Source organism: Cervus elaphus, chromosome 1, assembly GCF_910594005.1.
Source record: "Cervus elaphus chromosome 1, mCerEla1.1, whole genome shotgun sequence".
Lineage (NCBI taxonomy): Eukaryota > Metazoa > Chordata > Mammalia > Artiodactyla > Cervidae > Cervus > Cervus elaphus.
This window is the reverse complement of record NC_057815.1, coordinates 1,524,895-1,596,983: the sequence shown is the minus strand read 5'-3', so window position 1 is coordinate 1,596,983 and position 72,089 is coordinate 1,524,895.

Below are 72,089 nucleotides of genomic sequence, written 5' to 3'. Positions count from 1 at the left end.
GTGATGCCCTGACTCGAAATAAGGCCGGATATCCCTGCAGTGACTTGAATGCAGGCTCGTCTTGCATCTCCCAAGATGAAAGGATGTCTGAATCCCCTGTGGAGACCACAGAGAAAGATCTAGTTCCCCACCTCATGGCGACCGGAGGCCTCACATCCTTTGAAAACTCCAGAGGTACGCGGAGATCAGTGCCTCCAAAGGAGACGATGCCTGACTCCTCGTGAAACTTGATAGGATTCCCAGGATTCCTGTGGCACATCGAAAGGGACACTTGGTCTCCCGCCTCAGCTGGAGAGGCGTCCCAATTGCCCTGCCAAGCCTCGAGGAGAATCCCGAGTTGTCCCTCGCAACTAGGCCGGAGTCCTGACGTCGCTGAACAAACACGTGGGTGGAAGGGCCATCAACGTCGTAACTCGAGAATATACCCCAGGTTCCCGCCGCAACTCGAGAAAAACCAATATACTTCCCCCTCGCCGTGAGATGAGGCCCGATTCCCCTGCACTGCGTGCAGAGCAATTCCATGTTGCACATCACATATGAAAGGAGCTTTGATTTCCTTGATGGCACTCCAGAGAAACCCCAAGAACACTGTTTCAAGGCTAGAGGGATCCTGAGGTCACTGTAGCAACACGAAAGAGCTCCGTGGACCAAGAATCAACTCGAGATGAGAGGCTAGTCCCTAACTTCGACTCCAGAGGAATACCACCTTACCACAAGCACCTCAAGAGGAGGCTTCTCTCAGCTCTAGGTATGTGAGAGGGACCCTGAGTTTGCGGCCTCAAGTGGAATGGACACTGCGATGCCCTGACGCGAAATAAGGCCGGATATCCCTGCAGTGACTTGAATGCAGGCTCGTCTTGCATCTCCCAAGATGAAAGGATGTCTGAATCCCCTGTGGAGACCACAGAGAAAGACCTAGTTCCCCACCTCATGGCGACCGGAGGCCTCACATCCTTTGAAAACTCCAGAGGTACGCGGAGATCAGTGCCTCCAAAGGAGACGATGCCTGACTCCTCGTGAAACGTGATAGGAGTCCCAGGATTCCTGTGGCACGTGGAAAGGGACCCTTGGTCTCCCACCTCAGCTGGAGAGGCGTCCCATTTGCCCTGCCAAGCCTCAAGGAGAATCCCGAGTTGTCCCTCGCAACTAGGCAGGAGTCCTGACGTCGCTGAACAAACACGTGGGTGGAAGGGCCATCCCCGTCGTAACTCAAGAATATACCCCAGGTTCCCGCCGCAACTCGAGAAAAACCATGAGACTTCCCCCTCGCCGCGAGATGAGGCCCGATTCCCCTGCACTGCGTGCAGAGCAATTCCGTGTTGCACATCACACATGAAAGGAGCCTTGATTTCCTTGATGGCACTCCAGAGAAACCCCAAGAACACTGTTTCAAGGCTAGAGGGATCCCGAGGTCACTGTAGCAACACGAAAGAGCTCCGTGGACCAAAAATCAACTCGAGATGAGAGGTTAGTCCCTGGCTTCGACTCCAGAGGAATACCACCTTGCCACAAGCACCTCAAGAGGAGGCTTCTCTCAGCTCTAGGTATGTGAGAGGGACCCTGAGTTTGCGGCCTCAAGTGGAATGGAAACCGCGATGCCCTGACTCGAAATAAGGCCGGATATCCCTGCAGTGACTTGAATGCAGGCTCGTCCTGCATCTCCCAAGAGGAAAGGATGTCTGAGTCCCCTGTGGAGACCACAGAGAAAGACCTAGTTCCCCACCTCATGGCGACCGGAGGCCTCACATCCTTTGAAAACTCCAGAGGTACGCGGAGATCAGTGCCTCCAAAGGAGACGATGCCTGACTCCTCGTGAAACTTGATAGGAGTCCCAGGATTCCTGTGGCACGTGGAAAGGGACCCTTGGCCTCCCGCCTCAGCTGGAGAGGCGTCCCAATTGCCCTGCCAAGAATCGAGGACAACCCTGAGTTGTCCCTCGCAACTAGGCAGGAGTCCTGACGTCGCTGAAGAAACACGTGGTTGGAAGGGCCATCCCCGTCGTAACTCGAGAATATACCCCAGGTTCCCGCCGCAACTCGAGAAAAACCATGAGACTTCCCCCTCGCCGCGAGATGAGGCCCGATTCCTCTGCACTGCGTGCAGAGCAATTCCGTGTTGCACATCACACATGAAAGGAGCCTTGATTTCCTTGATGGCACTCCAGAGAAACCCCAAGAACACTGTTTCAAGGCTAGAGGGATCCTGAGGTCACTGTAGCAACACGAAAGAGCTCCGTGGACCAAAAATCAACTCGAGATGAGAGCTTAGTCCCTGGCTTCGACTCCAGAGGAATACCACCTTGCCACAAGCACCTCAAGAGGAGGCTTCTCTCAGCTCTAGGTATGTGAGAGGGACACTGAGTTTGCGGCCTCAAGTGGAATGGACACCGCGATGCCCTGACGCGAAATAAGGCCGGATATCCCTGCAGTGACTTGAATGCAGGCTCGTCTTGCATCTCCCAAGACGAAAGGATGTCTGAATCCCCTGTGGAGACCACAGAGAAAGACCTAGTTCCCCACCTCATCGCGACCGGAGGCCTCACATCCCTTGAAAACTCCAGAGGTACGCGTAGATCAGTGCCTCCAAAGGAGACGATGCCTGACTCCTCGTGAAACTTGATAGGAGTCCCAGGATTCCTGTGGCACATCGAAAGGGACACTTGGTCTCCCGCCTCACCTGGAGAGGCGTCCCAATTGCCCTGCCAAGCCTCGAGGAGAATCCCGAGTTGTCCCTCGCAACTAGGCAGGAGTCCTGACGTCGCTGAAAAAACACGTGGGTGGAAGGGCCATCAACGTCGTAACTCGAGAATATACCCCAGGTTCCCGCCGCAACTCGAGAAAAACCATGAGACTTCCCCCTCGCCGCGAGATGAGGCCCGATTCCCCTGCACTGCGTGCAGAGCAATTCCATGTTGCACATCACACATGAAAGGAGTCTTGATTTCCTTGATGGCACTCCAGAGAAACCCCAAGAACATTGTTTCAAGGCTAGAGGGATCCTGAGGTCACTGTAGCAACACGAAAGAGTTCCGTGGACCAAGAATCAACTCGAGATGAGAGGTTAGTCCCTAACTTCGACTCCAGAGGAATACCACCTTACCACAAGCACCTCAAGAGGAGGCTTCTCTCAGCTCTAGGTATGTGAGAGGGACCCTGAGTTTGCGGCCTCAAGTGGAATGGACACTGCGATGTCCTGACGCGAAATAAGGCCGGATATCCCTGCAGTGACTTGAATGCAGGCTCGTCTTGCATCTCCCAAGACGAAAGGATGTCTGAATCCCCTGTGGAGACCACAGAGAAAGACCTAGTTCCCCACCTCATCGCGACCGGAGGCCTCACATCCCTTGAAAACTCCAGAGGTACGCGGAGATCAGTGCCTCCAAAGGAGACGATGCCTGACTCCTCGTGAAACTTGATAGGAGTCCCAGGATTCCTGTGGCACGTGGAAAGGGACCCTTGGTCTCCCGCCTCAGCTGGAGAGGCGTCCCAATTGCCCTGCCAAGCCTCGAGGAGAATCCCGAGTTGTCCCTCGCAACTAGGCAGGAGTCCTGACGTCGCTGAACTAACACGTGTGTGGAAGGGCCATCCCCGTCGTAACTCGAGAATATACCCCAGGTTCTCGCTGCAACTCGAGAAAAACCATGAGACTTCCCCCTCGCCACGAGATGAGGCCCGATTCCCCTGCACTGCGTGCAGAGCAATTCCGTGTTGCACATCACACATGAAAGGAGCCTTGATTTCCTTGATGGCACTCCAGAGAAACCCCAAGAACACTGCTTCAAGGCTAGAGGGATCCTGAGGTCACTGTAGCAACACGAAAGAGCTCCGTGGACCAAAAATCAACTCGAGATGAGAGGTTAGTCCCTGGCTTCGACTCCAGAGGAATACCACCTTACCACAAGCACCTCAAGAGGAGGCTTCTCTCAGCTCTAGCTATGTGAGAGGGACCCTGAGTTTGCGGCCTCAAGTGGAATGGACACCGTGATGCCCTGACGCGAAATAAGGCCGGATATCCCTGCAGTGACTTGAATGCAGGCTCGTCTTGCATCTCCCAAGATGAAAGGATGTCTGAATCCCCTGTGGAGACCACAGAGAAAGACCTAGTTCCCCACCTCATCCCGACCGGAGGCCTCACATCCTTTGAAAACTCCAGAGGTACGCGGAGATCAGTGCCTCCAAAGGAGACGATGCCTGACTCCTCGTGAAACTTGATAGGAGTCCCAGGATTCCTGTGGCACATCGAAAGGGACACTTGGTCTCCCGCCTCAGCTGGAGAGGCGTCCCAATTGCCCTGCCAAGCCTCGAGGAGAATCCCGAGTTGTCCCTCGCAACTAGGCAGGAGTCCTGACGTCGCTGACCAAACACGTGCGTGGAAGGGCCATCCCCATCGTAATTCGAGAATATACCCCAGGTTCCCGCCGCAACTCGAGAAAAACCATGAGACTTCCCCCTCGCCCCGAGATGAGGCCCGATTCCCCTGCACTGCGTGCAGAGCAATTCCGTGTTGCACATCACACATGAAAGGAGTCTTGATTTCCTTGATGGCACTCCAGAGAAACCCAAAGAACACTGTTTCAAGGCTAGAGGGATCCTGAGGTCACTGTAGCAACACGAAAGAACTCCGTGGACCAAGAATCAACTTGAGATGAGAGGTTAGTCCCTGGCTTCGACTCCAGAGGAATACCACCTTACCACAAGCACCTCAAGAGGAGGCTTCTCTCAGCTCTAGGTATGTGCGAGGGACCCTGAGTTTGCGGCCTCAAGTGGAATGGACACCGTGATGCCCTGACTCGAAATAAGGCTGGATATCCCTGCAGTGACTTGAATGCAGGCTCGTCTTGCATCTCCCAAGATGAAAGGATGTTTGAATCCCCTGTGGAGACCACAGAGAAAGACCTAGTTCCCCACCTCATGGCGACCGGAGGCCTCACATCCTTTGAAAACTCCAGAGGTACGCAGAGATCAGTGCCTCCAAAGGAGACGATGCCTGACTCCTCGTGAAACTTGATAGGAGTCCCAGGATTCCTGTGGCACATCGAAAGGGACACTTGGTCTCCCGCCTCAGCTGGAGAGGCGTCCCAATTGCCCTGCCAAGCCTCGAGGAGAATCCCGAGTTGTCCCTCGCAACTAGGCAGGAGTCCTGACGTCGCTGAACAAACACGTGGGTGGAAGGGCCATCAACGTCGTAACTCGAGAATATACCCCAGGTTCCCGCCGCAACTCGAGAAAAACCATGAGACTTCCCCCTCGCCGCGAGATGAGGCCCGATTCCCCTGCACTGCGTGCAGAGCAATTCCATGTTGCACATCACATATGAAAGGAGCCTTGATTTCCTTGATGGCACTCCAGAGAAACCCCAAGAACCTTGTTTCAAGGCTAGAGGGATCCTGAGGTCACTGTAGCAACACGAAAGAGCTCCGTGGACCAAGAATCAACTCGAGATGAGAGGTTAGTCCATAACTTCGACTCCAGAGGAATACCACCTTACCACAAGCACCTCAAGAGGAGGCTTCTCTCAGCTCTAGGTATGTGAGAGGGACCCTGAGTTTGCGGCCTCAAGTGGAATGGACACTGCGATGTCCTGACGCGAAATAAGGCCGGATATCCCTGTAGTGACTTGAATGCAGGCTCGTCTTGCATCTCCCAAGACGAAAGGATGTCTGAATCCCCTGTGGAGACCACAGAGAAAGACCTAGTTCCCCACCTCATGGCGACCGGAGGCCTCACATCCTTTGAAAACTCCAGAGGTACGCGGAGATCAGTGCCTCCAAAGGAGACGATGCCTGACTCCTCGTGAAACTTGATAGGAGTCCCAGGATTCCTGTGGCACGTGGAAAGGGACCCTTGGTCTCCCACCTCGGATGGAGAGGCGTCCCAATTGCCCTGCCAAGCCTCGAGGAGAATCCCGAGTTGTCCCTCGCAACTAGGCAGGAGTCCTGCCATCGCTGAACAAACACGTGTGTAGAAGGGCCATTTCCGTCGTAACTCGAAAATATACCCCAGGTTCGCGCCGCAACTCGAGAAAAACCATGAGACTTCCCCCTCGCCGCGAGATGAGGCCCGATTCCCCTGCACTGCGTGCAGAGCAATTCCGTGTTGCACATCACATATGAAAGGAGCCTTGATTTCCTTGATGGCACTCCAGAGAAACCTCAAGAACACTGTTTCAAGGGTAGAGGGATCCTGAGGTCACTGTAGCAACACGAAAGAGCTCCGTGGACCAAGAATCAACTCGAGGTGAGAGGTTAGTCCCTAACTTCGACTCCAGAGGAATACCACCTTACCACAAGCACCTCAAGAGGAGGCTTCTCTCAGCTCTAGGTATGTGAGAGAGACCCTGAGTTTGCGGCCTCAAGTGGAATGGACACTGCGATGCCCTGACGGGAAATAAGGCCGGATATGCCTGCAGTGACTTGAATGCAGGCTCGTCTTGCATCTCCCAAGATGAAAGGATGTCTGAATCCCCTGTGCAGACCACAGAGAAAGACCTAGTTCCCCACCTCATGGCGACCGGAGGCCTCACATCCTTTGACAACTCCAGAGGTACGCGAAGATCATTGCCTCCAAAGGAGACGATGCCTGACTCCTCGTGAAACTTGATAGGAGTCCCAGGATTCCTGTGGCACGTGGAAAGGGACCCTTGGACTCCCGCCTCAGCTGGAGAGGTATCCCAATGGCCCTGCCAAGCCTCGAGGAGAATCCCGAGTTGTCCCTCGCAACTAGGCAGGAGTCCTGACGTCGCTGAACAAACACGTGCGTGGAAGGGCCATCCCCATCGTAATTCGAGAATATACCCCAGGTTCCCGCCGCAACTCGAGAAAAACCATGAGACTTCCCCCTCGCCCCGAGATGAGGCCCGATTCCCCTGCACTGCGTGCAGAGCAATTCCATGTTGCACATCACACATGAAAGGAGTCTTAATTTCCTTGATGGCACTCCAGAGAAACCGAAAGAACACTGTTTCAAGGCTAGAGGGATCCTGAGGTCACTGTAGCAACACGAAAGAGCTCCGTGGACCAAGAATCAACTCGAGATGAGAGGTTAGTCCCTGGCTTCGACTCCAGAGGAATACCACCTTACCACAAGCACCTCAAGAGGAGGCTTCTCTCAGCTCTAGGTATGTGAGAGGGACCCTGATTTTGCGACCTCAAGTGGAATGGACACTGCGATGCCCTGACGCGAAATAAGGCCGGATGTCCCTGCAGTGACTTGAATGCAGGCTCGTCTTGCATCTCCCAAGATGAAAGGATGTCTGAATCCCCTGTGGAGACCACAGAGAAAGACCTAGTTCCCCACCTCATGGCGACCGGAGGCCTCACATCCTTTTAAAACTCCAGAGGTAGGCGGAGATCAGTGCCTCCAAAGGAGAGGATGCCTGACTCCTCGTGAACCTTGATAGGAGTCCCAGTATTCCTGTGACACGTGGATAGGGACCCTTCATCTCCCGCCTCAACTGTAGAGGCGTCCCAATTGCCCTGCCAAGCCTCGAGGAGAACCCCGAGTTGTCCCTCGCAACTAGGCAGGAGTCCTGACGTCGCTGAACAAACACGAGTGTGGAAGGGCCATCCCCGTCTTAACTTGAGAATATACCCCAGGTTCCCGCCGCAACTCGAGAAAAACCATGAGACTTCCCCCTCGACGCGAGATGAGGCCCGATTCCCCTGCACTGCGTGCAGAGCAATTCCGTGTTGCACATCACACATGAAAGGAGCCTTGATTTCCTTGATGGCACTCCAGAGAAACCCCAAGAACACTGTTTCAAGGATAGAGGGATCCTGAGGTCACTGTAGCAACACGAAAGAGCTCCGTGGACCAAAAATCAACTCGAGATGAGAGGTTAATCCCTGGCTTCGACTCCAGAGGAATACCACCTTACCACAAGCACCTCAAGAGGAGGCTTCTCTCAGCTCTAGGTATGTGAGAGGGACCCTGAGTTTGCGGCCTCAAGTGGAATGGACACCGTGATGCCCTGACGCGAAATAAGGCCGGATATCCCTGCAGTGACTTGAATGCAGGCTCGTCTTGCATCTCCCAAGATGAAAGGATGTCTGAATCCCCTGTGGAGACCACAGAGAAAGACCTAGTTCCCCACCTCATCGCGACCGGAGGCCTCACATCCTTTGAAAACTCCAGAGGTACGCGGAGATCAGTGCCTCCAAAGGAGACGATGCCTGACTCCTCGTGAAACGTGATAGGAGTCCCAGGATTCCTGTGGCACGTGGAAAGGGACACTTGGTCTCCCACCTCAGCTGGAGAGGCGTCCCAATTGCCCTTCCAAGGCTCAAGGAGAATCCCGAGATGTCCCTCGCAACTAGGCAGGAGTCCTGACGTCGCTGAACAAACACGTGGGTGGAAGGGCCATCCCCGTCGTAACTCGAGAATATACCCCAGGTTCCCGCCGCAACTCGAGAAAAACCATGAGACTTCCCCCTCGCCGTTAGATGAGGTCCGATTCCCCTGCACTGCGTGCAGAGCAATTCCGTGTTGCACATCACACATGAAAGGAGCCTTGATTTCCTTGATGGCACTCCAGAGAAACCCCAAGAACACTGTTACAAGGCTAGAGGGATCCTGAGGTCACTGTAGCAACACGAAAGAGCTCCGTGGACGAAAAATCAACTGGAGATGAGAGGTTAGTCCCTGGCTTCGACTCCAGAGGAATACCACCTTACCACAAGCACCTCAAGAGGAGACTTCTCTCAGCTCTAGCTATGTGAGAAGGACCCTGAGTTTGCGGCCTCAAGTGGAATGGACACCGCAATGCCCTGACTCGAAGTAAGGCCGGATATCCCTGCAGTGACTTGAATGCAGGCTCGTCTTGCATCTCCCAAGATGAAAGGATGTCTGAATCCCCATTGGAGACCACAGAGAAAGACCTAGTTCCCCACCTCATCGCGACCGGAGGCCTCACCTCCTTTGAAAACTCCAGAGGTACGCAGAGATCAGTGCCTCCAAAGGAGACGATGCCTGACTCCTCGTGAAACTTGATAGGAGTCCCAGGATTCCTGTGGCACGTGGAAAGGGACCCTTGGTCTCCCGACTCAGCTGGAGAGGCGTCCCAATTGCCCTGCCAAGCCTCGAGGAGAATTCCGAGTTTTCCCTCGCAACTAGGCAGGAGTCCTGACGTCGCTGAACTAACACGTGTGTGGAAGGGCCATTCCCGTCGTACCTCGAGAATATACCCCAGGTTCCCGTCGCAACTCGAGAAAAACCATGAGACTTCCCCCTCGCCTCGAGATAAGGCCCGATTCCCCTGCACTGCGTGCAGAGCAATTCCGTGTTGCACATCACTCATGAAAGGAGCCTTGATTTCCTTGATGGCACTCCAGAGAAACCCCAAGAACACTGTTTCAAGGCTAGAGGGATCCTGAGGTCACTGTAGCAACACGAAAGAGCTCCGTGGACCAAAAATCAACTCGAGATGAGAGGTTAGTCCCTGGCTTCAACTCCAGAGGAATACCACCTTAACACAAGCACCTCAAGAGGAGGCTTCTCTCAGCTCTAGGTATGTGAGAGGGACCCTGAGTTTGCGGCCTCAAGTGGAATGGACACCGCGATGCCCTGACTCGAAATAAGGCCGGATATCCCTGCAGTGACTTGAATGCAGGCTCGTCTTGCATCTCCCAAGACGAGAGGATGTCTGAATCCCCTGTGGAGACCACAGAGAAAGACCTAGTTCCCCACCTCATCGCGACCGGAGGCCTCACATCCTTTGAAAACTCCAGAGGTACGCGGAGATCAGTGCCTCCAAAGGAGACGATGCCTGACTCCTCGTGAAACTTGATAGGATTCCCAGGATTCCTGTGGCACGTGGAAAGGGACCCTTGGTCTCCCGCCTCAGCTGGAGAGGTGTCCCAATTGCCCTGCCAAGCCTCGAGCAGAATCCCGAGTTGTCCCTCGCAACTAGGCAGGAGTCCTAACGTCGCTGAACAAACACGTGTGTGGAAGGGCCATCCCCGTCGTAACTCGAGAATATACCCCAGGTTCCCGCCGCAACTCGAGAAAAACCATGAGACTTCCCCCTCGCCGTGAGATGAGGCACGATTCCCCTGCACTGCATGCAGAGCAATTCCGTGTTGCACATCAAACATGAAAGGAGCCTTGATTTCCTTGATGGCACTCCAGAGAAACCCCAAGAACACTGTTTCAAGGGTACAGGGATCCTGAGGTCACTGTTCAACACGAAAGAACTCCGTGGACCAAAAATCAACTCGAGATGAGAGGTTAGTCCCTGGATTCGAATCCAGAGGAATACCACCTTACCACAAGCACCTCAAGAGGAGGCTTCTCTCAGCTCTAGGTATGTTAGAGGGACCCTGATTTTGCGGCCTCATGTGGAATGGACACTGCGATGCCCTGACGCGAAATAAGGCCGGATATCCCTGCAGTGACTTGAATGCAGGCTCGTCTTGCATCTCCCAAGACGAAAGGATGTCTGAATCCCCTGTGGAGACCACAGAGAAAGACCTAGTTCCCCACCTCATCGCGACCGGAGGCCTCACATCCTTTGAAAACTCCAGAGGTACGCGGAGATCAGTGCCTCCAAAGGAGACGATGCCTGACTCCTCGTGAAACTTGATAGGAGTCCCAGGATTCCTGTGGCACGTGGAAAGGGACCCTTGGTCTCCCGCCTCAGCTGGAGAGGCGTCCCAATTGCCCTGCCAAGCCTCGAGGAGAACCCCGAGTTGTCCTCGCAACTAGGCAGGAGTCCTGACGTCACTGAAGAAACACGTGGGTGGAAGGGCCATCCCCGTCGTAACTCGAGAATATACCCCAGGTTCCCGCCGCAACTCGAGAAAAACCATGAGACTTCCCGCTCGCCGCGAGATGAGGCCCGATTCCCCTGCACTGCGTGCAGAGCAATTCCGTGTTGCACATCACATATGAAAGGAGCCTTGATTTCCTTGATGGCACTCCAGCGAAACCCCAAGAACACTGTTTCAAGGCTAGAGGGATCCAGAGGTCACTGTAGCAACACGAAAGAGCTCTGTGGACCAAAAATCAACTCGAGATGAGAGGTTAGTCCCTGGCTTCGACTCCAGAGGAATACCACCTTACCACAAGCACCTCAAGAGGTGGCTTCTCTCAGCTCTAGGTATGTGAGAGGGACCCTGAGTTTGCGGCCTCAAGTGGAATGGAAACTGCGATGCCCTGACTCGAAATAAGGCTGGATATCCCTGCAGTGACTTGAATGCAGGCTCGTCCTGCATCTCCCAAGAGGAAAGGATGTCTGAGTCCCCTGTGGAGACCACAGAGAAAGACCTAGTTCCCCACCTCATGGCGACCGGAGGCCTCACATCCTTTGAAAACTCCAGAGGTACGCAGAGATCAGTGTCTCCAAAGGAGACGATGCCTGACTCCTCGTGAAACTTGATAGGAGTCCCAGGATTCCTGTGGCACGTGGAAAGGGACCCTTGGCCTCCCGCCTCAGCTGGAGAGGCGTCCCAATTGCCCTGCCAAGAATCGAGGAGAACCCTGAGTTGTCCCTCTCAACTAGGCAGGAGTCCTGACGTCGCTGAAGAAACACGTGGTTGGAAGGGCCATCCCCGTCGTAACTCGAGAATATACCCCAGGTTCCCGCCGCAACTCGAGAAAAACCATGAGACTTCCCCCTCGCCGCGAGATGAGGCCCGATTCCCCTGCACTGCGTGCAGAGCAATTCCGTGTTGCACATCACACATGAAAGGAGCCTTGATTTCCTTGACGGCACCCCAGCGAAACCCCAAGAACACTGTTTCAAAGCTAGAGGGATCCTGAGGTCACTGTAGCAACACGAAAGAGCTCCGTGGACCACAAATCAACTCGAGATGAGAGGTTAGTCCCTAGCTTCGACTCCAGAAGAATACCACCTTACCACAAGCACCTCAAGTGGAGGCTTCTCTCAGCTCTAGGTATGTGAGAGGGACCCTGATTTTGCGGCCTCAAGTGGAATGGACACCGCGATGCCCTGACGCGAAATAAGGCTGGATATCCCTGCAGTGACTTGAATGCAGGCTCGTCTTGCATCTCCCAAGATGAAAGGATGTCTGAATTACCTGTGGAGACCACAGAGAAAGACCTAGTTCCCCACCTCATCACGACCGGAGGCCTCACATCCTTTGAAAACTCCAGAGGTACGCGGAGATCAGTGCCTCCAAAGGAGACGATGCCTGACTCCTCGTGAACCTTGATAGGAGTCCCAGGATTCCTGTGGCACGTGGAAAGGGACCCTTGGTCTCCCGCCTCAGCTGGAGAGGCGTCCCAATTGCCCTGCCAAGCCTCGAGGAGAATCCCGAGTTGTCCCTCGCAACTAGGCAGGAGTCCTGACGTCGCTGAACAAACACGTGTGTGGAAGGACCATTCCCGTCGTACCTCGAGAATATACCCCAGGTTCCCGTCGCAACTCGAGAAAAACCATGAGACTTCCCCCTCGCCGCGAGATAAGGCCCGATTCCCCTGCACTGCGTGCAGAGCAATTCCGTGTTGCACATCACTCATGAAAGGAGCCTTGATTTCCTTGATGGCACTCCAGAGAAACCCCAAGAACACTGTTTCAAGGCTAGAGGAATCCTGAGGTCACTGTAGCAACACGAAAGAGCTCCGTGGATCAAAAATCAACTCGAGATGAGAGGTTAGTCCCTGGCTTCAACTCCAGAGGAATACCACCTTACCACAAGCACCTCAAGAGGAGGCTTCTCTCAGCTCTAGGTATGTGAGAGGGACCCTGAGTTTGCGGCCTCAAGTGGAATGGACACCGCGATGCCCTGACTCGAAATAAGGCCGGATATCCCTGCAGTGACTTGAATGCAGGCTCGTCTTGCATCTCCCAAGACGAAAGGATGTCTGAATCCCCTGTGGAGACCACAGAGAAAGACCTAGTTCCCCACCTCATCGCGACCGGAGGCCTCACATCCTTTGAAAACTCCAGAGGTACGCGGAGATCAGTGCCTCCAAAGGAGACGATGCCTGACTCCTCGTGAACCTTGATAGGAGTCCCAGGATTCCTGTGGCACGTGGAAAGGGACCCTTGGTCTCCCGCCTCAGCTGGAGAGGTGTCCCAATTGCCCTGCCAAGCCTCGAGCAGAATCCCGAGTTGTCCCTCGCAACTAGGCAGGAGTCCTGACGTCGCTGAACAAACACGTGTGTGGAAGGGCCATTCCCGTCGTACCTCGAGAATATACCCCAGGTTCCCTTCACAACTCGAGAAAAACCATGAGACTTCCCCCTCGCCGCGAGATAAGGCCCGATTCCCCTGCACTGCGTGCAGAGCAATTCCGTGTTGCACATCACTCATGAAAGGAGCCTTAATTTCCTTGATGGCACTCCAGAGAAACCCCAAGAACACTGTTTCAAGGCTAGAGGGATCCTGAGGTCACTGTAGCAACACGAAAGAGCTCCGTGGACCAAAAATCAACTCGAGATGAGAGGTTAGTCCCTGGCTTCAACTCCAGAGGAATACCACCTTACCACAAGCACCTCAAGAGGAGGCTTCTCTCAGCTCTAGGTATGTGAGAGGGACCCTGAGTTTGCGGCCTCAAGTGGAATGGACACCGCGATGCCCTGACTCGAAATAAGGCCGGATATCCCTGCAGTGACTTGAATGCAGGCTCGTCTTGCATCTCCCAAGACGAAAGGATGTTTGAATCCCCTGTGGAGACCACAGAGAAAGACCTAGTTCCCCACCTCATCGCGACCGGAGGCCTCACATCCTTTGAAAACTCCAGAGGTACGCGGAGATCAGTGCCTCCAAAGGAGACGATGCCTGACTCCTCGTGAAACTTGATAGGATTCCCAGGATTCCTGTGGCACGTGGAAAGGGACCCTTGGTCTCCCGCCTCAGCTGGAGAGGTGTCCCAATTGCCCTGCCAAGCCTCGAGCAGAATCCCGAGTTGTCCCTCGCAACTAGGCAGGAGTCCTAACGTCGCTGAACAAACACGTGTGTGGAAGGGCCATCCCCGTCGTAACTCGAGAATGTACTCCAGGTTCCCGCCGCAACTCGAGAAAAACCATGAGACTTCCCCCTCGCCGTGAGATGAGGCACGATTCCCCTGCACTGCATGCAGAGCAATTCCGTGTTGCACATCAAACATGAAAGGAGCCTTGATTTCCTTGATGGCACTCCAGAGAAACCCCAAGAACACTGTTTCAAGGGTACAGGGATCCTGAGGTCACTGTTCAACACGAAAGAGCTCCGTGGACCACAAATCAACTCGAGATGAGAGGTTAGTCCCTGGATTCGACTCCAGAGGAATACCACCTTACCACAAGCACCTCAAGAGGAGGCTTCTCTCAGCTCTAGGTATGTTAGAGGGACCCTGATTTTGCGGCCTCATGTGGAATGGACACTGCGATGCCCTGACGCGAAATAAGGCCGGATATCCCTGCAGTGACTTGAATGCAGGCCCGTCTTGCATCTCCCAAGACGAAAGGATGTCTGAATCCCCTGTGGAGACCACAGAGAAAGACCTAGTTCCCCACCTCATCGCGACCGGAGGCCTCACATCCTTTGAAAACTCCAGAGGTACGCGGAGATCAGTGCCTCCAAAGGAGACGATGCCTGACTCCTCGTGAAACTTGATAGGAGTCCCAGGATTCCTGTGGCACGTGGAAAAGGACTCTTGGTCTCCCGCCTCAGCTGGAGAGGCGTCCCAATTGCCCTGCCAAGCCTCGAGGAGAACCCCGAGTTGTCCCTCGCAACTAGGCAGGAGTCCTGACGTCACTGAAGAAACACGTGGGTGGAAGGGCCATCCCCGTCGTAACTCGAGAATATACCCCAGGTTCCCGCCGCAACTCGAGAAAAACCATGAGACTTCCCCCTCGCCGCGAGATGAGGCCCGATTCCCCTGCACTGCGTGCAGAGCAATTCCGTGTTGCACATCACATATGAAAGGAGCCTTGATTTCCTTGATGGCACTCCAGCGAAACCCCAATAACACTGTTTCAAGGCTAGAGGGATCCAGAGGTCACTGTAGCAACACGAAAGAGCTCTGTGGACCAAAAATCAACTCGAGATGAGAGGTTAGTCCCTGGCTTCGACTCCAGAGGAATACCACCTTACCACAAGCACCTCAAGAGGAGGCTTCTCTCAGCTCTAGGTATGTGAGAGGGACCCTGAGTTTGGGGCCTCAAGTGGAATGGAAACTGCGATGCCCTGACTCGAAATAAGGCCGGATATCCCTGCAGTGACTTGAATGCAGGCTCGTCCTGCATCTCCCAAGAGGAAAGGATGTCTGAGTCCCCTGTGGAGACCACAGAGAAAGACCTAGTTCCCCACCTCATGGCGACCGGAGGCCTCACATCCTTTGAAAACTCCAGAGGTACGCAGAGATCAGTGCCTCCAAAGGAGACGATGCCTGACTCCTCGTGAAACTTGATAGGAGTCCCAGGATTCCTGTGGCACGTGGAAAGGGACCCTTGGCCTCCCGCCTCAGCTGGAGAGGCGTCCCAATTGCCCTGCCAAGAATCGAGGAGAACCCTGAGTTGTCCCTCGCAACTAGGCAGGAGTCCTGACGTCGCTGAAGAAACACGTGGTTGAAAGGGCCATCCCCGTCGTAACTCGAGAATATACCCCAGGTTCCCGCCGCAACTCGAGAAAAACCATGAGACTTCCCCCTCGCCGCGAGATGAGGCCCGATTCCCCTGCACTGCGTGCAGAGCAATTCCGTGTTGCACATCACACAGGAAAGGAGCCTTGATTTCCTTGACGGCACCCCAGCGAAACCCCAAGAACACTGTTTCAAAGCTAGAGGGATCCTGAGGTCACTGTAGCAACACGAAAGATCTCCGTGGACCACAAATCAACTCGAGATGAGAGGTTAGTCCCTAGCTTCGACTCCAGAAGAATACCACCTTACCACAAGCACCTCAAGTGGAGGCTTCTCTCAGCTCTAGGTATGTGAGAGGGACCCTGATTTTGCGGCCTCAAGTGGAATGGACACTGCGATGCCCTGACGCGAAATAAGGCTGGATATCCCTGCAGTGACTTGAATGCAGGCTCGTCTTGCATCTCCCAAGATGAAAGGATGTCTGAATTACCTGTGGAGACCACAGAGAAAGACCTAGTTCCCCACCTCATCGCGACCGGAGGCCTCACATCCTTTGAAAACTCCAGAGGTACGCGGAGATCAGTGCCTCCAAAGGAGACGATGCCTGACTCCTCGTGAACCTTGATAGGAGTCCCAGGATTCCTGTGGTACGTGGAAAGGGACCCTTGGTCTCCCGCCTCAGCTGGAGAGGCGTCCCAATTGCCCTGCCAAGCCTCGAGGAGAATCCCGAGTTGTCCCTCGCAACTAGGCAGGAGTCCTGACGTCGCTGAACAAACTCGTGTGTGGAAGGGCCATTCCCGTGGTACCTCGAGAATATACCCCAGGTTCCCGTCGCAACTCGAGAAAAACCATGAGACTTCCCCCTCGCCGCGAGATAAGGCCCGATTCCCCTGCACTGCGTGCAGAGCAATTCCGTGTTGCACATCACTCATGAAAGGAGCCTTGATTTCCTTGATGGCACTCCAGAGAAACCCCAAGAACACTGTTTCAAGGCTAGAGGGATCCTGAGGTCACTGTAGCAACACGAAAGAGCTCCGTGGACCAAAAATCAACTCGAGATGAGAGGTTAGTCCCTGGCTTCAACTCCAGAGGAATACCACCTTACCACAAGCACCTCAAGAGGAGGCTTCTCTCAGCTCTAGGTATGTGAGAGGGACCCTGAGTTTGCGGCCTCAAGTGGAATGGACACCGCGATGCCCTGACTCGAAATAAGGCCGGATATCCCTGCAGTGACTTGAATGCAGGCTCGTCTTGCATCTCCCAAGACGAAAGGATGTCTGAGTCCCCTGTGGAGACCACAGAGAAAGACCTATTTCCCCACCTCATCGCGACCGGAGGCCTCACATCCTTTGAAAACTCCAGAGGTACGCGGAGATCAGTGCCTCCAAAGGAGACGATGCCTGACTCCTCGTGAAACTTGATAGGATTCCCAGGATTCCTGTGGCACGTGGAAAGGGACCCTTGGTCTCCCGCCTCAGCTGGAGAGGTGTCCGAATTGCCCTGCCAAGCCTCGAGCAGAATCCCGAGTTGTCCCTCGCAACTAGGCAGGAGTCCTAACGTCGCTGAACAAACACGTGTGTGGAAGGGCCATCCCCGTCGTAACTCGAGAATATACTCCAGGTTCCCGCCGCAACGCGAGAAAAACCATGAGACTTCCCCCTCGCCGCGAGATGAGGCACGATTCCCCTGCACTGCATGCAGAGCAATTCCGTGTTGCACATCAAACATGAAAGGAGCCTTGATTTCCTTGATGGCACTCCAGAGAAACCCCAAGAACACTGTTTCAAGGGTACAGGGATCCTGAGGTCACTGTAGCAACACGAAAGAGCTCCGTGGACCAAAAATCAACTCGAGATGAGAGGTTAGTCCCTGGATTCGACTCCAGAGGAATACCACCTTACCACAAGCACCTCAAGAGGAGGCTTCTCTCAGCTCTAGGTATGTTAGAGGGACCCTGATTTTGCGGCCTCATGTGGAATGGACACTGCGATGCCCTGACGCGAAATAAGGCCGGATATCCCTGCAGTGACTTGAATGCAGGCTCGTCTTGCATCTCCCAAGACGAAAGGATGTCTGAATCCCCTGTGGAGACCACAGAGAAAGACCTAGTTCCCCACATCATCGCGACCGGAGGCCTCACATCCTTTGAAAACTCCAGAGGTACGCGGAGATCAGTGCCTCCAAAGGAGACGATGCCTGACTCCTCGTGAAACTTGATAGGAGTCCCAGGATTCCTGTGGCACGTGGAAAGGGACCATTGGTCTCCCGCCTCAGCTGGAGAGGCGTCCCAATTGCCCTGCCAAGCCTCGAGGAGAATCCCGAGTTGTCCCTCGCAACTAGGCAGGAGTCCTGACGTCGCTGAAGAAACACGTGTGTGGAAGGTCCATCCCCGTCGTAACTCGAGAATATTCCCCAGGTTCCCGCCGCAACTCGCGAAAAACCATGAGACTTCCCCCTCGCCGCGAGATGAGGCCCGATTCCCCTGCACTGCGTGCAGAGCAATTCCGTGTTGCACATCACACATGAAAGGAGCCTTGATTTCCTTGATGGCACTCCAGAGAAACCCCAAGAACTCTATTTCAAGGCTAGAGGGATCCTGAGGTCACTGTAGCAAAATGAAAGTGCTCCATGGACCAAAAATCAACTCGAGATGAGAGGTTAGTCCCTGGCTTCGACTCCAGAGGAATACCACCTTACCACAAGCACCTCAAGAGGAGGCTTCTCTCAGCTCTAGGTATGTGAGAGGGACCCTGAGTTTGCGGCCTCAAGTGGAATGGACACCGCGATGCCCTGACTTGAAATAAGGCCGGATATCCCTGCAGTAACTTGAATGCAGGCTCGTCTTGCATCTCCCAAGACGAAAGGATGTCTGAATCCCCTGTGGAGACCACAGAGAAAGACCTAGTTCCCCACCTCTTCGCGACCGGAGGCCTCACATACTTTGAAAACTCCAGAGGTACGCGGAGATCAGTGCCTCCAAAGGAGACGATGCCTGACTCCTCGTGAAATTTGATAGGAGTCCCAGGATTACTGTGGCACGTGGAAAGGGACGCTTGGTCTCCCGCCTCAGCTGGAGAGGCGTCCCAATTGCCCTGCCAAGCCTCGAGGAGAATCCCGAGTTGTCCCTCGCACCTAGGCAGGAGTCCTGACGTCGCTGAAGAAACACGTGGGTGGAAGGGCCATCCCCGTCGTAACTCGAGAATATACCCCAGGTTCCCGCCGCAACTCGAGAAAAACCATGAGACTTCCCCCTCGCCGCGAGATGAGGCCCGATTCCCCTGCACTGCGTGCAGAGCAATTCCGTGTTGCACATCACACATGAAAGGAGCCTTGATTTCCTTGATGGCACTCCAGAGAAACCCCAAGAACACTGTTTCAAGGCTAGAGGGATCCTGAGGTCACTGTTCAACACGAAAGAGCTCCGTGGACCAAAAATCAACTCGAGATGAGAGGTTAGTCCCTGGATTCGACTCCAGAGGAATACCACCTTACCACAAGCACCTCAAGAGGAGGCTTCTCTCAGCTCTAGGTATGTTAGAGGGACCCTGATTTTGCGGCCTCATGTGGAATGGACACTGCGATGCCCTGACGCGAAATAAGGCCGGATATCCCTGCAGTGACTTGAATGCAGGCTCGTCTTGCATCTCCCAAGACGAAAGGATGTCTGAATCCCCTGTGGAGACCACAGAGAAAGACCTAGTTCCCCACATCATCGCGACCGGAGGCCTCACATCCTTTGAAAACTCCAGAGCTACGCGGAGATCAGTGCCTCCAAAGGAGACGATGCCTGACTCCTCGTGAAACTTGATAGGAGTCCCAGGATTCCTGTGGCACGTGGAAAGGGACCATTGGTCTCCCGCCTCAGCTGGAGAGGCGTCCCAATTGCCCTGCCAAGCCTCGAGGAGAATCCCGAGTTGTCCCTCGCAACTAGGCAGGAGTCCTGACGTCGCTGAAGAAACACGTGTGTGGAAGGTCCATCACCGTCGTAACTCGAGAATATTCCCCAGGTTCCCGCCGCAACTCGCGAAAAACCATGAGACTTCCCCCTCGCCGCGAGATGAGGCCCGATTCCCCTGCACTGCGTGCAGAGCAGTTCCGTGTTGCACATCACACATGAAAGGAGCCTTGATTTCCTTGATGGCACTCCAGAGAAACCCCAAGAACACTATTTCAAGGCTAAAGGGATCCTGAGGTCACTGTAGCAAAACGAAAGTGCTCCATGGACCAAAAATCAACTCGAGATGAGAGGTTAGTCCCTGGCTTCGACTCCAGAGGAATACCACCTTACCACAAGCACCTCAAGAGGAGGCTTCTCTCAGCTCTAGGTATGTGAGAGGGACCCTGAGTTTGCGGCCTCATGTGGAATGGACACTGCGATGCCCTGACGCGAAATAAGGCCGGATATCCCTGCAGTGACTTGAATGCAGGCCCGTCTTGCATCTCCCAAGACGAAAGGATGTCTGAATCCCCTGTGGAGACCACAGAGAAAGACCTAGTTCCCCACCTCATCGCGACCGGAGGCCTCACATCCTTTGAAAACTCCAGAGGTACGCGGAGATCAGTGCCTCCAAAGGAGACGATGCCTGACTCCTCGTGAAACTTGATAGGAGTCCCAGGATTCCTGTGGCACGTGGAAAAGGACTCTTGGTCTCCCGCCTCAGCTGGAGAGGCGTCCCAATTGCCCTGCCAAGCCTCGAGGAGAACCCCGAGTTGTCCCTCGCAACTAGGCAGGAGTCCTGACGTCACTGAAGAAACACGTGGGTGGAAGGGCCATCCCCGTCGTAACTCGAGAATATACCCCAGGTTCCCGCCGCAACTCGAGAAAAACCATGAGACTTCCCCCTCGCCGCGAGATGAGGCCCGATTCCCCTGCACTGCGTGCAGAGCAATTCCGTGTTGCACATCACATATGAAAGGAGCCTTGATTTCCTTGATGGCACTCCAGCGAAACCCCAATAACACTGTTTCAAGGCTAGAGGGATCCAGAGGTCACTGTAGCAACACGAAAGAGCTCTGTGGACCAAAAATCAACTCGAGATGAGAGGTTAGTCCCTGGCTTCGACTCCAGAGGAATACCACCTTACCACAAGCACCTCAAGAGGAGGCTTCTCTCAGCTCTAGGTATGTGAGAGGGACCCTGAGTTTGGGGCCTCAAGTGGAATGGAAACTGCGATGCCCTGACTCGAAATAAGGCCGGATATCCCTGCAGTGACTTGAATGCAGGCTCGTCCTGCATCTCCCAAGAGGAAAGGATGTCTGAGTCCCCTGTGGAGACCACAGAGAAAGACCTAGTTCCCCACCTCATGGCGACCGGAGGCCTCACATCCTTTGAAAACTCCAGAGGTACGCAGAGATCAGTGCCTCCAAAGGAGACGATGCCTGACTCCTCGTGAAACTTGATAGGAGTCCCAGGATTCCTGTGGCACGTGGAAAGGGACCCTTGGCCTCCCGCCTCAGCTGGAGAGGCGTCCCAATTGCCCTGCCAAGAATCGAGGAGAACCCTGAGTTGTCCCTCGCAACTAGGCAGGAGTCCTGACGTCGCTGAAGAAACACGTGGTTGAAAGGGCCATCCCCGTCGTAACTCGAGAATATACCCCAGGTTCCCGCCGCAACTCGAGAAAAACCATGAGACTTCCCCCACGCCGCGAGATGAGGCCCGATTCCCCTGCACTGCGTGCAGAGCAATTCCGTGTTGCACATCACACATGAAAGGAGCCTTGATTTCCTTGACGGCACCCCAGCGAAACCCCAAGAACACTGTTTCAAAGCTAGAGGGATCCTGAGGTCACTGTAGCAACACGAAAGATCTCCGTGGACCACAAATCAACTCGAGATGAGAGGTTAGTCCCTAGCTTCGACTCCAGAAGAATACCACCTTACCACAAGCACCTCAAGTGGAGGCTTCTCTCAGCTCTAGGTATGTGAGAGGGACCCTGATTTTGCGGCCTCAAGTGGAATGGACACTGCGATGCCCTGACGCGAAATAAGGCTGGATATCCCTGCAGTGACTTGAATGCAGGCTCGTCTTGCATCTCCCAAGATGAAAGGATGTCTGAATTACCTGTGGAGACCACAGAGAAAGACCTAGTTCCCCACCTCATCGCGACCGGAGGCCTCACATCCTTTGAAAACTCCAGAGGTACGCGGAGATCAGTGCCTCCAAAGGAGACGATGCCTGACTCCTCGTGAACCTTGATAGGAGTCCCAGGATTCCTGTGGTACGTGGAAAGGGACCCTTGGTCTCCCGCCTCAGCTGGAGAGGCGTCCCAATTGCCCTGCCAAGCCTCGAGGAGAATCCCGAGTTGTCCCTCGCAACTAGGCAGGAGTCCTGACGTCGCTGAACAAACTCGTGTGTGGAAGGGCCATTCCCGTGGTACCTCGAGAATATACCCCAGGTTCCCGTCGCAACTCGAGAAAAACCATGAGACTTCCCCCTCGCCGCGAGATAAGGCCCGATTCCCCTGCACTGCGTGCAGAGCAATTCCGTGTTGCACATCACTCATGAAAGGAGCCTTGATTTCCTTGATGGCACTCCAGAGAAACCCCAAGAACACTGTTTCAAGGCTAGAGGGATCCTGAGGTCACTGTAGCAACACGAAAGAGCTCCGTGGACCAAAAATCAACTCGAGATGAGAGGTTAGTCCCTGGCTTCAACTCCAGAGGAATACCACCTTACCACAAGCACCTCAAGAGGAGGCTTCTCTCAGCTCTAGGTATGTGAGAGGGACCCTGAGTTTGCGGCCTCAAGTGGAATGGACACCGCGATGCCCTGACTCGAAATAAGGCCGGATATCCCTGCAGTGACTTGAATGCAGGCTCGTCTTGCATCTCCCAAGACGAAAGGATGTCTGAGTCCCCTGTGGAGACCACAGAGAAAGACCTATTTCCCCACCTCATCGCGACCGGAGGCCTCACATCCTTTGAAAACTCCAGAGGTACGCGGAGATCAGTGCCTCCAAAGGAGACGATGCCTGACTCCTCGTGAAACTTGATAGGATTCCCAGGATTCCTGTGGCACGTGGAAAGGGACCCTTGGTCTCCCGCCTCAGCTGGAGAGGTGTCCGAATTGCCCTGCCAAGCCTCGAGCAGAATCCCGAGTTGTCCCTCGCAACTAGGCAGGAGTCCTAACGTCGCTGAACAAACACGTGTGTGGAAGGGCCATCCCCGTCGTAACTCGAGAATATACTCCAGGTTCCCGCCGCAACGCGAGAAAAACCATGAGACTTCCCCCTCGCCGCGAGATGAGGCACGATTCCCCTGCACTGCATGCAGAGCAATTCCGTGTTGCACATCAAACATGAAAGGAGCCTTGATTTCCTTGATGGCACTCCAGAGAAACCCCAAGAACACTGTTTCAAGGGTACAGGGATCCTGAGGTCACTGTAGCAACACGAAAGAGCTCCGTGGACCAAAAATCAACTCGAGATGAGAGGTTAGTCCCTGGATTCGACTCCAGAGGAATACCACCTTACCACAAGCACCTCAAGAGGAGGCTTCTCTCAGCTCTAGGTATGTTAGAGGGACCCTGATTTTGCGGCCTCATGTGGAATGGACACTGCGATGCCCTGACGCGAAATAAGGCCGGATATCCCTGCAGTGACTTGAATGCAGGCTCGTCTTGCATCTCCCAAGACGAAAGGATGTCTGAATCCCCTGTGGAGACCACAGAGAAAGACCTAGTTCCCCACATCATCGCGACCGGAGGCCTCACATCCTTTGAAAACTCCAGAGCTACGCGGAGATCAGTGCCTCCAAAGGAGACGATGCCTGACTCCTCGTGAAACTTGATAGGAGTCCCAGGATTCCTGTGGCACGTGGAAAGGGACCATTGGTCTCCCGCCTCAGCTGGAGAGGCGTCCCAATTGCCCTGCCAAGCCTCGAGGAGAATCCCGAGTTGTCCCTCGCAACTAGGCAGGAGTCCTGACGTCGCTGAAGAAACACGTGTGTGGAAGGTCCATCCCCGTCGTAACTCGAGAATATTCCCCAGGTTCCCGCCGCAACTCGCGAAAAACCATGAGACTTCCCCCTCGCCGCGAGATGAGGCCCGATTCCCCTGCACTGCGTGCAGAGCAATTCCGTGTTGCACATCACACATGAAAGGAGCCTTGATTTCCTTGATGGCACTCCAGAGAAACCCCAAGAACTCTATTTCAAGGCTAGAGGGATCCTGAGGTCACTGTAGCAAAATGAAAGTGCTCCATGGACCAAAAATCAACTCGAGATGAGAGGTTAGTCCCTGGCTTCGACTCCAGAGGAATACCACCTTACCACAAGCACCTCAAGAGGAGGCTTCTCTCAGCTCTAGGTATGTGAGAGGGACCCTGAGTTTGCGGCCTCAAGTGGAATGGACACCGCGATGCCCTGACTTGAAATAAGGCCGGATATCCCTGCAGTAACTTGAATGCAGGCTCGTCTTGCATCTCCCAAGACGAAAGGATGTCTGAATCCCCTGTGGAGACCACAGAGAAAGACCTAGTTCCCCACCTCTTCGCGACCGGAGGCCTCACATACTTTGAAAACTCCAGAGGTACGCGGAGATCAGTGCCTCCAAAGGAGACGATGCCTGACTCCTCGTGAAATTTGATAGGAGTCCCAGGATTACTGTGGCACGTGGAAAGGGACGCTTGGTCTCCCGCCTCAGCTGGAGAGGCGTCCCAATTGCCCTGCCAAGCCTCGAGGAGAATCCCGAGTTGTCCCTCGCACCTAGGCAGGAGTCCTGACGTCGCTGAAGAAACACGTGGGTGGAAGGGCCATCCCCGTCGTAACTCGAGAATATACCCCAGGTTCCCGCCGCAACTCGAGAAAAACCATGAGACTTCCCCCTCGCCGCGAGATGAGGCCCGATTCCCCTGCACTGCGTGCAGAGCAATTCCGTGTTGCACATCACACATGAAAGGAGCCTTGATTTCCTTGATGGCACTCCAGAGAAACCCCAAGAACACTGTTTCAAGGCTAGAGGGATCCTGAGGTCACTGTTCAACACGAAAGAGCTCCGTGGACCAAAAATCAACTCGAGATGAGAGGTTAGTCCCTGGATTCGACTCCAGAGGAATACCACCTTACCACAAGCACCTCAAGAGGAGGCTTCTCTCAGCTCTAGGTATGTTAGAGGGACCCTGATTTTGCGGCCTCATGTGGAATGGACACTGCGATGCCCTGACGCGAAATAAGGCCGGATATCCCTGCAGTGACTTGAATGCAGGCTCGTCTTGCATCTCCCAAGACGAAAGGATGTCTGAATCCCCTGTGGAGACCACAGAGAAAGACCTAGTTCCCCACATCATCGCGACCGGAGGCCTCACATCCTTTGAAAACTCCAGAGCTACGCGGAGATCAGTGCCTCCAAAGGAGACGATGCCTGACTCCTCGTGAAACTTGATAGGAGTCCCAGGATTCCTGTGGCACGTGGAAAGGGACCATTGGTCTCCCGCCTCAGCTGGAGAGGCGTCCCAATTGCCCTGCCAAGCCTCGAGGAGAATCCCGAGTTGTCCCTCGCAACTAGGCAGGAGTCCTGACGTCGCTGAAGAAACACGTGTGTGGAAGGTCCATCACCGTCGTAACTCGAGAATATTCCCCAGGTTCCCGCCGCAACTCGCGAAAAACCATGAGACTTCCCCCTCGCCGCGAGATGAGGCCCGATTCCCCTGCACTGCGTGCAGAGCAGTTCCGTGTTGCACATCACACATGAAAGGAGCCTTGATTTCCTTGATGGCACTCCAGAGAAACCCCAAGAACACTATTTCAAGGCTAAAGGGATCCTGAGGTCACTGTAGCAAAACGAAAGTGCTCCATGGACCAAAAATCAACTCGAGATGAGAGGTTAGTCCCTGGCTTCGACTCCAGAGGAATACCACCTTACCACAAGCACCTCAAGAGGAGGCTTCTCTCAGCTCTAGGTATGTGAGAGGGACCCTGAGTTTGCGGCCTCAGGTGGAATGAACACCGCGATGCCCTGACTTGAAATAAGGCCGGATATCCCTGCAGTAACTTGATTGCAGGCTCGTCTTGCATCTCCCAAGACAAAAGGATGTCTGAATCCCCTGTGGAGACCACAGAGAAAGACCTAGTTCCCCACCTCTTCGCGACCGGAGGCCTCACATCCTTTGAAAACTCCAGAGCTACGCGGAGATCAGTGCCTCCAAAGGAGACGATGCCTGACTCCTCGTGAAATTTGATAGGAGTCCCAGGATTACTGTGGCACGTGGAAAGGGACGCTTGGTCTCCCGCCTCAGCTGGAGAGGCGTCCCAATTGCCCTGCCAAGCCTCGAGGAGAATCCCGAGTTGTCCCTCGCACCTAGGCAGGAGTCCTGACGTCGCTGAACAAACACGTGTGTGGAAGGGCCATCCCCGTCGTAACTCGAGAATATACCCCAGGTTCCCGCCGCAACTCGAGAAAAACCATGAGACTTCCCCCTCGCCGCGAGAAGAGGCCCGATTCCCCTGCACTGCGTGCAGAGCAATTCCGTGTTGCACATCACACATGAAAGGAGCCTTGATTTCCTTGATGGCACTCCAGAGAAACCCCAAGAACACTGCTTCAAGGCTAGAGGGATCCTGAGGTCACTGTAGCAACACGAAAGAGCTCCGTGGACCAAAAATCAACTCGAGATGAGAGGTTAGTCCCTGGCTTCGACTCCAGAGGAATACCACCTTACCACAAGCACCTCAAGAGGAGGCTTCTCTCAGCTCTAGGTATGTGAGAGGGACCCTGAATTTGCGGCCTCAAGTGGAATGGACACCGTGATGCCCTGACTCGAAATAAGGCCGGATATCCCTGCAGTGACTTGAATGCAGGCTCGTCTTGCATCTCCCAAGACGAAAGGATGTCTGAATCCCATGTGTAGACAACAGAGAAAGACCTAGTTCCCCACCTCATCGCGACCGGAGGCCTCACATCCCTTGAAAACTCCAGAGGTACGCGGAGATCAGTGCCTCCAAAGGAGACGATGCCTGACTCCTCGTGAAACTTGATAGGAGTCCCAGGATTCCTGTGGCACGTGGAAAGGGACCCTTGGTCTCCCGCCTCAGCTGGAGAGGCGTCCCAATTGCCCTGCCAAGCCTCGAGGAGAACCCCGAGTTGTCCCTCGCAACTAGGCAGGAGTCCTGACGTCACTGAAGAAACACGTGGGTGGAAGGGCCATCCCCGTCGTAACTCGAGAATATACCCCAGGTTCCCGCCGCAACTCGAGAAAAACCATGAGACTTCCCCCTCGCCGCGAGATGAGGCCCGATTCCCCTGCACTGCGTGCAGAGCAATTCCGTGTTGCACATCACATATGAAAGGAGCCTTGATTTCCTTGATGGCACTCCAGAGAAACCCCAAGAACACTGTTTCAAGGCTAGAGGGATCCAGAGGTCACTGTAGCAACACGAAAGAGCTCCGTGGACCAAAAATCAACTCGAGATGAGAGGTTAGTCCCTGGCTTCGACTCCAGAGGAATACCACCTTACCACAAGCACCTCAAGAGGAGGCTTCTCTCAGCTCTAGGTATGTGAGAGGGACCCTGATTTTGCGGCCTCAAGTGGAATGGACACCGCGATGCCCTGACTCGAAATAAGGCCGGATATCCCTGCAGTGACTTGAATGCAGGCTCGTCTTGCATCTCCCAAGACGAAAGGATGGCTGAATCCCCTGTGGAGACCATAGAGAAAGACCTATTTCCCCACCTCATCGCGACCGGAGGCCTCACATCCTTTGAAAACTCCAGAGGTACGCGGAGATCAGTGCCTCCAAAGGAGACGATGCCCGACTCCTCGTGAAACTTGATAGGATTCCCAGGATTCCTGTGGCACATCGAAAGGGACACTTGGTCTCCCGCCTCAGCTGGAGAGGCGTCCCAATTGCCCTGCCAAGCCTCGAGGAAAATCGCGAGTTGTCCCTCGCAACTAGGCAGGAGTCCTGACGTCGCTGAACAAACACGCATGTGGAAGGGCCATCCCCGTCGTAACTCGAGAATATACCCCAGGTTTCCGCCGCAACTCGAGAAATACCATGAGACTTCCCCCTCGCCGCGAGATGAGGCCCGATTCCCCTGCACTGCGTGCAGAGCAATTCCGTGTTGCACATCACACATGAAAGGAGCCTTGATTTCCTTGATGGCACTCCAGAGAAACCCCAAGAACACTGTTTCAAGGCTAGAGGGATCCTGAGGTCACTGTAGCAACACGAAAGAGCTCCGTGGACCAAACATCAACTCGAGATGAGAGGTCAGTCCCTGGCTTCGACTCCAGAGGAATACCACCTTACCACAAGCACCTCAAGAGGAGGCTTCTCTCAGCTCTAGGTATGTGAGAGGGACCCTGAGTTTGCGGCCTCAAGTGGAATGGAGACCGCGATGCCCTGACTCGAAATAAGGCCGGATATCCCTGCAGTGACTTGAATGCAGGCTCGTCTTGCATCTCCCAAGATGAAAGGATGTCTGAATCCCCTGTGGAGACCACAGAGAAAGACCTAGTTCCCCACCTCATCGCGACCGGAGGCCTCACATCCTTTGAAAACTCCAGAGGTACGCGGAGATCAGTGCCTCCAAAGGAGACGATGCCTGACTCCTCGTGAAACTTGATAGGAGTCCCAGGATTCCTGTGGCACGTGGAAAGGGACCCTTGGTCTCCCGCCTCAGCTGGAGAGGCGTCCCAATTGCCCTGCCAAGCCTCGAGGAGCATCCCGACTTGTCCCTCGCAACTAGGCAGGAGTCCTGACGTCGCTGAACAAACACGTGGGTGGAAGGGCCATCCCCGTCTTAACTCGAGAGTATACCCCAGGTTCCAGCCGCAACTCGAGAAAAACCATGAGACTTCCCCCTCGCCGCGAGATGAGGCCCGATTCCCCTGCACTGCATGCAGAGCAATTCCGTGTTGCACATCAAACAAGAAAGGAGCCTTGATTTCCTTGATGGCACTCCAGAGAAACCCCAAGAACACTGTTTCAAGGCTAGAGGGATCCTGAGGTCACTGTAGCAACACGAAAGAGCTCCGTGGACCAAAAATCAACTCGAGATGAGAGGTTAGTCACTGGCTTCAACTCCAGAGGAATACCACCTTACCACAAGCACCTCAAGAGGAGGCTTCTCTCAGCTCTAGGTATGTGAGAGGGACCCTGAGTTTGCGGCCTCAAGTGGAATGGACACCGCGATGCCCTGACTCGAAATAAGGCCGGATATCCCTGCAGTGACTTGAATGCAGGCTCGTCTTGCATCTCCCAAGACGAAAGGATGTCTGAATCCCCTGTGGAGACCACAGAGAAAGACCTAGTTCCCCATATCATCGCACCGGAGGTCTCACATCCTTTGAAAATTCCAGAGGTATGATGAGATCAGTGCCTCCAAAGGAGACGATGCCTGACTCCTCGTGAAACTTGATAGGAGTCCCAGGATTCCTGTGGCACGTGGAAAGGGACCCTTGGTCTCCCGCCTCAGCTGGAGAGGCGTCCCAATTGCCCTGCCAAGCCTCGAGGAGAATCCCTAATTGTCCCTCGCAACTATTCAGGAGTCCTGACGTCGCTGAACAAACACTCGTGTGGAAGGTCCATCCCCGTCGTAACTCGAGAATATAACCCAGGTTCACGCCGCAACTCGAGAAAAACCATGAGACTTCCCCCTCGCCGCGAGATGAAGCCCGATTCCCCTGCACTGCGTGCAGAGCAATTCCGTGTTGCATATCACACATGAAAGGAGCCTTGATTTCCTTGATGGCACTTCAGAGAAACCCCAAGAACACTGTTTCAAGCCTAGAGGGATCCTGAGGTCACTGTAGCAACACGAAAGAGCTCCGTGGACCAAAAATCAACTCGAGATGAGAGGTTAGTCCCTGGCTTCGACTCCAGAGGAATACCACCTTACCACAAGCACCTCAAGAGGAGGCTTCTCTCAGCTCTAGCTATGTGAGAGGGACACTGAGTTTGCGGCCTCAAGTGGAATGGACACCGCGATGCCCTGACTCGATATAAGGCCGGATATCCCTGCAGTGACTTGAATGCAGGCTCGTCTTGCATCTCCCAAGACGAAAGGATGTCTGAATCCCCTGTGGAGACCACAGAGAAAGACCTAGTTCCCCACCTCATCGCGACCGGAGGCCTCACATCCTTTGAAAACTCCAGACGTACGCGGAGATCAGTGCCTCCAAAGGAGACGATGCCTGACTCCTCGTGAAACTTGATAGGAGTCCCAGGATTCCTGTGGCACGTGGAAAGGGACCCTTGGTCTCCCGCATCAGCTGCAGAGGCGTCCCAATTGCCCTGCCAAGCATCGAGGAGAATCCCGAGTTGTCCCTCGCAACTAGGCAGGAGTCCTGACGTCGCTGAAGAAACACGTGGGTGGAAGGGCCATCCCCGTCGTAACTCGAGAATATACTCCAGGTTCCCGCCACAACTCGAGAAAAACCATGAGAATTCCCCCTCGCCGTGAGATGAGGCACGATTCCCCTGCACTGCATGCAGAGCAATTTCGTGTTGCACATCAAACATGAAAGGAGCCTTGATTTCCTTGATGGCATTCCAGAGAAACCCCAAGAACACTGTTTCAAGGCTAGAGGGATCCTGAGGTCACTGTAGCAACACGAAAGAGCTCCGTGGACCAAAAATCATCTCGAGATGAGAGGTTAGTCCCTGGCTTCGACTCCAGAGGAATACCACCTTACCACAAGCACCTCAAGAGGAGGCTTCTCTCAGCTCTAGGTATGTGAGAGGGACCCTGAGTTTGCGGCCTCAAGTGGAATGGAGACCGCGATGCCCTGACTCGAAATAAGGCCGGATATCCCTGCAGTGACTTGAATGCAGGCTCGTCTTGCATCTCCCAAGACGAAAGGATGTCTGAATCCCCTGTGGAGACCACAGAGAAAGACCTAGTTCCCCACCTCATCGCGACCGGAGGCCTCACATCCTTTGAAAACTCCAGAGGTACGCGGAGATCAGTGCCTCCAAAGGAGACGATGCCTGACTCCTCGTGAAAGTTGATAGGAGTCCCAGGATTCCTGTGGCACGTGGAAAGGGACCCTTGGTCTCCCGCCTCAGCTGCAGAGGCGTACCAATTGCCCTGCCAAGCCTCGAGGAGAATCCCGAGTTGTCCCTCGCAACAAGGCAGGAGTCCTGACGTCGCTGAACAAACACGTGGGTGGAAGGGCCATCCCCGTCGTAACTCGAGAATATACCCCAGGTTCCCGCCGCAACTCGAGAAAAACCATGAGACTTCCCCCTCGCCGCGAGATGAGGCCCGATTCCCCTGCACTGCATGCAGAGCAATTCCGTGTTGCACATCAAACAAGAAAGGAGCCTTGATTTCCTTGATGGCACTCCAGAGAAACCCCAAGAACACTGTTTCAAGGCTAGAGGGATCCTGAGGTCACTGTAGCAACACGAAAGAGCTCCGTGGACCAAAAATCAACTCGAGATGAGAGGTTAGTCCCTGGCTTCGACTCCAGAGGAATACCACCTTACCACAAGCACCTCAAGAGGAGGCTTCTCTCAGCTCTAGGTATGTGAGAGGGACCCTGATTTTGCGGCCTCAAGTGGAATGGACACCACGATGCCCTGACTTAAAATAAGGCCGGATATCCCTGCAGTGACTTGAATGCAGGCTCGTCTTGCATCTCCCAAGACGAAAGGATGTCTGAATCCCCTGTGGAGACCACAGAGAAAGACCTAGTTCCCCACCTCATGGCGACCGCAGGCCTCACATCCTTTGAAAACTCCAGAGGTATGATGAGATCAGTGCCTCCAAAGGAGACGATGCCTGACTCCTCGTGAAACTTGATAGGAGTCCCAGGATTCCTGTGGCACGTGGAAAGGGACACTTGGTCTCCCGCCTCAGCTGGAGAGGCGTCCCAATTGCCCTGCCAAGCCTCGAGCAGAATTCCTAGTTGTCCCTCGCAACTAGGCAGGAGTCCTGACGTCGCTGAACAAACACGTGGGTGGAAGGGCCATACCCTCGTAACTCGAGAATATACCCCAGGTTCCCGCCGCAACTCGAGAAAAACCATGAGACTTCCCCCTCGACGCGAGATGAGGCCCGATTCCCCTGCACTGCGTGCAGAGCAATTCCGTGTTGCACATCACACATGAAAGGAGCCTTGATTTCCTTGATGGCACTCCAGGGAAACCCCAAGAACACTGTTTCAAGGCTACAGGGATCCTGAGGTCACTGTAGCAACACGAAAGAGCTCCGTGGACCAAAAATCAACTCGAGATGAGAGGTTAGTCCCTGGCTTCGACTCCAGAGGAATACCACCTTACCACAAGCACCTCAAGAGGAGGCTTCTCTCAGCTCTAGGTATGTGAGAGGGACCCTGAGTTTGCGGCCTCAAATGGAATGGACACCGCGATGCCCTGATGCGAAATAAGGCCGGATATCCCTGCAGTGACTTGAATGCAGGCTCGTCTTGCATCTCCCAAGATGAAAGGATGTCTGAATCCCCTGTGGAGACCACAGAGAAAGACCTAGTTCCCCACATCATCGCGACCGGAGGCCTCACATTCTTTCAAAATTCCAGAGGTACGCGGAGATCAGTGCCTCCAAAGGAGACGATGCCTGACTCCTCGTGAAACTTGATAGGAGTCCCAGGATTCCTGTGGCACGTGGAAAGGGACCCTTGGTCTCCTGCCTCAGCTGGAGAGGCGTCCCAATTGCCCTGCCAAGCCTCTAGGAGAATCCCGAGTTGTCCCTCGCAACTAGGCAGGAGTCCTGACGTCGCTGAACAAACACGCGTGTGGAAGGGCCATCCCCGTTGTAATTCGAGAATATACCCCAGGTTCCCGCCGCAACTCGAGAAAAACCATGAGATTTCCCCCTCGCCGCGAGATGAGGCCCGATTCCCCTGCACTGCGTGCAGAGCAATTCCGTGTTGCACATCACACATGAAAGGAGCCTTGATTTCCTTGATGGCACTCCAGAGAAACCCCAAGAACACTGTTTCAAGGCTAGAGGGATCCTGAGGTCACTGTAGCAACACGAAAGAGCTCCGTGGACCAAAAATCAACTCGAGATGAGAGGTTAGTCCCTGGCTTCGACTCCAGAGGAATACCACCTTACCACAAGCACCTCAAGAGGAGGCTTCTCTCAGCTCTAGGTATGTGAGAGGGACCCTGATTTTGCGGCCTCAAGTGGAATGGACACCGCGATGCCCTGACTCGAAATAAGGCCGGATATCCCTGCAGTGACTTGAATGCAGGCTCGTCTTGCCTCTCCCAAGACGAAAGGATGTCTGAATCCCCTGTGGAGACCACAGAGAAAGACCTAGTTCCCCACCTCATCGCGACCGGAGGCCTCACATCCTTTGAAAACTCCAGAGGTACGCGGAGATCAGTGCCTCCAAAGGAGACGATGCCTGACTCCTCGTGAAACTTGATAGGAGTCCCAGGATTCCTGTGGCACGTGGAAAGGGACCCTTGGTCTCCCGCCTCACCTGGAGAGGCGTCCCAATTGCCCTGCCAAGCCTCGAGGAGAATCCCGAGTTGTCCCTCGCAACTAGGCAGAAGTCCTGACGTCGCTGAACAAACACGTGTGTGGAAGGGCCATCCCGTCATAACTCGAGAATATTCCCCAGGTTCCCGCCGCAACTCGAGAAAAACCATGAGACTTCCCCCTCGCCGCGAGATGAGGCCCAATTCCCCTGCACTGCGTGCAGAGCAATTCCGTGTTGAACATCAAACAAGAAAGGAGCCTTGATTTCCTTGATGGCACTCCAGAGAAACCACAAGAACACTGTTTCAAGGCTAGAGGGATCCTGAGGTCACTGTAGCAACACGAAAGAGCTCCGTGGACCAAAAATCAACTCGAGATGAGAGGTTAGTCCCTGGCTTCGACTCCAGAGGAATACCACCTTACCACAAGCACCTCAAGAGGAGGCTTCTCTCAGCTCTAGGTATGTGAGAGGGACCCTGATTTTGCGGCCTCAAGTGGAATGGACACCGCGATGCCATGACTCGAAATAAGGCCGAATATCCCTGCAGTGACTTGAATGCAGGCTCGTCTTGCATCTCCCAAGATGAAAGGATGTCTGAATCCCCTGTGGAGACCACAGAGAAAGACCTAGTTCCCCACCTCATGGCGACCGAAGGCCTCAAATCCTTTGAAAACTCCAGAGGTATGCGGAGATCAGTGCCTCCAAAGGAGACGATGCCTGACTCCTTGTGAAACTTTATAGGAGTCCCAGGATTCCTGTGGCACGTGGAAAGGAACCCTTGATCTCCCGCCTCAGCTGGAGAGGCGTTCCAATTGCCCTGCCAAGCCTCGAGAGGAACCCCGAGTTGTCCCTCGCAACTAGGCAGGAGTCCTGACGTCGCTGAACAAACACGTGTGTGGAAGGGCCATCCCCGTCGTAACTCGAGAATATACCCCAGGTTCCCGCCGCAACTCGAGAAAAACCATGAGACTTCCCCCTCGCCGCGAGATGAGGCACCATTCCCCTGCACTGCGTGCAGAGCAATTCCGTGTTGCACATCACACATGAAAGGAGCCTTGATTTCCTTGATGGCACTCCATAGAAACCACAAGAACACTGTTTCAAGGCTAGAGGGATCCTGAGGTCACTGTAGCAACACGAAAGAGCTCCGTGGACCAAAAATCAACTCGAGATGAGAGGTTAGTCCCTGGCTTCGACTCCAGAGGAATACCACCTTGCACAAGCACCTCAAGAGGAGGCTTCTCTCAGCTCTAGGTATGTGAGAGGGACCCTGAGTTTGCGGCCTCAAGTGGAATGGACACCGCGATGCCCTGACTCGAAATAAGGCCGGATATCCCTGCAGTGACTTGAATGCAGGCTCGTCTTGCATCTCCCAAGACGAAAGGATGTTTGAATCCCCTGTGGAGACCACAGAGAAAGACCTAGTTCCCCACCTCATGGCGACCGCAAGCCTCACATCCTTTGAAAACTCCAGAGGTACGCGGAGATCAGTGCCTCCAAAGGAGACGATGCCTCACTCCTCGTGAAACTTGATAGGATTTCCAGGATTCCTGTGGCACGTGGAAAGGGACCCTTGGTCTCCCGCCTCAGCTGGAGAGGCGTCCCAATTGCCCTGCCAAGCCTCGAGCAGAATCCCTAGTTGTCCCTCGCAACAAGGCAGGAGTCCTGACGTCGCTGAACAAACACGTGTGTGGAAGGGCCTTACCCTCGTAACTCGAGAATATTCCCCAGGTTCCCGCCGCAATTCGAGAAAAACCATGAGACTTCCCCCTCGCCGCGAGATGAGGCCCGATTCCCCTGCACTGCGTGCAGAGCAATTCCGTGTTGCACATCACACATGAAAGGAGCCTTGATTTCCTTGATGGCACTCCAGCGAAACCCCAAGAACACTGTTTCAAGGCTAGAGGAATCCTGAGGTCACTGTAGCAACACGAAAGAGCTCCGTGGACCAAACATCAACTCGAGATGAGAGGTCAGTCCCTGGCTTCGACTCCAGAGGAATACCACCTTACCACAAGCACCTCAAGAGGAGACTTCTCTCAGCTTTAGCTATGTGAGAGGGACCCTGAGTTTGCGGCCTCAAGTGGAATGGACACCGCCATGCCCTGACTCGAAATAAGCCCGGATATCCCTGCAGTGACTTGAATGCAGGCTCGTCTTGCATCTCCCAAGATGAAAGGATGTCTGAATCCCCTGTGGAGACCACAGAGAAAGACCTAGTTCCCCACCTCATCGCGACCGGAGGCCTCACATCCTTTGAAAACTCCAGAGGTACGCGGAGATCAGTGCCTCCAAAGGAGACGATGCCTGACTCCTCGTGAAACTTGATAGGAGTCCCAGGATTCCTGTGGCACGTGGAAAGGGACCCTTGGTCTCCCGCCTCAGCTGGTGAGGCGTCCCAATTGCCCTGCCAAGCCTCGAGGAGAATCCCGAGTTGTCCCTCGCAACTAGGCAGGAGTCCTGACGTCGCTGAACAAACACGTGGCTGGAAGGGCCATCCCCGTCATAACTCGAGAATATACCGCAGGGTCCCGCCGCAACTCGAGAAAAACCATGAGACTTCCCCCTCTCCGTTAGATGAGGCACGATTCCCCTGCACTGCATGCAGAGAAATTCCGTGTTGCACATCACACATGAAAGGAGCCTTGATTTCCTTGATGGCAAACCAGAGAAACCCCAAGAACACTGTTTCAAGGCTAGAGGGATCCTGAGGTCACTGTAGCAACAAGAAAGAGCTCCGTGGACCAAAAATCAACTCGAGATGAGAGATTAGTCCCTGGCTTCGACTCCAGAGGAATACCACCTTACCACAAGCACCTCAAGAGGAGGCTTCTCTCAGCTCTAGGTATGTTAGAGGGACCCTGATTTTGCGGTCTCATGTGGAATGGACACTGCGATGCCCTGACGCGAAATAAGGCCGGATATCCCTGCAGTGACTTGAATGCAGGCTCGTCTTGCATCTCCCAAGACGAAAGGATGTCTGAATCCCCTGTGGAGACCACAGAGAAAGACCTAGTTCCCCACCTCATCGCGACCGGAGGCCTCACATCCTTTGAAAACTCCAGAGGTACGCGGAGATCAGTGCCTCCAAAGGAGACGATGCCTGACTCCTCGTGAAAGTTGATAGGAGTCCCAGGATTCCTGTGGCACGTGGAAAGGGACCCTTGGTCTCCCGCCTCAGCTGCAGAGGCGTACCAATTGCCCTGCCAAGCCTCGAGGAGAATCCCGAGTTGTCCCTCGCAACAAGGCAGGAGTCCTGACGTCGCTGAACAAACACGTGGGTGGAAGGGCCATCCCCGTCGTAACTCGAGAATATACCCCAGGTTCCCGCCGCAACTCGAGAAAAACCATGAGACTTCCCCCTCGCCGCGAGATGAGGCCCGATTCCCCTGCACTGCATGCAGAGCAATTCCGTGTTGCACATCAAACAAGAAAGGAGCCTTGATTTCCTTGATGGCACTCCAGAGAAACCCCAAGAACACTGTTTCAAGGCTAGAGGGATCCTGAGGTCACTGTAGCAACACGAAAGAGCTCCGTGGACCAAAAATCAACTCGAGATGAGAGGTTAGTCCCTGGCTTCGACTCCAGAGGAATACCACCTTACCACAAGCACCTCAAGAGGAGGCTTCTCTCAGCTCTAGGTATGTGAGAGGGACCCTGATTTTGCGGCCTCAAGTGGAATGGACACCACGATGCCCTGACTTAAAATAAGGCCGGATATCCCTGCAGTGACTTGAATGCAGGCTCGTCTTGCATCTCCCAAGACGAAAGGATGTCTGAATCCCCTGTGGAGACCACAGAGAAAGACCTAGTTCCCCACCTCATGGCGACCGCAGGCCTCACATCCTTTGAAAACTCCAGAGGTATGATGAGATCAGTGCCTCCAAAGGAGACGATGCCTGACTCCTCGTGAAACTTGATAGGAGTCCCAGGATTCCTGTGGCACGTGGAAAGGGACACTTGGTCTCCCGCCTCAGCTGGAGAGGCGTCCCAATTGCCCTGCCAAGCCTCGAGCAGAATCCCTAGTTGTCCCTCGCAACTAGGCAGGAGTCCTGACGTCGCTGAACAAACACGTGGGTGGAAGGGCCATACCCTCGTAACTCGAGAATATACCCCAGGTTCCCGCCGCAACTCGAGAAAAACCATGAGACTTCCCCCTCGACGCGAGATGAGGCCCGATTCCCCTGCACTGCGTGCAGAGCAATTCCGTGTTGCACATCACACATGAAAGGAGCCTTGATTTCCTTGATGGCACTCCAGGGAAACCCCAAGAACACTGTTTCAAGGCTACAGGGATCCTGAGGTCACTGTAGCAACACGAAAGAGCTCCGTGGACCAAAAATCAACTCGAGATGAGAGGTTAGTCCCTGGCTTCGACTCCAGAGGAATACCACCTTACCACAAGCACCTCAAGAGGAGGCTTCTCTCAGCTCTAGGTATGTGAGAGGGACCCTGAGTTTGCGGCCTCAAATGGAATGGACACCGCGATGCCCTGATGCGAAATAAGGCCGGATATCCCTGCAGTGACTTGAATGCAGGCTCGTCTTGCATCTCCCAAGATGAAAGGATGTCTGAATCCCCTGTGGAGACCACAGAGAAAGACCTAGTTCCCCACATCATCGCGACCGGAGGCCTCACATTCTTTCAAAATTCCAGAGGTACGCGGAGATCAGTGCCTCCAAAGGAGACGATGCCTGACTCCTCGTGAAACTTGATAGGAGTCCCAGGATTCCTGTGGCACGTGGAAAGGGACCCTTGGTCTCCTGCCTCAGCTGGAGAGGCGTCCCAATTGCCCTGCCAAGCCTCTAGGAGAATCCCGAGTTGTCCCTCGCAACTAAGCAGGAGTCCTGCCGCGCTGAACAAACACGTGGCTGGAAGGGCCATCCCCGTTATAACTCGAGAATATACCCCAGGGTCCCGCCGCAACTCGGGAAAAACCATGAGACTACCCCCTCGCCCCGAGATGAGGCCCGATTCCCCTGCACTGCGTGCAGAGCAATTCCGTGTTGCACATCACACATGAATGGAGCCTTGATTTCCTTGATAGCACTCCAGAGAAACCCCAAGAACACTGTTTCAAGGCTAGAGGGATCCTGACGTCTCTGTAGCCACACGAAAGAGCTCCGTGGCCCAAAAATCAACTCGAGATGAGAGGTTAGTCCCTGGCTTCGACTCCAGAGGAATACCACCTTACCACAAGCACCTCAAGAGGAGGCTTCTCTCAGCTCTAGGTATGTGAGAGGGACCCTGAGTTTGCGGCCTCAAGTGGAATGCACACCGCGATGCCCTGACTCGAAATAAGGCCGGATATCCCTGCAGTGACTTGAATGCAGGCTCGTCTTGCATCTCCCAAGATGAAAGGATGTCTGAATCCCCTGTGGAGACCTCAGAGAAAGATCTAGTTCCCCACCTCATCACGACCGGAGGCCTCACATCCTTTGAAAACTCCAGAGGTATGCGAAGATCAGTGCCTCCAAAGGAGACGATGCCTGACTCCTCGAGAAAGTTGATAGGAGTCCCAGGATTCCTGTGGAACATGGAAAGGGACCCTTGGTCGCCCGCCTCAGCTGGAGAGGCGTCCCAATTGCCCTGCCAAGCCTCGAGGAGAATCCCGAGTTGTCCCTCGCAACTAAGCAGGAGTCCTGACGTCGCTGAACAAACACGTGGCTGGAAGGGCCATCCCCGTTATAACTCGAGAATATAACCCAGGGTCCCGCCGCAACTCGGGAAAAACCATGAGACTTCCCCCTCGCCCCGAGATGAGGCTCGATTCTCCTGCACTGCATGCAGAGCAATTCCGTGTTGCACATCAAACATGAAAGGAGCCTTGATTTCCTTGATGGCACTCCAGAGAAACCCCAAGAACACTGTTTCTAGGCTAGAGGGATCCTGAGGTCACTGTAGCAACATGAAAGAGCTCCGTGGCCCAGAAATCAACTCGAGATGAGAGGTTAGTCCCTGGCTTCGACTCCAGAGGAATACCACCTAACCACAAGCACCTCAAGAGGAGGCTTCTCTCAGCTCTAGGTATGTGAGAGGGACCCTGAGCTTGCGGCCTCAAGTGGAATGGACACCACGATGCCCTGACTCGAAATAAGGCCGGATATCCCTGCAGTGACTTCAATGCAGGCTCGTCTTGCATCTCCCAAGATGAAAGGATGTCTGAATCCCCTGTGGAGACCACAGAGAAATACCTAGTTCCCCACCTCATCGCGACGGGAGGCCTCACATCCTTTGAAAACTCCAGAGGTACGCGGAGATCAGTGCCTCCAAACGAGACGATGCCTGACTCCTCGTGAAACTTGATAGGAGTCCCAGGATTCCTATGGAGCGTGGAAAGGGACCCTTGGTCTACCGCCTCAGATGGAGAGGCGTCCCAATTGCCCTGCCAAGCCTCGAGGAGAATCCCGAGTTGTCCCTCGCAACTAGGCAGGAGTCCTGACATCGCTGAACAAACACGTGGGTGGAAGGGCCATCCCCGTCATAACATCAGAATATATCCCAGGTTCCCACCGCAACTCGAGAAAATGCATGAGACTTCCCCGTCGCCGCAAAATGAAGCCTGATATCCTGCATTGCGTGCAGAGCAATTCCCTGTTGCACATCACACATGAAAGGAGCCTTGATTTCCTTGATGGCACTCCAGAGAAACTCCAAGAACACTGTTTCAAGGCTAGAGGGATCTTGAGGTCACTGTAGCCACACGAAAGAGCTCGGTGGCCCAAAAATCAACTCGAGATGAGAGGTTAGTCCCTGGCTTCGACTCCAGAGGAATACCACCTTACCACAAGCACCTCAAGAGGAGGCTTCTCTCAGCTCTAGGTATGTGAGAGGGACCCTGAGTTTGCGGCCTCAAGTGGAATGGACACCGCGATGCCCTGACTCGAAATAAGGCCGGATATCCCTGCAGTGACTTGAATGCAGGCTCGTCTTGCATCTCCCAAGACGAAAGGATGTCTGAATCCCCTGTGGAGACCACAGAGAAATACCTAGTTCCCCACCTCATCGCGACCGGAGGCCTCACATCCTTTGAAAACTCCAGAGGTACGCGGAGATCAGTGCCTCCAAAGGAGACGATTCCTGACGCCTCGTGAAACTTGATAGGAGTCCCAGGATTCCTGTGGCACGTGGAAAGGGACCCTTGGTCTCCGGCCTCAGCTGGAGAGGCGTCCCAATTGCCCTGCCAAGCCTCGAGGAGAATCCCGAGTTGTCCCTCGCAACTAGGCAGGAGTCCTGACGTCGCTGAACAAACAAGTGGGTGGAGGGACCATCCCCGTCGTAACTCGAGAATATACCGCAGGTTCCCGCCGCAACTCGAGAAAAACCTTGAGACTTCCCCCTCGCCGCGAGATGAGGCCCGATTCCCCTGCACTGGGTGCAGAGCAATTCTGTGTTGCACATCACACATGAAAGGAGCCTTGATTTCCTTGATGGCACTCCACAGAAACCCCAAGAACACTGTTTCAAGGCTAGAGGGATCCTGACGTCTCTGTAGCCACACGAAAGAGCTCCGTGGCCCAAAAATCAACTCGAGATGAGAGCTTAGTCCCTGGCTTCGACTCCAGAGGAATACCACCTTACCACAAGCACCTCAAGAGGAGGCTTCTCTCAGCTCTAAGTATGTGAGAGGGACCCTGAGTTTGCGGCCTCAAGTGGAATGGACACCGCGATGCCCTGACTCGAAATAAGGCCGGATATCCCTGCAGTGACTTGAATGCAGGCTCGTCTTCCATCTCCCAAGATGAAAGGATATCTGAATCCCCTGTGGAGACCTCAGAGAAAGATCTAGTTCCCCACCTCATCATGCCCGGAGGCCTCACATCCTTTGAAAACTCCAGAGTTATGCGAAGATCAGTGCCTCCAAAGGAGACGATGCCTGACTCCTCGTGAAAGTTGATAGGAGTCCCAGGATTCCTGTGGCACATGGAAAGGGACCCTTGGTCGCCCGCCTCAGATGGAGAGGCGTCCCAATTGCCCTGCCAAGCCTCGAGGAGAATCCCGAGTTGTCCCTCGCAACTAAGCAGGAGTCCTGACGTCGCTGAACAAACACGTGGCTGGAAGGGCCATCCCCGTTATAACTCGAGAATATACCCCACGGTCCCGCCGCAACTCGGGAAAAACCATGAGACTTCCCCCTCGCCCCGAGATGAGGCTCGATTCTCCTGCACTGCATGCAGAGCAATTCCGTGTTGCACATCAAACATGAAAGGAGCCTTGATTTCCTTAATGGCACTCCAGAGAAACCCCAAGAACACTGTTTCAAGGCTAGAGGGATCCTGAGGTTACTGTAGCAACACGAAAGAGCTCCGTGGACCAAAAATCAACTCGAGATGAGAGGTTAGTCCCTGGCTTCGACTCCAGAGGAATACCACCTTACCACAAGCACCTCAAGAGGAGGCTTCTCTCAGCTCTAGGTATGTGAGAGGGACCCTGATTTTGCGGCCTCAAGTGGAATGGACACCGCGATGCCCTGACTCGAAATAAGGCCGGATATCCCTGCAGTGACTTGAATGCAGGCTCGTCTTGCCTCTCCCAAGACGAAAGGATGTCTGAATCCCCTGTGGAGACCACAGAGAAAGACCTAGTTCCCCACCTCATCGCGACCGGAGGCCTCACATCCTTTGAAAACTCCAGAGGTACGCGGAGATCAGTGCCTCCAAAGGAGACGATGCCTGACTCCTCGTGAAACTTGATAGGAGTCCCAGGATTCCTGTGGCACGTGGAAAGGGACCCTTGGTCTCCCGCCTCACCTGGAGAGGCGTCCCAATTGCCCTGCCAAGCCTCGAGGAGAATCCCGAGTTGTCCCTCGCAACTAGGCAGAAGTCCTGACGTCGCTGAACAAACACGTGTGTGGAAGGGCCATCCCGTCATAACTCGAGAATATTCCCCAGGTTCCCGCCGCAACTCGAGAAAAACCATGAGACTTCCCCCTCGCCGCGAGATGAGGCCCAATTCCCCTGCACTGCGTGCAGAGCAATTCCGTGTTGAACATCAAACAAGAAAGGAGCCTTGATTTCCTTGATGGCACTCCAGAGAAACCACAAGAACACTGTTTCAAGGCTAGAGGGATCCTGAGGTCACTGTAGCAACACGAAAGAGCTCCGTGGACCAAAAATCAACTCGAGATGAGAGGTTAGTCCCTGGCTTCGACTCCAGAGGAATACCACCTTACCACAAGCACCTCAAGAGGAGGCTTCTCTCAGCTCTAGGTATGTGAGAGGGACCCTGATTTTGCGGCCTCAAGTGGAATGGACACCGCGATGCCATGACTCGAAATAAGGCCGAATATCCCTGCAGTGACTTGAATGCAGGCTCGTCTTGCATCTCCCAAGATGAAAGGATGTCTGAATCCCCTGTGGAGACCACAGAGAAAGACCTAGTTCCCCACCTCATGGCGACCGAAGGCCTCAAATCCTTTGAAAACTCCAGAGGTATGCGGAGATCAGTGCCTCCAAAGGAGACGATGCCTGACTCCTTGTGAAACTTTATAGGAGTCCCAGGATTCCTGTGGCACGTGGAAAGGAACCCTTGATCTCCCGCCTCAGCTGGAGAGGCGTTCCAATTGCCCTGCCAAGCCTCGAGAGGAACCCCGAGTTGTCCCTCGCAACTAGGCAGGAGTCCTGACGTCGCTGAACAAACACGTGTGTGGAAGGGCCATCCCCGTCGTAACTCGAGAATATACCCCAGGTTCCCGCCGCAACTCGAGAAAAACCATGAGACTTCCCCCTCGCCGCGAGATGAGGCACCATTCCCCTGCACTGCGTGCAGAGCAATTCCGTGTTGCACATCACACATGAAAGGAGCCTTGATTTCCTTGATGGCACTCCATAGAAACCACAAGAACACTGTTTCAAGGCTAGAGGGATCCTGAGGTCACTGTAGCAACACGAAAGAGCTCCGTGGACCAAAAATCAACTCGAGATGAGAGGTTAGTCCCTGGCTTCGACTCCAGAGGAATACCACCTTGCACAAGCACCTCAAGAGGAGGCTTCTCTCAGCTCTAGGTATGTGAGAGGGACCCTGAGTTTGCGGCCTCAAGTGGAATGGACACCGCGATGCCCTGACTCGAAATAAGGCCGGATATCCCTGCAGTGACTTGAATGCAGGCTCGTCTTGCATCTCCCAAGACGAAAGGATGTTTGAATCCCCTGTGGAGACCACAGAGAAAGACCTAGTTCCCCACCTCATGGCGACCGCAAGCCTCACATCCTTTGAAAACTCCAGAGGTACGCGGAGATCAGTGCCTCCAAAGGAGACGATGCCTCACTCCTCGTGAAACTTGATAGGATTTCCAGGATTCCTGTGGCACGTGGAAAGGGACCCTTGGTCTCCCGCCTCAGCTGGAGAGGCGTCCCAATTGCCCTGCCAAGCCTCGAGCAGAATCCCTAGTTGTCCCTCGCAACAAGGCAGGAGTCCTGACGTCGCTGAACAAACACGTGTGTGGAAGGGCCTTACCCTCGTAACTCGAGAATATTCCCCAGGTTCCCGCCGCAATTCGAGAAAAACCATGAGACTTCCCCCTCGCCGCGAGATGAGGCCCGATTCCCCTGCACTGCGTGCAGAGCAATTCCGTGTTGCACATCACACATGAAAGGAGCCTTGATTTCCTTGATGGCACTCCAGCGAAACCCCAAGAACACTGTTTCAAGGCTAGAGGAATCCTGAGGTCACTGTAGCAACACGAAAGAGCTCCGTGGACCAAACATCAACTCGAGATGAGAGGTCAGTCCCTGGCTTCGACTCCAGAGGAATACCACCTTACCACAAGCACCTCAAGAGGAGACTTCTCTCAGCTTTAGCTATGTGAGAGGGACCCTGAGTTTGCGGCCTCAAGTGGAATGGACACCGCCATGCCCTGACTCGAAATAAGCCCGGATATCCCTGCAGTGACTTGAATGCAGGCTCGTCTTGCATCTCCCAAGATGAAAGGATGTCTGAATCCCCTGTGGAGACCACAGAGAAAGACCTAGTTCCCCACCTCATCGCGACCGGAGGCCTCACATCCTTTGAAAACTCCAGAGGTACGCGGAGATCAGTGCCTCCAAAGGAGACGATGCCTGACTCCTCGTGAAACTTGATAGGAGTCCCAGGATTCCTGTGGCACGTGGAAAGGGACCCTTGGTCTCCCGCCTCAGCTGGTGAGGCGTCCCAATTGCCCTGCCAAGCCTCGAGGAGAATCCCGAGTTGTCCCTCGCAACTAGGCAGGAGTCCTGACGTCGCTGAACAAACATGTGGGTGGAAGGGCCATCCCCGTCGTAACTCGAGAATATACCTAAGGTTCCCGCCAAAACTCGAGAAAAACCATGAGACTTCCCCCTCTCCGTTAGATGAGGCACGATTCCCCTGCACTGCATGCAGAGAAATTCCGTGTTGCACATCACACATGAAAGGAGCCTTGATTTCCTTGATGGCAAACCAGAGAAACCCCAAGAACACTGTTTCAAGGCTAGAGGGATCCTGAGGTCACTGTAGCAACAAGAAAGAGCTCCGTGGACCAAAAATCAACTCGAGATGAGAGATTAGTCCCTGGCTTCGACTCCAGAGGAATACCACCTTACCACAAGCACCTCAAGAGGAGGCTTCTCTCAGCTCTAGGTATGTTAGAGGGACCCTGATTTTGCGGTCTCATGTGGAATGGACACTGCGATGCCCTGACGCGAAATAAGGCCGGATATCCCTGCAGTGACTTGAATGCAGGCTCGTCTTTCATCTCCCAAGACGAAAGGATGTCTGAATCCCCTGTGGAGACCACAGAGAAAGACCTAGTTCCCCACCTCATCGCGACCGGAGGCCTCACATCCTTTGAAAACTCCAGAGGTACGCGGAGATCAGTGCCTCCAAAGGAGACGATGCCTGACTCCTCGTGAAACTTGATAGGAGTCCCAGGATTCCTGTGGCACGTGGAAAGGGACCCTTGGTCTCCCGCCTCAGCTAGAGAGGCGTCCCAATTGCCCTGCCAAGCCTCGAGGAGAATCCCGAGTTGTCCCTCGCAACTAGGCAGGAGTCCTGACGTCGCTGAACAAACACGCGTGTGGAAGGGCCATCCCCGTCGTAACTCGAGAATATACCCCAGGTTCCCGCCGCAACTCGAGAAAAACCATGAGACTTCCCCCTCGCCGCGAGATGAGGCCCGATTCCCCTGCACTGCGTGCAGAGCAATTCCGTGTTGCACATCACTCATGAAAGGAGCCTTGATTTCCTTGATGGCACTCCAGAGAAACCCCAAGAACACTGTTTCAAGGCTAGAGGGATCCTGAGGTCACTGTAGCAACACGAAAGAGCTCCGTGGACCAAACATCAACTCGAGATGAGAGGTTAGTCCCTGGCTTCGACTCCAGAGGAATAACACCTTACCACAAGCACCTCAAGAGGAGGCTTCTCTCAGCTCTAGGTATGTTAGAGGGACCCTGATTTTGCGGCCTCATGTGGAATGAACACTGCGATGCCCTGACGCGAAATAAGGCCGGATATCCCTGCAGTGACTTGAATGCAGGCTCGTCTTGCATCTCCCAAGACGAAAGGATGTCTGAATCCCCTGTGGAGACCACAGAGAAAGACCTAGTTCCCCACCTCATCGCGACCGGAGGCCTCACATCCTTTGAAAACTCCAGAGGTACGCGGAGATCAGTGCCTCCAAAGGAGACGATGCCTGACTCCTCGTGAAACTTGATAGGAGTCCCAGGATTCCTGTGGCACGTGGAAAGGGACCCTTGGTCTCCCGCCTCAGCTGGAGAGGCGTCCCAATTGCCCTGCCAAGCCTCGAGGAGAACCCCGAGTTGTCCCTCGCAACTAGGCAGGAGTCCTGACGTCACTGAAGAAACACGTGGGTGGAAGGGCCATCCCCGTCGTAACTCGAGAATATACCCCAGGATCCCGCCGCAACTCGAGAAAAACCATGAGACTTCCCCCTCGCCGCGAGATGAGGCCCGATTCCCCTGCACTGCGTGCAGAGCAATTCCGTGTTGCACATCACATATGAAAGGAGCCTTGATTTCCTTGATGGCACTCCAGCGAAACCCCAAGAACACTGTTTCAAGGCTAGAGGGATCCAGAGGTCACTGTAGCAACACGAAAGAGCTCCGTGGACCAAAAATCAACTCGAGATGAGAGGTTAGTCCCTGGCTTCGACTCCAGAGGAATACCACCTTACCACAAGCACCTCAAGAGGAGGCTTCTCTCAGCTCTAGGTATGTGAGAGGGACCCTGATTTTGCGGCCTCAAGTGGAATTTACACCGCGATGCCCTGACTCGAAATAAGGCCGGATATCCCTGCAGTGACTTGAATGCAGGCTCGTCTTGCATCTCCCAAGACGAAAGGATGTCTGAATCCCCTGTGGAGACCATAGAGAAAGACCTAGTTCCCCACCTCATCGCGACCGGAGGCCTTACATCCTTTGAAAACTCCAGAGGTACGCGGAGATCAGTGCCTCCAAAGTAGACGATGCCTGACTCCTCGTGAAACTTGATAGGATTCCCAGGATTCCTCTGGCACGTGGAAAGGGACACTTGGTCTCCCGCCTCAGCTGGAGAGGCGTCCCAATTGCCCTGCCAAGCCTCGAGGAGAATCCCGAGTTGTCCCTCGCAACTAGGCATGAGTCCTGACGTCGCTGAAGAAACACGCGTGTGGAAGGGCCATCCCCGTCGTAACTCGAGAATATACCCCAGGTTCCCGCCGCAACTCGAGAAAAACCATGAGACTTCCTGCTCGCCGCGAGATGAGGCCCGATTCCCCTGCACTGCGTGCAGAGCAATTCCGTGTTGCACATCACACATGAAAGGAGCCTTGATTTCCTTGATGGCACTCCAGGGAAACCCCAAGAACACTGTTTCAAGGCTAGAGGGATCCTGAGGTCACTGTAGCAACACGAAAGAGCTCCGTGGACCAAACATCAACTCGAGATGAGAGGTTAGTCCCTGGCTTCGACTCCAGAGGAATAACACCTTACCACAAGCACCTCAAGAGGAGGCTTCTCTCAGCTCTAGGTATGTGAGAGGGACCCTGATTTTGCGGCCTCAAGTGGAATGGACACCGCGATGCCCTGACTCGAAATAAGGCCGGATATCCCTGCAGTGACTTGAATGCAGGCTCGTCTTGCATCTCCCAAGACGAAAGGATGTCTGAATCCCCTGTGGAGACCACAGAGAAAGACCTAGTTCCCCACCTCATGGCGACCGCAGGCCTCACATCCTTTGAAAACTCCAGAGGTACGCGGAGATCAGTGCCTCCAAAGGAGACGATGCCTGACTCCTCGTGAAACTTGATAGGATTCCCAGGATTCCTGTGGCACGTGGAAAGGGACCCTTGATCTCCCGCCTCAGCTGGAGGGGCGTCCCAATTGCCCTGCCAAGCCTCGAGCAGAATCCCTAGTTGTCCCTCGCAACTAGGCAGGAGTCCTGCCATCGCTGAACAAACACGTGTGTGGAAGGGCCATCCCCTCGTAACTCGAGAATATTCCCCAGGTTCCCGCCGCAACTCGAGAAAAACCATGAGACTTCCCCCTCGCCCCGAGATGAGGCCCGATTCCCCTGCACTGCGTGCAGAGCAATTCCGTGTTGCACATCACACATGAAAGGAGCCTTGATTTCCTTGATGGCACTCCAGGGAAACCCCAAGAACACTGTTTCAAGGCTAGAGGGATCCTGAGGTCACCGTAGCAACACGAAAGAGCTCCGTGGACCACAAATCAACTCGAGATGAGAGGTTAGTCCCTGGCTTCGACTCCAGAGGAATACCACCTTACCACAAGCACCTCAAGAGGAGACTTCTCTCAGCTCTAGCTATGTGAGAGGGACCCTGAGTTTGCGGCCTCAAGTGGAATGGACACCGTGATGCCCTGACTCGAAATAAGCCCGGATATCCCTGCAGTGACTTGAATGCAGGCTCGTCTTGCATCTCCCAAGATGAAAGGATGTCTGAATCCCCTGTGCAGACCACAGAGAAAAACCTAGTTCCCCACCTCATCGCGACCGGAGGCCTCACATCCTTTGAAAACTCCAGAGGTACGCGGAGATCAGTGCCTCCAAAGGAGACGATGCCTGACTCCTCGTGAAACTTGATAGGAGTCCCAGGATTCCTGTGGCACGTGGAAAGGGACCCTTGGTCTCCCGCCTCAGCTGGAGAGGCGTCCCAATTGCCCTGCCAAGCCTCGAGGAGAATCCCGAGTTGTCCCTCGCAACTAGGCAGGAGTCCTGACGTCGTTGAAGAAACATGTGGGTGGAAGGGCCATCCCCGTCGTAACTCGAGAATATACTCCAGGTTCCCGCCGCAACTCGAGAAAAACCATGAGACTTCCCCCTCGCCGTGAGATGAGGCACGATTCCCCTGCACTGCGTGCAGAGCAATTCCGTGTTGCACATGAAACATGAAAGTAGCCTTGATTTCCTTGATGGCAATCCAGAGAAACCCCAAGAACACTGTTTCAAGGCTAGAGGGATCCTGAGGTCACTGTAGCAACAAGAAAGAGCTCCGTGGACCAAAAATCATCTCGAGAAGAGAGATTAGTCCCTGGCTTCGACTCCAGAGGAATACCACCTTACCACAAGCACCTCAAGAGGAGGCTTCTCTCAGCTCTAGGTATGTTAGAGGGACCCTGATTTTGCGGCCTCATGTGGAATGGACACTGCGATGCCCTGACTCGAAATAAGGCCGGATACCCCTGAAGTGACTTGAATGCAGGCTCGTCTTGCATCTCCCAAGACGAAAGGATGTCTGAATCCCCTGTGGAGACCACAGAGAAAGACCTAGTTCCCCACCTCATCGCGACCGGAGGCCTCACATCCTTTGAAAACTCCAGAGGTACGCGGAGATCAGTGCCTCCAAAGGAGACGATGCCTGACTCCTCGTGAAACTTGATAGGAGTCCCAGGATTCCTGTGGCACGTGGAAAGGGACCCTTGGTCTCCCGCCTCAGCTGGAGAGGCGTCCCAATTGCCCTGCCAAGCCTCGAGGAGAACCCCGAGTTGTCCCTCGCAACTAGGCAGGAGTCCTGACGTCACTGAAGAAACACGTGGGTGGAAGGGCCATCCCCGTCGTAACTCGAGAATATACCCCAGGATCCCGCCGCAACTCGAGAAAAACCATGAGACTTCCCCCTCGCCGCGAGATGAGGCCCGATTCCCCTGCACTGCGTGCAGAGCAATTCCGTGTTGCACATCACATATGAAAGGAGCCTTGATTTCCTTGATGGCACTCCAGCGAAACCCCAAGAACACTGTTTCAAGGCTAGAGGGATCCAGAGGTCACTGTAGCAACACGAAAGAGCTCCGTGGACCAAAAATCAACTCGAGATGAGAGGTTAGTCCCTGGCTTCGACTCCAGAGGAATACCACCTTACCACAAGCACCTCAAGAGGAGGCTTCTCTCAGCTCTAGGTATGTGAGAGGGACCCTGATTTTGCGGCCTCAAGTGGAATTTACACCGCGATGCCCTGACTCGAAATAAGGCCGGATATCCCTGCAGTGACTTGAATGCAGGCTCGTCTTGCATCTCCCAAGACGAAAGGATGTCTGAATCCCCTGTGGAGACCATAGAGAAAGACCTAGTTCCCCACCTCATCGCGACCGGAGGCCTTACATCCTTTGAAAACTCCAGAGGTACGCGGAGATCAGTGCCTCCAAAGTAGACGATGCCTGACTCCTCGTGAAACTTGATAGGATTCCCAGGATTCCTCTGGCACGTGGAAAGGGACACTTGGTCTCCCGCCTCAGCTGGAGAGGCGTCCCAATTGCCCTGCCAAGCCTCGAGGAGAATCCCGAGTTGTCCCTCGCAACTAGGCATGAGTCCTGACGTCGCTGAAGAAACACGCGTGTGGAAGGGCCATCCCCGTCGTAACTCGAGAATATACCCCAGGTTCCCGCCGCAACTCGAGAAAAACCATGAGACTTCCTGCTCGCCGCGAGATGAGGCCCGATTCCCCTGCACTGCGTGCAGAGCAATTCCGTGTTGCACATCACACATGAAAGGAGCCTTGATTTCCTTGATGGCACTCCAGGGAAACCCCAAGAACACTGTTTCAAGGCTAGAGGGATCCTGAGGTCACTGTAGCAACACGAAAGAGCTCCGTGGACCAAACATCAACTCGAGATGAGAGGTTAGTCCCTGGCTTCGACTCCAGAGGAATAACACCTTACCACAAGCACCTCAAGAGGAGGCTTCTCTCAGCTCTAGGTATGTGAGAGGGACCCTGATTTTGCGGCCTCAAGTGGAATGGACACCGCGATGCCCTGACTCGAAATAAGGCCGGATATCCCTGCAGTGACTTGAATGCAGGCTCGTCTTGCATCTCCCAAGACGAAAGGATGTCTGAATCCCCTGTGGAGACCACAGAGAAAGACCTAGTTCCCCACCTCATGGCGACCGCAGGCCTCACATCCTTTGAAAACTCCAGAGGTACGCGGAGATCAGTGCCTCCAAAGGAGACGATGCCTGACTCCTCGTGAAACTTGATAGGATTCCCAGGATTCCTGTGGCACGTGGAAAGGGACCCTTGATCTCCCGCCTCAGCTGGAGGGGCGTCCCAATTGCCCTGCCAAGCCTCGAGCAGAATCCCTAGTTGTCCCTCGCAACTAGGCAGGAGTCCTGCCATCGCTGAACAAACACGTGTGTGGAAGGGCCATCCCCTCGTAACTCGAGAATATTCCCCAGGTTCCCGCCGCAACTCGAGAAAAACCATGAGACTTCCCCCTCGCCCCGAGATGAGGCCCGATTCCCCTGCACTGCGTGCAGAGCAATTCCGTGTTGCACATCACACATGAAAGGAGCCTTGATTTCCTTGATGGCACTCCAGGGAAACCCCAAGAACACTGTTTCAAGGCTAGAGGGATCCTGAGGTCACCGTAGCAACACGAAAGAGCTCCGTGGACCACAAATCAACTCGAGATGAGAGGTTAGTCCCTGGCTTCGACTCCAGAGGAATACCACCTTACCACAAGCACCTCAAGAGGAGACTTCTCTCAGCTCTAGCTATGTGAGAGGGACCCTGAGTTTGCGGCCTCAAGTGGAATGGACACCGTGATGCCCTGACTCGAAATAAGCCCGGATATCCCTGCAGTGACTTGAATGCAGGCTCGTCTTGCATCTCCCAAGATGAAAGGATGTCTGAATCCCCTGTGCAGACCACAGAGAAAAACCTAGTTCCCCACCTCATCGCGACCGGAGGCCTCACATCCTTTGAAAACTCCAGAGGTACGCGGAGATCAGTGCCTCCAAAGGAGACGATGCCTGACTCCTCGTGAAACTTGATAGGAGTCCCAGGATTCCTGTGGCACGTGGAAAGGGACCCTTGGTCTCCCGCCTCAGCTGGAGAGGCGTCCCAATTGCCCTGCCAAGCCTCGAGGAGAATCCCGAGTTGTCCCTCGCAACTAGGCAGGAGTCCTGACGTCGTTGAAGAAACATGTGGGTGGAAGGGCCATCCCCGTCGTAACTCGAGAATATACTCCAGGTTCCCGCCGCAACTCGAGAAAAACCATGAGACTTCCCCCTCGCCGTGAGATGAGGCACGATTCCCCTGCACTGCGTGCAGAGCAATTCCGTGTTGCACATGAAACATGAAAGTAGCCTTGATTTCCTTGATGGCAATCCAGAGAAACCCCAAGAACACTGTTTCAAGGCTAGAGGGATCCTGAGGTCACTGTAGCAACAAGAAAGAGCTCCGTGGACCAAAAATCATCTCGAGAAGAGAGATTAGTCCCTGGCTTCGACTCCAGAGGAATACCACCTTACCACAAGCACCTCAAGAGGAGGCTTCTCTCAGCTCTAGGTATGTTAGAGGGACCCTGATTTTGCGGCCTCATGTGGAATGGACACTGCGATGCCCTGACTCGAAATAAGGCCGGATACCCCTGAAGTGACTTGAATGCAGGCTCGTCTTGCATCTCCCAAGACGAAAGGATGTCTGAATCCCCTGTGGAGACCACAGAGAAAGACCTAGTTCCCCACCTCATCGCGACCGGAGGCCTCACATCCTTTGAAAACTCCAGAGGTACGCGGAGATCAGTGCCTCCAAAGGAGACGATGCCTGACTCCTCGTGAAACTTGATAGGATTCCCAGGATTCCTGTGGCACGTGGAAAGGGACCCTTGATCTCCCGCCTCAGCTGGAGAGGCGTCCCAATTGCCCTGCCAAGCCTCGAGCAGAATCCCTAGTTGTCCCTCGCAACTAGGCAGGAGTCCTGACGTCGCTGAACAAACACGTGGGTGGAAGGGCCATACCCTCGTAACTCGAGAATATACCCCAGGTTCCCGCCGCAACTCGAGAAAAACCATGAGACTTCCCCCTTGCCGCGAGATGAGGCCCGATTACCCTGCACTGCGTGCAGAGCAATTCCGTGTTGCACATCACACATGAAAGGAGCCTTGATTTCCTTGATGGCACTCCAGGGAAACCCCAAGAACACTGTTTCAAGGCTAGAGGAATCCTGAGGTCACTGTAGCAACATGAAAGAGCTCCGTGGACCAAAAATCAACTCGAGATGAGAGGTTAGTCCCTGGCTTCGACTCCAGAGGAATACCACCTTGCACAAGCACCTCAAGAGGAGGCTTCTCTCAGCTCTAGGTAAGTGAGAGGGACCCTGAGTTTGCGGCCTCAAATGGAATGGACACCGCGATGCCCTGATGCGAAATAAGGCCGGATATCCCTGCAGTGACTTGAATGCAGGCTCGTCTTGCATCTCCCAAGACGAAAGGATGTCTGAATCCCCTGTGGAGACCACAGAGAAAGACCTAGTTCCCCACATCATCGCGACCGGAGGCCTGACATCCTTTCAAAATTCCAGAGGTACGCGGAGATCAGTGCCTCCAAAGGAGACGATGCCTGACTCCTTGTGAAACTTGATAGGAGTCCCAGGATTCCTGTGGCACGTGGAAAGGGACCGTTGGTCTCCTGCCTCAGCTGGAGAGGCGTCCCAATTGCCCTGCCAAGCCTCGAGGAGAATCCCGAGTTGTCCCTCGCAACTAGGCAGGAGTCCTGACGTCGCTGAACAAACACGCGTGTGGAAGGGCCATCCCCGTAGTAATTCGAGAATATACCCCAGGTTCCCGCCGCAACTCGAGAAAAACCATGAGACTTCCCCCTCGCCGCGAGATGAGGCCCGATTCCCCTGCACTGCGTGCAGAGCAATTCCGTGTTGCACATCACACATGAAAGGAGCCTTGATTTCCTTGATGGCACTCCAGAGAAACCCCAAGAACACTGTTTCAAGGCTAGAGGGATCCTGAGGTCACTGTAGCAACACGAAAGAGCTCCGTGGACCAAAAATCAACTCGAGATGAGAGGTTAGTCCCTGGCTTCGACTCCAGAGGAATACCACCTTACCACAAGCACCTCAAGAGGAGGCTTCTCTCAGCTCTAGGTATGTGAGAGGGACCCTGATTTTGCGGCCTAAAGTGGAATGGACACCGCGATGCCCTGAATCGAAATAAGGCCGGATATCCCTGCAGTGACTTGAATGCAGGCTCGTCTTGCATCTCCCAAGACGAAAGGATGTCTGAATCCCCTGTGGAGACCACAGAGAAAGACCTAGTTCCCCACCTCATCGCGACCGGAGGCCTCACATCCTTTGAAAACTCCAGAGGTACGCGGAGATCAGTGCCTCCAAAGGAGACGATGCCTGACTCCTCGTGAAACTTGATAGGAGTCCCAGGATTCCTGTGGCACGTGGAAAGGGACCCTTGGTCTCCCGCCTCAGCTGCAGAGGCCTCCCAATTGCCCTGCCAAGCCTCGAGGAGAATCCCGAGTTGTCCCTCGCAACTAGGCAGAAGTCCTGACGTCGCTGAACAAACACGTGTGTGGAAGGGCCATCCCCGTCATAACTCGAGAATATACCCCAGGTTCCCGTCGCAACTCGAGAAAAACCATGAGACTTCCCCCTCGCCGCGAGATGAGGCCCAATTCCCCTGCACTGCGTGCAGAGCAATTCCGTGTTGCACATCAAACAAGAAAGGAGCCTTGATTTCCTTGATGGCACTCCAGAGAAACCACAAGAACACTGTTTCAAGGCTAGAGGGATCCTGAGGTCACTGTAGCAACACGAAAGAGCTCCGTGGACCAAAAATCAACTCGAGATGAGAGGTTAGTCCCTGGCTTCGACTCCAGAGGAATACCACCTTACCACAAGCACCTCAAGAGGAGGCTTCTCTCAGATCTAGGTATGTGAGAGGGACCCTGATTTTGCGGCCTCAAGTGGAATGGACACCGCCATGCCATGACTCGAAAAAAGGCCGAATATCCCTGCAGTGACTTGAATGCAGGCTCGTCTTGCATCTCCCAAGATGAAAGGATGTCTGAATCCCCTGTGGAGACCACAGAGAAAGACCTAGTTCCCCACCTCATGGCGACCGAAGGCCTCAAATCCTTTGAAAACTCCAGAGGTATGCGGAGATCAGTGCCTCCAAAGGAGACGATGCCTTACTCCTCGTGAAACTTTATAGGAGTCCCAGGATTCCTGTGGCACGTGGAAAGGGACCCTTGGTCTCCCGCCTCAGCTGGAGAGGCGTTCCAATTGCCCTGCCAAGCCTCGAGAGGAACCCCGAGTTGTCCCTCGCAACTAGGCAGGAGTCCTGACGTCGCTGAACAAACACGTGGTTGGATGGGCCATCCCTTTGTACTTCGAGAATATACCCCAGGTTCCCGCCACAACTCGAGAAAAACCATGAGACTTCCCCCTCGCCGCGAGATGAGGCCCGATTCCCCTGCACTGCATGCAGAGCAATTCCGTGTTGCACATCACACAAGAAAGGAGCCTTGATTTCCTTCACGGCACTCCAGAGAAACCCCAAGAACACTGTTTCAAGGCTAGAGGGATCCTGAGGTCACTGTAGCAACACGAAAGAACCCCGTGGACCAAAAATCAACTCGAGATGAGAGGTTAGTCCCTGGCTTCGACTCCAGAGGAATACCACCTTACCACAAGCACCTCAAGAGTAGGCTTCTCTCAGCTCTAGCTATGTGAGAGGGACCCTGAGTTTGCGGCCTCAAGTGGAATGGACACCGCGATGCCCTGACTCGAAATAAGGCCGGATATCCCTGCAGTGACTTGAATGCAGGCTCGTATTGCATCTCCCAAGAAGAAAGGATGTCTGAATCCCCTGTGGAGACCACAGAGAAAGACCTAGTTCCCCACCTCATCGCGACCGGAGGCCTCACATCCTTTAAAAACTCCAGAGGTACGCGGAGATCAGTGCCTCCAAAGGAGACGATGCCTGACTCCTCGTGAAACTTGATAGGAGTCCCAGGATTCCTGTGGCACGTGGAAAGGGACCCTTGGTCTCCCGCTTCAGCTGGATACGCGTCCCAATTGCCCTGCCCAGCCTCGAGGAGAATCCCGAGTTGTCCCTTGCGTCTAGGCAGGAGTCCTGCCGTCGCTGAACTAACACGTGTGTGGAAGGGCCATCCCCGTCGTAACTCGAGAATATACCCCAGGTTCCCGCCGCAACTGGAGAAAAACCATGAGACTTCTTCCTCGCCGCAAGATGAGGCCCGATTCCCCTGCACTGCGTGCAGAGTAATTCCGTGTTGCACATCACACATGAAAGGAGCCTTGATTTCCTTGATGGCACTCCAGAGAAACCCCAGGAACACTGTTTAAAGGCTACAGGGATCCTGAGGTCACTGTAGCAACACGAAAGAGCTCCGTGGACCAAAAATCAACTCGAGATGAGAGGTTAGTCCCTGGCTTCGACTCCAGAGGTATACCACCTTACCACAAGCACCTCAAGAGGAGGCTTCTCTCAGCTCTAGGTATGTGAGAGGGACCCTGAGTTTGCGGCCTCAAGTGGAATGGACACCGCGATGCCCTGACTCGAAATAAGGCCAAATATCCCTGCAGTGACTTGAATGCAGGCTCGTCTTGCATCTCCCAAGACGAAAGGATGTCTGAATCACCTGTGTAGACCACAGAGAAAGACCTAGTTCCCCACCTCATCGCGACCGGAGGCCTCACATCCTTTGAAAACTCCAGAGGTACGCGGAGATCAGTGCCTCCAAAGGAGACGATGCCTGACTCCTCGTGAAACTTGATAGGAGTCCCAGGATTCCTGTGGCACGTGGAAAGGGACCCTTGGTCTCCCGCCTCAGCTGGAGAGGCGTCCCAATTGCCCTGCCAAGCCTCGAGGAGAACCCCGAGTTGTCCCTCGCAACTAGGCAGGAGTCCTGACGTCACTGAAGAAACACGTGGGTGGAAGGGCCATCCCCGTCGTAACTCGAGAATATACCCCAGGTTCCCGCCGCAACTCGAGAAAAACCATGAGACTTCCCCCTCGCCGCGAGATGAGGCCCGATTCCCCTGCACTGCGTGCAGAGCAATTCCGTGTTGCACATCACATATGAAAGGAGCCTTGATTTCCTTGATGGCACTCCAGCGAAACCCCAAGAACACTGTTTCAAGGCTAGAGGGATCCAGAGGTCACTGTAGCAACACGAAAGAGCTCCGTGGACCAAAAATCAACTCGAGATGAGAGGTTAGTCCCTGGCTTCGACTCCAGAGGAATACCACCTTACCACAAGCACCTCAAGAGGAGGCTTCTCTCAGCTCTAGGTATGTGAGAGGGACCCTGATTTTGCGGCCTCAAGTGGAATGGACACCGCGATGCCCTGACTCGAAATAAGGCCGGATATCCCTGCAGTGACTTGAATGCAGGCTCGTCTTGCATCTCCCAAGACGAAAGGATGTCTGAATCCCCTGTGGAGACCACAGAGAAAGACCTAGTTCCCCACCTCATCGCGACCGGAGGCCTCACATCCTTTGAAAACTCCAGAGGTACGCGGAGATCAGTGCCTCCAAAGGAGACGATGCCTGACTCCTCGTGAAACTTGATAGGAGTCCCAGGATTGCTGTGGCACGTGGAAAGGGACCCTTGGTCTCCCGCCTCAGCTGGAGAGGCGTCCCAATTGCCCTGCCAAGCCTCGAGGAGAATCCCGAGTTGTCCCTCGCAACTAGGCAGGAGTCCTGACGTCGCTGAACAGACACGTGGGTGGAAGGGCCATCCCCGTCTTAACTCGAGAATATACCCCAGGTTCCAGCCGCAACTCGAGAAAAACCATGAGACTTCCCCCTCGCCGCGAGATGAGGCCCGATTCCCCTGCACTGCATGCAGAGCAATTCCGTGTTGCACATCAAACAAGAAAGGAGCCTTGATTTCCTTGATGGCACTCCAGAGAAACCCCAAGAACACTGTTTCAAGGCTAGAGGGATCCTGAGGTCACTGTAGCAACACGAAAGAGCTCCGTGGACCAAAAATCAACTCGAGATGAGAGGTTAGTCCCTGGCTTCGACTCCAAAGGAATACCACCTTACCACATGCACCTCAAGAGGAGGCTTCTCTCAGCTCTAGGTATGTGAGAGGGACCCTGATTTTGCGGCCTCAAGTGGAATGGACACCGCGATGCCCTGACTCGAAATAAGGCCGGATATCCCTGCAGTGACTTGAATGCAGGCTCGTCTTGCATCTCCCAAGACGAAAGGATGTCTGAATCCCCTGTGGAGACCACAGAGAAAGACCTAGTTCCCCACCTCATGGCGACCGCAGGCCTCACATCCTTTGAAAACTCCAGAGGTACGCGGAGATCAGTGCCTCCAAAGGAGACGATGCCTGACTCCTCGTGAAACTTGATAGGATTCCCAGGATTCCTGTGGCACGTGGAAAGGGACCCTTGATCTCCCGCCTCAGCTGGAGGGGCGTCCCAATTGCCCTGCCAAGCCTCGAGGAGAATCCCTAGTTGTCCCTCGCAACTAGGCAGGAGTCCTGCCATCGCTGAACAAACACGTGTGTGGAAGGGCCATCCCCTCGTAACTCGAGAATATTCCCCAGGTTCCCGCCGCAACTCGAGAAAAACCATGAGACTTTCCCCTCGCCGCGAGATGAGGCCCGATTCCCCTGCACTGCGTGCAGAGCAATTCCATGTTGCACATCACACATGAAAGGAGCCTTGATTTCCTTGATGGCACTCCAGGGAAACCCCAAGAACATTGTTTCAAGGCTAGAGGGATCCTGAGGTCACTGTAGCAACACGAAAGAGCTCCGTGGACCACAAATCAACTCGAGATGAGAGGTTAGTCCCTGGCTTCGACTCCAGAGGAATACCACCTTACCACAAGCACCTCAAGAGGAGACTTCTCTCAGCTCTAGCTATGTGAGAGGGACCCTGAGTTTGCGGCCTCAAGTGGAATGGACACCGTGATGCCCTGACTCGAAATAAGCCCGGATATCCCTGCAGTGACTTGAATGCAGGCTCGTCTTGCATCTCCCAAGATGAAAGGATGTCTGAATCCCCTGTGCAGACCACAGAGAAAAACCTAGTTCCCCACCTCATCGCGACCGGAGGCCTCACATCCTTTGAAAACTCCAGAGGTACGCGGAGATCAGTGCCTCCAAAGGAGATGATGCCTGACTCCTCGTGAAACTTGATAGGAGTCCCAGGATTCCTGTGGCACGTGGAAAGGGACCCTTGGTCTCCCGCCTCAGCTGGAGAGGCGTCCCAATTGCCCTGCCAAGCCTCGAGGAGAATCCCGAGTTTTCCCTCGCAACTAGGCAGGAGTCCTGACGTCGCTGAACAAACATGTGGGTGGAAGGGCCATCCCCGTCGTAACTCGAGAATATACCCCAGGTTCCCGCCGCAACTCGAGAAAAACCATGAGACTTCCCCCTCGCCGCGAGATGAGGCCCGATTCCCCTGCACTGCGTGCAGAGCAATTCCGTGTTGCACATCACACATGAAAGGAGCCTTGATTTCCTTGATGGCACTCCAGGGAAACCCCAAGAACACTGTTTCAAGGCTACAGGAATCCTGAGGTCACTGTAGCAACATGAAAGAGCTCCGTGGACCAAAAATCAACTCGAGATGAGAGGTTAGTCCCTGGCTTCGACTCCAGAGGAATACCACCTTGCACAAGCACCTCAAGAGGAGGCTTCTCTCAGCTCTAGGTATGTGAGAGGGACCCTGAGTTTGCGGCCTCAAATGGAATGGACACCGCGATGCCCTGATGCGAAATAAGGCCGGATATCCCTGCAGTGACTTGAATGCAGGCTCGTCTTGCATCTCCCAAGACGAAAGGATGTCTGAATCCCCTGTGGAGACCACAGAGAAAGACCTAGTTCCCCACATCATCGCGACCGGAGGCCTCACATCCTTTCAAAATTCCAGAGGTACGCGGAGATCAGTGCCTCCAAAGGAGACGATGCCTGACTCCTTGTGAAACTTGATAGGAGTCCCAGGATTCCTGTGGCACGTGGAAAGGGACCCTTGGTCTCCTGCCTCAGCTGGAGAGGCGTCCCAATTGCCCTGCCAAGCCTCGAGGAGAATCCCGAGTTGTCCCTCGAAACTAGGCAGGAGTCCTGACGTCGCTGAACAAACACGCGTGTGGAAGGGCCATCCCCGTAGTAATTCGAGAATATACCCCAGGTTCCCGCCGCAACTCGAGAAAAACCATGAGACTTCCCCCTCGCCGCGAGATGAGGCCCGATTCCCCTGCACTGCATGCAGAGCAATTCCGTGTTGCACATCACACATGAAAGGAGCCTTGATTTCCTTGATGGCACTCCAGAGAAACCCCAAGAACACTGTTTCAAGGCTAGAGGGATCCTGAGGTCACTGTAGCAACACGAAAGAGCTCCGTGGACCAAAAATCAACTCGAGATGAGAGGTTAGTCCCTGGCTTCGACTCCAGAGGAATACCACCTTACCACAAGCACCTCAAGAGGAGGCTTCTCTCAGCTCTAGGTATGTGAGAGGGACCCTGATTTTGCGGCCTCAAGTGGAATGGACACGGCGAGGCCCTGGCTCGAAATAAGGCCGGATATCCCTGCAGTGACTTGAATGCAGGCTCGTCTTGCATCTCCCAAGACGAAAGGATGTCTGAATCCCCTGTGGAGACCACAGAGAAAGACCTAGTTCCCCACCTCATCGCGACCGGAGGCCTCACATCCTTTGAAAACTCCAGAGGTACGCGGAGATCAGTGCCTCCAAAGGAGACGATGCCTGACTCCTCGTGAAACTTGATAGGAGTCCCAGGATTCCTGTGGCACGTGAAAAGGGACCCTTGGTCTCCCGCCTCAGCTGCAGAGGCCTCCCAATTGCCCTGCCAAGCCTCGAGGAGAATCCCGAGTTGTCCCTCGCAACTAGGCAGAAGTCCTGACGTCGCTGAACAAACACGTGTGTGGAAGGGCCATCCCCGTCATAACTCGAGAATATTCCCCAGGTTCGCGCCGCAACTCGAGAAAAACCATGAGACTTCCCCCTCGCCGCGAGATGAGGCCCAATTCCCCTGCACTGCGTGCAGAGCAATTCCGTGTTGCACATCAAACAAGAAAGGAGCCTTGATTTCCTTGATGGCACTCCAGAGAAACCCCAAGAACACTGTTTCAAGGCTAGAGGGATCCTGAGGTCACTGTAGCAACACGAAAGAGCTCCGTGGACCAAAAATCAACTCGAGATGAGAGGTTAGTCCCTGGCTTCGACTCCAGAGGAATACCACCTTACCACAAGCACCTCAAGAGGAGGCTTCTCTCAGATCTAGGTATGTGAGAGGGACCCTGATTTTGCGGCCTCAAGTGGAATGGACACCGCCATGCCATGACTCGAAATAAGGCCGAATATCCCTGCAGTGACTTGAATGCAGGCTCGTCTTGCATCTCCCAAGATGAAAGGATGTCTGAATCCCCTGTGGAGACCACAGAGAAAGACCTAGTTCCACACCTCATGGCGACCGAAGGCCTCAAATCCTTTGAAAACTCCAGAGGTATGCGGAGATCAGTGCCTCCAAAGGAGACGATGCCTGACTCCTCGTGAAACTTTATAGGAGTCCCAGGATTCCTGTGGCACGTGGAAAGGGACCCTTGGTCTCCCGCCTCAGCTGGAGAGGCGTTCCAATTGCCCTGCCAAGCCTCGAGAGGAACCCCGAGTTGTCCCTCGCAACTAGGCAGGAGTCCTGACGTCGCTGAACAAACACGTGGTTGGATGGGCCATCCCTTTGTACTTCGAGAATATACCCCAGGTTCCCGCCACAACTCGAGAAAAACCATGAGACTTCCCCCTCGCCGCGAGATGAGGCCCGATTCCCCTGCACTGCATGCAGAGCAATTCCGTGTTGCACATCACACAAGAAAGGAGCCTTGATTTCCTTCACGGCACTCCAGAGAAACCCCAAGAACACTGTTTCAAGGCTAGAGGGATCCTGAGGTCACTGTAGCAACACGAAAGAACCCCGTGGACCAAAAATCAACTCGAGATGAGAGGTTAGTCCCTGGCTTCGACTCCAGAGGAATACCACCTTACCACAAGCACCTCAAGAGTAGGCTTCTCTCAGCTCTAGCTATGTGAGAGGGACCCTGAGTTTGCGGCCTCAAGTGGAATGGACACCGCGATGCCCTGACTCGAAATAAGGCCGGATATCCCTGCAGTGACTTGAATGCAGGCTCGTCTTGCATCTCCCAAGACGAAAGGATGTCTGAATCCCCTGTGGAGACCACAGAGAAAGACCTAGTTCCCCACCTCATCGCGACCGGAGGCCTCACATCCTTTAAAAACTCCAGAGGTACGCGGAGATCAGTGCCTCCAAAGGAGACGATGCCTGACTCCTCGTGAAACTTGATAGGAGTCCCAGGATTCCTGTGGCACGTGGAAAGGGACCCTTGGTCTCCCGCTTCAGCTGGAGACGCGTCCCAATTGCCCTGCCCAGCCTCGAGGAGAATCCCGAGTTGTCCCTCGCGTCTAGGCAGGAGTCCTGCCGTCGCTGAACTAACACGTGTGTGGAAGGGCCATCCCCGTCGTAACTCGAGAATATACCCCAGGTTCCCGCCGCAACTGGAGAAAAACCATGAGACTTCTTCCTCGCCGCGAGATGAGACCCGATTCCCCTGCACTGCGTGCAGAGCAATTCCGTGTTGCACATCACACATGAAAGGAGCCTTGATTTCCTTGATGGCACTCCAGAGAAACCCCAAGAACACTGTTTCAAGGCTAGAGGGATCCTGAGGTCACTGTAGCAACACGAAAGAGCTCCGTGGACCACAAATCAACTCGAGATGAGAGGTTAGTCCCTGGCTTCGACTCCAGAGGAATACTACCCTACCACAAGCACCTCAACAGGAGGCTTCTCTCAGCTCTAGGTATGTGAGAGGGACCCTGAGTTTGCGGCCTCAACTGGAATGGACACCGCGATGCCCTGACTCTAAATAAGGCCGGATATCCCTGCAGTGACTTGAATGCAGGCTCGTCTTGCATCTCCCGAGATGAAAGGATGTCTGAATCCCCTGTGGAGACCACAGAGAAAGACCTAGTTCCCCACCTCATGGCGACCGGAGGCCTCACATCCTTTGAAAACTCCAGAGGTACGCGGAGATCAGTGCCTCCAAAGGAGAGGATGCCTGACTCCTCGTGAAACTTGATAGGAGTCCCAGGATTCCTGTGGCACGTGGAAAGGGACCCTTGGTCTCCCGCCACAGCTGGAGAGGTGTCCCAATTGCCCTGCCAAGCCTCGAGGAGAATCCCGAGTTGTCCCTGCAACTAGGCAGGAGTCCTGACGTCGCTGAACAAACACGTGGGTGGAAGGGCCATCCCCGTCGTAACTCGAGAATATACCCCAGGTTCCCGCCGCAACTCGAGAAAAACCATGAGACTTCCCCTTCGCCGCAAGATGAGGCCCGATTCCCCTGCACTGCGTGCAGAGTAATTCCGTGTTGCACATCACACATGAAAGGAGCCTTGATTTCCTTGATGGCACTCCAGAGAAAACCCAGGAACACTGTTTAAAGGTTACAGGGATCCTGAGGTCACTGTAGCAACACGAAAGAGCTCCGTGGACCATAAATCAACTCGAGATGAGAGGTTAGTCCCTGGCTTCGACTCCAGAGGTATACCACCTTACCACAAGCACCTCAAGAGGAGGCTTCTCTCAGCTCTAGGTATGTGAGAGGGACCCTGAGTTTGCGGCCTCAAGTGGAATGGACACCGCGATGCCCTGACTCGAAATAAGGCCAAATATCCCTGCAGTGACTTGAATGCAGGCTCGTCTTGCATCTCCCAAGACGAAAGGATGTCTGAATCACCTGTGTAGACCACAGAGAAAGACCTAGTTCCCCACCTCATCGCGACCGGAGGCCTCACATCCTTTGAAAACTCCAGAGGTACGCGGAGATCAGTGCCTCCAAAGGAGACGATGCGTGACTCCTCGTGAAACTTGATAGGGGTCCCAGGATTCCTGTGGCACGTGGAAAGGGACCCTTGGTCTCCCGCCTCAGCTGGAGAGGCGTCCCAATTGCCCTGCCAAGCCTCGAGGAGAATCCCGAGTAGTCCCTCGCAACTAGGCAGGAGTCCTGACGTCGCTGAAGAAACACGTGGGTGGAAGGGCCATCCCCGTCGTAACTCGAGAATATTCCCCAGGTTCCCGCCGAAACTCCAGAAAAACCATGAGACTTCCCCCTTGCCGCGAGATGAGGCCCGATTCCCCTGCACTGCGTGCAGAGCAATTCCGTGTTGCACATCACACATGAAAGGAGCCTTGATTTCCTTGATGGCACTCCAGAGAAAACCCAAGAACACTGTTTCAAGGCTACAGGGATCCTGAGGTCACTGTAGCAACACGAAAGAGCTCCGTGGACCAAAAATCAACTCGAGATGAGAGCTTAGTCCCTGGCTTCGACTCCAGAGGAATACCACCTTACCACAAGCACCTCAAGAGGGGGCTTCTCTCAGCTCTAGCTATGTGAGAGGGACCCTGAGTTTGCGGCCTCAAGTGGAATGGACACCGCGATGCTCTGGCTCGAAATAAGGCCGAATATCCCTGCAGTGACTTGAATGCAGGCTCGTCTTGCATCTCCCAAGACGAAAGGATGTCTGAATCACCTGTGTAGACCACAGAGAAAGACCTAGTTCCCCACCTCATCGCGACCGGAGGCCTCACATCCTTTGAAAACTCCAGAGGTACGCGGAGATCAGTGCCTCCAAAGGAGACGATGCGTGACTCCTCGTGAAACTTGATAGGGGTCCCAGGATTCCTGTGGCACGTGGAAAGGGACACTTGGTCTCCCACCTCAGTTGGAGAAGGGTCCCAATTGCCCTGCTAAGCCTCGAGGAGAATCCCGAGTTGTCCCTCGCAACTAGGCAGGAGTCCTGACGTCGCTGAACAAACATGTGGGTAGAAGGGCCATCCCCGTCGTAACTCGAGAATATACCCCAGGTTCCAGCCGCAACTCGAGAAAAACCATGAGACTTCCCCCTCGCCGTGAGATGAGGCACGATTCCCCTGCACTGCATGCAGAGCAATTCCGTGTTGCACATCAAACATGAAAGTAGCCTTGATTTCCTTGATGGCACTCCAGAGAAACCCCAAGAACACTGTTTCAAGGCTAGAGGGATCCTGAGGTCACTGTAGCAACAGGAAAGAGCTCCGTGGAACAAAAATCAACTGGAGATGAGAGGTTAGTCCCTGGCTTCGACTCCAGAGGAATACCACCTTAACACAGGCACCTCAAGAGGAGGCTTCTCTCAGCTCTAGGTATGTGAGAGGCACCCTGATTTTGCGGCCTCAAGTGGAATGGACACTGCGATGCCCTGACGCGAAATAAGGCCGGATATCCCTGCAGTGACTTGAATGCAGGCTCGTCTTGCATCTCCCAAGATGAAAGGATATCTGAATCCCCTGTGGAGACCACAGAGAAAGACCTAGTTCCCCACCTTATCGCGACCGGAGGCCTCACATCCTTTGAAAATTCCAGAGGTACGCGGAGATCAGTGCCTCCAAAGGAGACGATGCCTGACTCCTCGTGAAACTTGATAGGAGTCCCAGGATTCCTGTGGCACGTGGAAAGGGACCCTTGGTCTCCCGCCTCAGCTGGAGAGGCGTCCCAATTGCCCTGACAAGCCTCGAGGAGAATCCCGAGTTGTCCCTCGCAACTAGGCAGGAGTCCTGACGTCGCTGAACAAACACGTGAGTGGAAGGGCCATCCCCGTCGTAACTCGAGAATATACCCCAGGTTCCCGCCGCAACTCGAGAAAAACCATGAGACTTCCCCCTCGCCGCGAGATGAGGCCCAATTCCCCTGCACTGCGTGCAGAGCAATTCCCTGTTGCACATCACACATGAAAGGAGCCTTGATTTCCTCGATGGCAATCCAGAGAAATCCCAAGAACACTGTTTCAAGGCTAGAGGGATCCTGAGGTCACTGTAGCAACACGAAAGAGCTCCGTGGACCAAAAATCAACTCGAGATGAGAGGTTAGTCCCTGGCTTCGACTCCAGAGGAAAACCACCTTGCACAAGCACCTCAAGAGGAGGCTTCTCTCAGCTCTAGGTATGTGAGAGGGACCCTGAGTTTGCGGCCTCAAATGGAATGGACACCGCGATGCCCTGACGCGAAATAAGGCCGGATATCCCTGCAGTGACTTGAATGCAGGCTCGTCTTGCATCTCCCAAGATGAAAGGATGTCTGAATCCCCTGTGGAGACCACAGAGAAAGACCTAGTTCCCCACCTCATCGCGACCGGAGGCCTCACATCCTTTGAAAACTCCAGAGATATGCGGAGATCAGTGCCTCCAAAGGAGACGATGCCTGACTCCTCGTGAAACTTGATAGGAGTCCCAGGATTCCTGTGGCACGTGGAAAGGGACCCTTGGTCTCCCTCCTCAGCTGGAGAGGTGTCCCAATTGCCCTGCCAAGCCTCGAGTAGAATCCCGAGTTGTCCCTCGCAACTAGGCAGGAGTCCTGACGTCGCTGAACAAACACGTGGGTGGAAGGGCCATCCCCTTCGTAACTCGAGAATATACCCCAGGTCCCGCCGCAACTCGAGAAACACCATGAGACTTCCCCCTCGCCGCGAGATGAGGCCCGATTCCCCTGCACTGCGTGCAGAGCAATTCCGTGTTGCACATCACACATGAAAGGAGCCTTGATTTCCTTGATGGCACTCCAGAGAAACCCCAAGAACACTGTTTCAAGGCTAGAGGGATCCTGAGGTCACTGTAGCAACACGAAAGAGCTCCGTGGACCAAGAATCAACTCGAGATGAGAGGTTAGTCGCTGGCTTCGACTCCAGAGGAATACCACCTTACCACAAGCACCTCAAGAGGAGGCTTCTCTCAGCTCTAGCTATGTGAGAGGGACCCTGATTTTGCGGCCTCAAGTGGAATGGACACCGCGATGCTCTGGCTCGAAATAAGGCCGAATATCCCTGCAGTGACTTGAATGCAGGCTCGCCTTGCATCTCCCAAGACGAAAGGATGTCTGAATCACCTGTGTAGACCACAGAGAAAGACCTAGTTCCCCACCTCATCGCGACCGGAGGCCTCACATCCTTTGAAAACTCCAGAGGTACGCGGAGATCAGTGCCTCCAAAGGAGACGATGCCTGACTCCTCGTGAAACTTGATAGGGGTCCCAGGATTACTGTGGCACGTGGAAAGGGACACTTGGTCTCCCGCCTCAGTTGGAGAAGCATTCCAATTGCCCTGCCAAGCCTCGAGGAGAATCCCGAGTTGTCCCTAGCAACTAGGCAGGAGTCCTGACGTCGCTGAACTAACACGTGTGTGGAAGGGCCATCCCCGTCGTAACTCGAGAATATACCCCAGGATCCCGCCTCAACTCGAGAAAAACCATGAGACTTCCCCCTCGCCGCGAGATGAGGCCCGATTCCCCTGCACTGCATGCAGAGCAATTCCGTGTTGCACATCACACATGAAAGGAGCCTTGATTTCCTTGATGGCAATCCAGAGAAACCCCAAGAACACTGTTTCAAGGCTAGAGGGATCCTGAGGTCACTGTAGCAACACGAAAGAGCTCCGTGGACCAAAAATCACCTCGAGATGAGAAGTTAGTCCCTGGCTTCGACTCCAGAGGAATACCACCTTGCACAAGCACCTCAAGAGGAGGCTTCTCTCAGCTCTAGGTATGTGAGAGGGACCCTGAGTTTGCGGCCTCAAATGGAATGGACACCGCGATGCCCTGACGCGAAATAAGGCCGGATATCCCTGCAGTGACTTGAATGCAACCTCGTCTTGAATCTCCCAAGACGAAAGGATGTCTGAATCCCCTGTGGAGACCACAGAGAAAGACCTAGTTCCCCACCTCATCGCGACCGGAGGCCTCACATCCTTTTAAAACTCCAGAGGTACGCGGAGATCAGTGCCTCCAAAGGAGACGATGCCTGACTCCTCGTGAAACTTGATAGGAGTCCCAGGATTCCTGTGGCACGTGGAAAGGGACCCTTGGTCTCCCGCCTCAGCTGGAGAGGTGTCCCAATTGCCCTGCCAAGCCTCGAGGAGAACCCCGAGTTGTCCCTCGCAACTAGGCAGGAGTCCTGACGTCGCTGAAGAAACACGTGGGTGGAAGGGCCATCCCCGTCGTAACTCGAGAATATACCCCAGGTTCCCGCCGCAACTCGAGAAAAACCATGAGACTTCCCCCTCGCCGCGAGATGAGGCCCGATTCCCCTGCACTGCGTGCAGAGCAATTCCGTGTTGCACATCACACATGAAAGGAGCCTTGATTTCCTTGATGGCACTCCAGAGAAACCCCAAGAACACTGTTTCAATACTAGAGGGATCCTGAGGTCACTGTAGCAACACGAAAGAGCTCCGTGGACCAAAAATCAAGTCGAGATGAGAGGTTAGTCCCTGGCTTCGACTCCAGAGGAATACCACCTTACCACAAGCACCTCAAGAGGAGGCTTCTCTCAGCTCTAGGTATGTGAGAGGGACCCTGGTTTTTCGGCCTCAAGTGGAATGGACACCACGATTCCCTGACTCGAAATAAGGCCGGATATCCCTGCAGTGACTTGAATGCAGGCTCGTCTTGCATCTCCCAAGACGAAAGGATGTCTGAATCCCCTGTGGAGACCACAGAGAAAGACCTAGTTCCCCACCTCATCGCTACCGGAGGCCTCACATCCTTTGAAAACTCCAGAGGTACGCGGAGATCAGTGCCTCCAAAGGAGACGATGCCTGACTCCTCGTGAAACTTGATAGGAGTCCCAGGATTCCTGTGGCAAGTGGAAAGGGACCCTTGGTCTCCCGCCTCAGCTGGAGAGGCGTCCCAATTGCCCTGCCAAGCCTCGAGGAGAATCCCGAGTTGTCCCTCGCAACTAGGCAGGAGTCCTGACGTCGCTGAACAAACACGTGTGTGGACGGGCCATCCCCTCGTAACTCGAGAATGTTCCCCAGGTTCCCGCCGCAACTCGAGAAAAACCATGAGACTTCCCCCTCGCCGCGAGATGAGGCCCGATTCCCCTGCACTGCGTGCAGAGCAATTCCGTGTTGCACATCACGCATGAAAGGAGCCTTGATTTCCTTGATGGCACTCCAGAGAAACCCCAAGAACACTGTTTCAAGGCTAGAGGGATCCTGAGGTCACTGTAGCAACACGAAAGAGCCCCGTGGACCAAAAATCAACTCGAGATGAGAGGTTAGTCCCTGGCTTCGACTCCAGAGGAATACCACCTTACCACAAGCACCTCAACAGGAGGCTTCTCTCAGCTCTAGGTATGTGAGAGGGACCCTGAGTTTGCGGCCTCAAGTGGAATGGACACCGCGATGCCCTGACTCTAAATAAGGCCGGATATCCCTGCAGTGACTTGAATGCAGGCTCGTCTTGCATCTCCCGAGATGAAAGGATGTCTGAATCCCCTGTGGAGACCACAGAGAAAGACCTAGTTCCCCACCTCATGGCGACCGGAGGCCTCACATCCTTTGAAAACTCCAGAGGTACGCGGAGATCAGTGCCTCCAAAGGAGAGGATGCCTGACTCCTCGTGAAACTTGATAGGAGTCCCAGGATTCCTGTGGCACGTGGCAAGGGACCCTTGGTCTCCCGCCACAGCTGGAGAGGTGTCCCAATTGCCCTGCGAAGCCTCGAGGAGAATCCCGAGTTGTCCCTGCAACTAGGCAGGAGTCCTGACGTCGCTGAACAAACACGTGGGTGGAAGGGCCATCCCCGTCGTAACTCGAGAATATACCCCAGGTTCCCGCCGCAACTCGAGAAAAACCATGAGACTTCCCCTTCGCCGCAAGATGAGGCCCGATTCCCCTGCACTGCGTGCAGAGTAATTCCGTGTTGCACATCACACATGAAAGGAGCCTTGATTTCCTTGATGGCACTCCAGAGAAACCCCAGGAACACTGTTTAAAGGCTACAGGGATCCTGAGGTCACTGTAGCAACACGAAAGAGCTCCGTGGACCATAAATCAACTCGAGATGAGAGGTTAGTCCCTGGCTTCGACTCCAGAGGTATACCGCCTTACCACAAGCACCTCAAGAGGAGGCTTCTCTCAGCTCTAGGTATGTGAGAGGGACCCTGAGTTTGCGGCCTCAAGTGGAATGGACACCGCGATGCCCTGACTCGAAATAAGACGAAATATCCCTGCAGTGACTTGAATGCAGGCTCGTCTTGGATCTCCCAAGACGAAAGGATGTCTGAATCACCTGTGTAGACCACAGAGAAAGACCTAGTTCCCCACCTCATCGCGACCGGAGGCCTCACATCCTTTGAAAACTCCAGAGGTACGCGGAGATCAGTGCCTCCAAAGGAGACGATGCGTGACTCCTCGTGAAACTTGATAGGGGTCCCAGGATTCCTGTGGCACGTGGAAAGGGACCCTTGGTCTCCCGCCTCAGCTGGAGAGGCGTCCCAATTGCCCTGCCAAGCCTCGAGGAGAATCCCGAGTTATCCCTCGCAACTAGGCAGGAGTCCTGACGTCGCTGAAGAAACACGTGGGTGGAAGGGCTATCCCCGTCGTAACTGGAGAATATAGCCCAGGTTCCCGCCGAAACTCCAGAAAAACCATGAGACTTCCCCCTTGCCGCGAGATGAGGCCCGATTACCCTGCACTGCGTGCAGAGCAATTCCGTGTTGCACATCACACATGAAAGGAGCCTTGATTTCCTTGATGGCACTCCAGAGAAACCCCAAGAACACTGTTTCAAGGCTACAGGGATCCTGAGGTCACTGTAGCAACACGAAAGAGCTCCGTGGACCAAAAATCAACTCGAGATGAGAGGTTAGTCCCTGGCTTCGACTCCAGAGGAATACCACCTTACCACAAGCACCTCAAGAGTAGGCTTCTCTCAGCTCTAGGTATGTGAGAGGGACCCTGAGTTTGCGGCCTCAAGTGGAATGGACACCGCGATGCCCTGACTCGAAATAAGGCCGGATATCCCTGCAGTGACTTGAATGCAGGCTCGTCTTGCATCTCCCAAGACGAAAGGATGTCTGAATCCCCTGTGGAGACAACAGAGAAAGACCTAGTTCCCCACCTCATGGCGACCGGAGGCCTCACAACCTTAGAAAACTCCAGAGGTACGAGGAGATCAGTCCCTCCAAAGGAGACGATGCCGGACTCCTCGTGAAACTTTATAGGAGTCCCAGGATTCCTGTGGCACGTGGAAAGGGACCCTTGGTCTCCCGCCTCAGCTGGAGAGGCGTCCCAATTGCCCTGCCAAGCCTCGAGGAGAATCCCGAGTAGTCCCTCGCAACTAGGCAGGAGTCCTGACGTCGCTGAAGAAACACGTGGGTGGAAGGGCCATCCCCGTCGTAACTCGAGAATATTCCCCAGGTTCCCGCCGCAACTCGAGAAAAACCATGGGACTTCCCCCTCGCCGCGAGATGAGGCCCGATTCCCCTGCACTGCGTGCAGAGCAATTCCGTGTTGCACATCAAACATGAAAGTAGCCTTGATTTCCTTGATGGCACTCCAGAGAAACCCCAAGAACACTGTTTCAAGGCTAGAGGGATCCTGAGGTCACTGTAGCAACAGGAAAGAGCTCCGTGGAACAAAAATCAACTCGAGATGAGAGGTTAGTCCCTGGCTTCGACTCCAGAGGAATACCACCTTGCACAAGCACCTCAAGAGGAGGCTTCTCTCAGCTCTAGGTATGTGAGAGGGACCCTGAGTTTGCGGCCTCAAATGGAATGGACACCGCGATGCCCTGACGCGAAATAAGGCCGGATATCCCTGCAGTGACTTGAATGCAGGCTCGTCTTGCATCTCCCAAGATGAAAGGATGTCTGAATCCCCTGTGGAGACCACAGAGAAAGACCTAGTTCCCCACCTCATCGCGACCGGAGGCCTCACATCCTTTGAAAACTCCAGAGATATGCGGAGATCAGTGCCTCCAAAGGAGACGATGCCTGACTCCTCGTGAAACTTGATAGGAGTCCCAGGATTCCTGTGGCACGTGGAAAGGGACCCTTGGTCTCCCGCCTCAGCTGGAGAGGTGTCCCAATTGCGCTGCCAAGCCTCGAGTAGAATCCCGAGTTGTCCCTCGCAACTAGGCAGGAGTCCTGACGTCGCTGAACAAACACGTGGGTGGAAGGGCCATCCCCGTCGTAACTCGAGAATATACCCCAGGTCCCACCGCAACTCGAGAAACACCATGAGACTTCCCCCTCGCCGCGAGATGAGGCCTGATTCCCCTGCACTGCGTGCAGAGCAATTCCGTGTTGCACATCACACATGAAAGGAGCCTTGATTTCCTTGATGGCACTCCAGAGAAACCCCAAGAACACTGTTTCAAGGCTAGAGGGATCCTGAGGTCACTGTAGCAACACGAAAGAGCTCCGTGGACCAAGAATCAACTCGAGATGAGAGGTTAGTCGCTGGCTTCGACTCCAGAGGAATACCACCTTACCACAAGCACCTCAAGAGGAGGCTTCTCTCAGCTCTAGCTATGTGAGAGGGACCCTGATTTTGCGGCCTCAAGTGGAATGGACACCGCGATGCTCTGGCTCGAAATAAGGCCGAATATCCCTGCAGTGACTTGAATGCAGGCTCGCCTTGCATCTCCCAAGACGAAAGGATGTCTGAATCACCTGTGTAGACCACAGAGAAAGACCTAGTTCCCCACCTCATCGCGACCGGAGGCCTCACATCCTTTGAAAACTCCAGAGGTACGCGGAGATCAGTGCCTCCAAAGGAGACGATGCCTGACTCCTCGTGAAACTTGATAGGGGTCCCAGGATTCCTGTGGCACGTGGAAAGGGACACTTGGTCTCCCGCCTCAGTTGGAGAAGCATTCCAATTGCCCTGCCAAGCCTCGAGGAGAATCCCGAGTTGTCCCTAGCAACTAGGCAGGAGTCCTGACGTCGCTGAACTAACACGTGTGTGGAAGGGCCATCCCCGTCGTAACTCGAGAATATACCCCAGGATCCCGCCTCAACTCGAGAAAAACCATGAGACTTCCCCCTCGCCGCGAGA